Source organism: Ixodes scapularis, unplaced genomic scaffold (genome assembly GCF_016920785.2).
Source record: "Ixodes scapularis isolate PalLabHiFi unplaced genomic scaffold, ASM1692078v2 PGA_scaffold2__306_contigs__length_199485367, whole genome shotgun sequence".
Classification (NCBI taxonomy): domain Eukaryota; kingdom Metazoa; phylum Arthropoda; class Arachnida; order Ixodida; family Ixodidae; genus Ixodes; species Ixodes scapularis.
Genome location: NW_024609857.1, coordinates 59007548 through 59079636, shown reverse-complemented (window position 1 = coordinate 59079636; position 72089 = coordinate 59007548). Strand labels below are relative to the sequence as shown.

General features: G+C 45.3%; 1 protein-coding gene across 3 annotated transcripts; it reads left to right on the top strand.

Annotated features, from left to right (window-relative positions):
- Positions 1–14936: 14936 nt before the first annotated feature.
- On the top strand, positions 14937–56131 carry LOC8036819 (malonyl-CoA decarboxylase, mitochondrial). 3 transcript variants are annotated; one of them, XM_040208817.1, is made up of 11 exons: positions 14937–15177; positions 15631–15757; positions 15934–16074; positions 17208–17348; positions 22901–23056; positions 25370–25534; positions 32677–32791; positions 44473–44625; positions 52422–52646; positions 54330–54435; positions 55774–56131. In XM_040208817.1, the coding sequence occupies exons 2-11, from the start codon at positions 15665–15667 to the stop codon at positions 55883–55885; spliced, it is 1407 nt and encodes a 468-aa protein (XP_040064751.1). In that variant the 5' UTR covers positions 14937–15177; positions 15631–15664; the 3' UTR covers positions 55886–56131. The 3 variants fall into 3 exon arrangements, with proteins under 3 accessions (XP_040064751.1, XP_040064749.1, XP_040064750.1); XM_040208815.1 differs by having other exon boundaries at positions 15614–15757; XM_040208816.3 differs by lacking the exon at positions 14937–15177 and adding an exon at positions 15217–15370 and having other exon boundaries at positions 15614–15757.
- Positions 56132–72089: the final 15958 nt, after the last annotated feature.

The window sequence follows — 72089 nt, the reverse complement described above, 5'->3', positions numbered from 1 at the left end:
TGGGCCCCAGGATAGCCTCGAGTCCAACGTGACGCCAAGATATGTGGCCGTTTTCGCCAGTTTCACTGGAGTGTCCCCGATGCGTAGTGTGGGCATGAACTTGCTTGGCCTCTTTGGAGCGTAGCACAGCGCAATCGTTTTTTCGGCTGATATTGCCAAGCCCAGTTGGTGGAGATGATACACTACATTTGTCAGGGCTCGCTGGAGAGCGCGTACCATACGTTGCCTTCTGTAGCTGGGGGCAGTGGACCAGAGTGCCACGTCGTCTGCATAGACGGCCATGCTGATAGGGTACGCCGGCTCTTCTCCAACCCTTGCCGCCGCTAGGAGTGACGCGATGGCCAGAGCAAAGAGTAGCGGGCTGACAACGCTCCCTTGGGGAACTCCTTGGATGATTTTCCGGGGGTTGCTCACCGCGTTGCCTGCCTTTACACACATAGTGCGTTCACTAAGAAACGCACAAATGTATTTCAGTGGACGTCCGTTCACCCCGAAACGGCGTAGAGCTGAAATGACGGCCTTAAGAGGGGGGGGGGGGGGGGGGGGGGGGGGGGGGCATCAAAGGTTTTGCGGACGTCCAGAGAGACGGCCACCGCAGACCAACCCTGCGCTTTTGCCTCTTCCAGTGAGCTGACGATATCTCCCATTGCATCTACTGTGCTCCGATGGTGCCGGAATCCCGAAAAACAGTCCGGTAAAGCCCTTGCCCCTTCTAGGTGGTAAACAAGACGGCGTAGCACCATACGCTCCATCACTTTCCCTAGGCATGATGTCAAGGAGATAGGCCTGTATGAGCTTAGCTGGCCTTGGGGCTTGCCGGGCTTCAGCAGTGGTATCGTTGTTGCTACCCTCCAGGCGTCTGGCAGCTCAGCTGTCCTCTAGACTTTGTTGATGAGAGCTAACATCGCTGGGAGTGCCGACTCGTTGACGTTTCTCAGGGCCTGGTTGGTGACTCCATCCGGTCCTGGTGACGCGCGGTGTCTGGGAAGGGAATCAAGGACGTACTGCAGCTCGTGCAGAGTAAAATCGGTGTCCGGTTCTTGCATCAGAGGTGCCGTGGGATGACGGAACTTGTCCCAATTCTCGGGGGGCGGTCCCACTGTCGGTACCAGCGGAACTTTAGTGAAAGTATCCGCGAGGAGTTCTACCATGTCTGTTGGTCGGAGGTTCATGGCCACGGCCATTCCAAGGACTGGGTTTCGGGGAATCGGGCGGCCCGCCAGTGTTCTCGACATCCTCCAAGCCCGGCTTCCTCTGGATGGCCTGTCTAGAGAACTACACTTGAGACGCCATTGTCGGCGCGCCAGTTTCTTTCCGTGTTTCCTGAATCTGGCATCCAGTCGCCTATAGGCCAGGATATCCTCCGGTTTTCCGGTGACCCATGACTTTCGCTGGGCTCGCCGTCTTCTCGCTTGGAGTTTAAGCCATTCGAGGTCAGGGTTAGGACGTGTTAATGGCACGCTGACTTCCCGGGTGGCTTCTTTGAGGACGCGCGACAGTGTTTCTGAATTGAAGGGAAATCCCCCCTCTAGTGCTTCTCCAAGCAGTGTCCTGTAGTGGTCCCAGTCGACTATCTGGCAAGTCGAGGAGGACTTTCGGCGGTCTTCCGATGACAATTGGAAGGTGATCACTCCCCCAGCTGTCCGCCTGAGGGGTTGCACTGAGCCTCAGGGACCAAGTTGTGAAGGTGAGATCAATCACGCTTCCCGTCACTCCGGGGCGGATAAACGTCTGGCTCCCACTTGTGATGTTCCTCAGGTCAAGTGCTTCGACCGTTGCCTGTAGCTCCCGTCCCCGTGGAGAGTCTTGCTTGTCTCCCCAAGACTGCGAGTGCGCATTGAAGTCTCCGGCTACTATAAGGTCTCCCTTGGCTCGGACTCGAATGTCCGCAAGTACATGGGTGTCCCAGTGTGCGTTAGGGGTCACGTATGCCGAGACGATGGTGAGTGGACGTCTTCTCCACTCCACCGTCACCGCCACAAACTCCGCACTCTCAGTGCATAAATCATTGAGGTCCACCTCACTTTGTGGCAACTCTCGACGCACTAGTAGTGCTGCCCGCGGAAACCCTCTTGCCACATGTGGTTTCCCTACTGAAAAAAATTATATGAATTTTTTTCTGATATGTTTATTGGACCTCTTTTTCATATCAGAAATTATTATTTCATATCAGTTTTGTATGCCGCATATCAGTTACACTAGGCTAGGTGGCGCTAGGTACCGCCCAATTCATGTGCTACAAAAATATATTTATTTACTCACGCCACTATGTAGATACATTAAGCATACCACTAGCATCAGTTGAACAAATACATCGAGTGCATATATACACATACACGGCACAACAAACATGAATACAACAGCACACCCAATAACTACTTCGGAGCTCTGCGTTTCCGCCTTTTATACAGGTCGTTTTCTAAGTACGGAGTTTTTCGGTGACCACCTACGCAATAAATAATATTTTCAGCGTGTTGTATTTTTTTCAGTAATGTCATACCTCTGAGAGTATTTCGGACGGCTCAGGGGACGAATCTCTTAATAAAAAGTAAACGCTCATGCCGTAATTATTTTAAAGCCAGTAAATCAAGCCGCTCCACTGCGGTTCCTAGCCACGTGTTTGCTTTCCCGCGCGGCACGTCATATACTGAAAAAAAGTTATATGAATTTATTTCTGATATGTTTATTGGACACATTCATATCAGTTGGCACATGTTGCATATCAGTTCTTATATGTCGCATATCAGTTTTTGGGTATTTCATATCAGTTTTTATATCCCATATCAGTTTTTAAGTATTTCATATAAGTTTCATATATAGCGTATCAGTTTTTGGGTATTTCATATCAGTTCTTATATCGCATATCAGTTTTCGGGTATTTCATATCAGTTTCATATGTCGCATATCAGTTTTTGGATATTTCATATCAGTTCTTATATAGATTCATATACTTTTTTTCAGTAGGGTTGCTGGCGTACACTACATGATCCGCAATGCGCATGTCGCCGGCTGACATTCTTGGTTCTTTGAGAGCTACTGCATTGTAGGCGTTGTCCAATAGGTGTTTGCGGAGCTCAGGGAGTCGCGTTCTCAATCCGTTACAGTTCCATTGAAAAACTGAGCAGGAGAGGGGTTGAAGATGCTTGGTGGTCCTCCTATTAATGTCTCACATCGTGGATGAGTTGGTGTGGGCAGGCGAATGGTGGAAAATTGCTGTACTGCAGCATTGAGATCTGTGATTCATACTGGTGTATGAGGTGTTTGTGCCTTAAATTATCTGATGAGAGCGTTTTACGAAGCGTATACCATACAAATTTGTAGAGGGCTTGTGATGAACAAGGTTCGTCCTACTCCATTGCAACAGACTCAGTTTCATTATGATCTGGCTCATCTGTTCGATGCCATTTAGCTTTCGAGTTACAGTGAAGAAAATATCTGTACTGACAAGTAAGGCTTTCTTGCAAACGCTCTAGCATAGCATTGCAATAACTTACTTTGTGCACTCGCCTCATATGTGAGCCATGGCGAGTGCATGCGCATATTGACAGGTGTCGCCCATGAGTCAGAGCAACTAGAGTAACTGTACTATACACTTACTCTAAGAGCAACGAGAAAAATGAATTGTAAACACCTCGCAAACATTACTCCACAACACCATTTTGGGAAACTCAATTCCAGCAAAAAAATAGACTCCCTCGGCGATGGCAAACGTAGCAATGCTCTTAACAAAAAAAAGAAAAAGAAAACGGGCAGAGAAAGGCGAAAAAGGAGCTCGGGCACCTTAAAGGGGCGATGCAGCGATTCTTGTACTTTGCGCGAATACCGTTTATAACGGATTCCTGGCGTTAATGACCTGTGAAACACCCGTTCGTATTTCACCACACGCAATCCAAGGCGCAGAAAAAATTAAAGAAAAACGAGCTGCGTTCACCTTCTCAACTCGCAGCCAGAACAAGCGGCCACGTGATCTGGAGCCGATTATATGCCGCCAATGTTGATCATGGCCACGCGCTGGGGTTGGCAAGGCACTGGACACGCGCTGAGTTCCAGACATTGTTATGGTTCGGCTATGGTCGTCTCTGCAGCAATTGGACACTGGCCACTACCCGAATGCTTCTCGAGCTATCGATTATCACGAGCCCAAATCGAGTGTTCACGCAGTGCTCGGATCCAATCTATGAGCCGCATTCAAATATCGTCACTCGGCGGTACTTCGACCGCCGAGCTACGTCATCAAATTTTGTGAGGGAGAGATTGAATGAAAACGCTCGCCTTGGTCCTTGATATTACACCGCAACAAACGAGTTTATCGGCCAGTGGCGTTGCGTGCGAATATCCTTGAGTCTCAGTAATGCCAGTAAGCTCGTGTAAAATGAAAAACATTCCAATTGAATATCGTTGCACCGCCCCTTTAAATAAACCCTTTTCAAAAGTCAATCAAGCGACAATAGCATCGTGCGATTTGCCATACACCTCCTGCACCGGTGCAGAAAAGTGCAGGGCAGTGTATTTCCGGTATGTGTATTGAGATGCGACCGGAGCTACGACGCCCTACACGTTTCTGCACCGGTGAAGGAGGTGCAGGTGAATCGAACGAAGCTACCGATGATCGCCATTTCTTGGTCCCAAAGCGCGTTATTGGATCCGAGTGCTTGCTTAACGTTGACGCAGCACTCGTTTCAATAAAGGGCTGTTTATACTCCGTTGTAACGCCAACGAGCGCACGCGCTCGTTCACGCTTGCTGACGCTGTCTGCGAATGGGTCAAGTTGAACGCGACGCCGCGCTGTGCAGCTCGACGCGCGACAGCGCAGTTTGCGACGGACTTGGGCATGCTCTACGTTCAACATTGGACGACGACGAAGCAATAAAAGAGTAGAAGCAAGACGAAGGGATTGATGGAAAAAAACTTTCAGCTACTCTTGTGAAGAATGAAGTAGGGGTGTCGCGAACTTTTGTCGAACCAGATTTTTAGGTCGAACTTTCGGGGTTCGAACCGGTTCGACGAACCTTCGAACTTTTCACCAGATTCGACCGGTTCGACTTTGTGGACAGTGTGGCCAGACCTTAATACAAGCATGTTTAGGTTTGGAGAATTTTTTTTATGCATAAGGTTATTTTATTTTATTAACAGTTGCAATTAAAGGAAACCAGTTCTAATCACTGAAGAAGTTAATTACTTAATTTTGTTGTACACTATTAACTGAAATGACGAATTAGCGCTGCCCTTCATTCATCCCTTAGCCATCACCATCCAATCCGAAGCCAACTGGCCAACCTGTCGCGCATGCGCACATTAGTCGAACCTCAATAAAAGGTTCGTCGAAATTTCCACTAAAAGTTCGAAAAAGTCGAACCTGGTCGAACTCGAACCTCGGTCGGTTCGCGACACCCCTAGAATGAAGTAATGGCCAGCCGCAAGTCGGCTACCAGAGTGAAAAGGGTTGCCGCCGTCGTTCATAGATGGCGGTAGCTGTCCAGAGTTTCGTGTCATTATTTGTTCGCTGAAGAACACAATACTGAGGAAACTAGTCCTTAATAGCTCCGCTGCAAAAGAAAAGTTGTCCGTGCACTCGCACAAGCGACAGCAGCGTAATGCCTTTTTCGACGATAGTCGGGGCAAAGGCGCTTTGAGGCATGCCCAGAGGCGGACTTGGCATTTACCTCCCTAGGCAGGGGACGTAGCTAAGTTTGAAGCTAAAATTTTCAAAATTTGTTAGATTCGGAGCTAGAATTCCCGAAGTAGCTGAATTCTTAGATTTAGTTTAAAAATAAATCAGTCAATTTATTTGGGGCGGTTACAAATTGGTTGCCTCAAGATTCTGCCGCCTTAAGCAGGTGCCTACTCTGCCTATTGATAAGTCCGCCCCTAAGCATGCCCCCAACGAATCATAAAAAAAAAAAAAAAGTTCGTAAGAAAGAAAAAAAAAAAGTCGAGCATGAAAGACAAAAGAACATCTATGTGTTGTTAGCGCTGTGTTGTTGTTCTATGGCGGCAACAGGCGGCAAAATTCGAAGGCGCCACCAGACGCGACCGAGAAGGCGAAGAAGCTTCAGCGACCGACGTCCGCGAACTCAGAGGCACCTGGCCACCGGGTTCTCGAACGCCAGCCTTCCTCCGCGGCAGCTCTCTACTTGCGTGTTGTCCCAACATTACAAGGGTGTGATGAGGAGGGCAAGAAGGGAGGTCTTGATAATAATGCAATTAATGCAAGGGTGCAAGCAGCTGGACAATGTTTCCTTTTGAACCGGTAGCTTTATGGGCGACACTTTGCAGAGATGTCGACCTCGTACGTGGGACATCGCCGTCGCGCGTTCGAAGAATTGAAAAACCCTTTTCCCCCCTCTAGGCGCGAGGAGAGGGAAGTCGGGACTTCCAGTTGGCCGTGCCGCGCGAAGAGAGCGAAGAGGGCAGCCCTGGCGTCCCGCCAAGAATGGCGCGACGAGGAGAGCATCCTCGTGTCGTCTGCTTGAAAGACTTGTTTTCAAACATTACTCGCCTTATAAGAAATCTCACGTGGGCAGTATTCAATTACGACGCTTAAGAGGGCGCGGTAGCCCTATTAATTCGTCCGTTTCAGCCACCAGATGGCGCGCGGCTCGAAACGTGGTTGAACGCGCAACTTCTAGATGGCGCCAGCATCGAGGTGTGAAAAGGCCCGCGTTATCCGCTGCGTGAAATAGATCCTGAAATGTGCCGTGTCCTCCCGGCGGAGGAAGTTTCTCCCTCCCTCGCGCGCGCTTGGTATGTACGCGCGGTGGCCGAGTACGGCCTCTGCGCTGTGTGATGCAGTGGGTGGCGCTCGTTTCTGTTCGGAGGTAGGAATAAAAATGCCGGTCCCCTTTTTTACGACGCTCGTTTCTATAGCTTGTTTTTCTTTTCTTTTTTTTGTTTTATCTCAAGTGACCTACAGTACCGCCTGTTCGAAATCGTCCTTTGCGGTGAGCGATTGAGAGTCAGGTTAGCATTTTATTTGGGTCAGTACTACACGTTCAATGGAGACCTCGGGCGGCGATGTAAATATGCATTGCTCCCCAAAGTGTGTCTAAGGTGCGCAATGACAATTGGAAAGGGTATTGAAGGCGCGCGACCGTCGGTTGGTAAAATACGTGCGTTAGATTCACTTATTCAGTCTAATCATTTTTGCCAACGTCTTTTATCTGTTTCGACAAATGACATGGTCGAGTCTATTGATAACCCTAGCTAGATTGGACGTACGGAGTGTCCGGGCTTTAAATAAATTTGCTTCGTTTATGTGAATGAATAACTGTTTTCTCTTTTCCGTGCTCGGTGCTATGCAAAAATCGCTGAGATGTTATGGTAGCTCAGTGTGGCGGCGTTTTGCACGCTGACTCGCTATTGCATTCGCTGTGCACAATATGTGTTCAGATGGAATGTGCCAAATCGTATTTCCGATCGATATGATAGATTTACTTTGCTACAGTGTTAATTATATTTTCCTGATTTAAACTGGTTCGTCCCTGATCTGAGCCTAAGTTCAAATGCGAAGGTGCAGACAGACTTAGCGTCGTAACAGCCGTAATGCACAGAAAGAAATTAGTACCATGAAAGAAAAACAAAAGGATACGAGGTGGCTCAGTGTTATAGAAGTAATGAGTGTGCAAGAAATGCCATCGTACGTGTTTTTTTTTTTTTGCTTTTTTTTTTAACTCTCCGCATCGCTGGGAAACGCTCAAGGTACCAGCAAAGACAGCGAGCTGGCGTGAAATTTCCATCGAGCGGAAAACGAGTGTCATTTTTATTTCATCATGCGCTTTCATTTTGATATGGCTCAAAATGGGCGCGAAATAGTAACAGGTAAGGCAACAAAATTTAGATGTTAGGTCTGGAGCACCGCCATACTCAGCCGTGTTGGGGGCATCTCTCGCGAGTCAATACGGCAAAGGTATTGCGCGTCGAACTGTACGTGAGAGTTATCCATTTCAGCGAAACCTTGATTTCGCAAAACTATTGTGGCTCGAGTCGTGGCTTCCAGTACTTGGAAGCCACGAGCGAGAAATAAATGACAGTTGATATTGAAGGAAAATCGCGACGTGGAAACCCATAAAAGAGAGTTCCAATAAGACGAGAGCTTCCTCTTCTCTTCAAGTGCGTGGGTTACGCTCTCAATCCTGCACCTGTGGTAACACTGCAGGCTCCTAAAATCGCTTTGAAAACGTTCCTGATCGCAAAAACTTTTTTTTTTTTTTTGTCGAGGCGCTATTTCATTTTTTTTTCTTTTTGTCTACCTTGATACCCCATCAGCGCAAAAACTACCATAAACTAAAAAAAAAAAAAAAAATAGTGGGCGTACAACCACAACGCACCCACTGGGACCCGAGTCAAGGCAAGAACAACTAACTACTAAAAGGGGAAAAAAATCATGTTCGCATACACAGACAGAACGCCTCCATCGAAAGAAATGAATCATGCGCTTGTTCTGCCAGTCTCGTTGTGCGTTTGTCAAAAGCCACAAAGAAGGAAGACAATCAGCGCCTACACCACTCACCTCCCCTCCCCCCCCCCCCCCCCCCCCCCCCACCACCCCTAAAAAGAAGAAAAGAAAGGTTTCTTGGGCGCGCGCGCGGTCGCCCAAGCGATGACCTTGGAAGGGTATGCGATTGTAGCACGTTTGTCCCCCGGTTGTGTCCCTGTCTCAAATGCCACGGTCCGTTTCTCCCAAGTGCCCGTCTTATCTTCCCGAGTATCAACTCCGCAGTGATTCTGAATCATTCCGATGCTTTCCAACGTTGCAGACTGTTAGACGAATATTTGCACAGAAGTATACACTGTTCGCAGAACTATCTACGGCGCTAAAATTCAAAAGTTGTTGGATTCGGGAACTCGTGTAGGTTTAGCTCATTGTTGGAACATTCTTATTCGCTCGATGAACTCCACAAAACGTGTAAATATTAGAATGAACTTTCCAGAGAACGATAGTTGTTGTCGGGGTTCCAGGCGACCGGACAGGTCGCAATTATTGGCTGATTAAAAATTTTATTTCATAATCACAATCGTATCATCAAGGGCACGCCATTTCCTCATCACTTCTTCTACGAAAACAGTTGCTGTATTCGTAGCACACACAGACGGAAACGGTTGAGACTGTGCCCAAATAATATCTTCTTTTGGCAGGTACTGCGCAGCGATTACACACAATGCCTCTAACATAAACATGCTGCTCCACATGTCTATTCACAAGATGCAATACATCGTTCTCCCAACTTTGTTGAAATGGGCATGAAAGCGCGTAACCGTCACTTTTTTGAAGTTCTACTTAGAGGTGAAGTGTTTACAGTAAAAAGTCGTTAATTATTTATTTTTTTCCGTTCCACTACAAAGCTCGATTCACTTAAATTTTTGTTTTTATATCGTCTCCACAGCGCTTTTACGTCGGTACTTTCGTGTTAGAGGACATCACATAATGTGCGAAAAAAAACAACAAAAAAACGGTAGGATCGATGCTGCATAGCCTTTTTTTTTGTGGACATCAAGAAAAAAAAAAGATAGTAGTTGTCTTCACTTCGCACTGCATGTTTTAGCACGGAAGTTCCTATTTGGTTATGATGTCTTTACTTTCTTAAAAATTGTATACAGCAATTTAAATTACCGAATTACAAAAACGTTGAAATTGTATAATTGCTTTTCATTGGGACGCCATGACGACAGCGACACTCGTGTTCCCTCGTGGTTTTCGCCAGCATTTCTACGATGAAGTGCCAGGATCGCGAGATGCAACAGCGTGACACTCCGTCTTCTGTACCGTCATTTGTTGCACTTCGGGACCACTTTTGATGTATGGCCAGCATACGACGCTAAACACACCAGTCGGAGACGCGCTGCAGGCGCCATAGTACTGCTCCTAAAGGCTAAAAGCAGCTGTCACGTGCTTTGCTCCGCGACTGTGATTCCCTCACAGCAGCTCTGACTGAGGGTTGCCAAATTACGGTGAAACGGAGTATAGACAAAACAGACCGGAAACGAGCTGCCAGCATACGATAGTCAAACTCCAACAAAAAGGATTAGTTTCTTCTCAAGCTGGACGACATTTACCGGGCATCTTTAGAGCTGCGAAGCTCAAAATCACGCGTACTCATAAGATTTTTTTTTTCTCGCGTGTTTGTGATTTTTATGATGTCCTGCAAGCAAGAAAAAAATATATATGGTGAAGTCACTCCGAGGGGGTACCGAAAACTGCGAGCCACGAACATGAAGGATTCGCTAACATCCGTCAGGAGTGTGAACGGTAAATCGTCACGCAAACATATTCTCACAAGCTGCAAATATTTATTTGGCTTAGCAAGTAGAATACTAGTATACTAACGACATGTGATTATTGTACACAAAATACCGTTTCTCGGTTCTTCAAAACCATTTCCCTAGTCTGAACGGTCGCGCTACGGGCCGCGGCTAGCCGTGCCCTCGATAGACTACGGAGCTGCGTTGTGTCGTCTGCTACTGTACCGCCAACAGGAGAGCGATAGATCTGTGTGCTCCACAGATGCGTGTTGCGGTATAACTCTGTACGTCTGTCCTAGAGGAAGACAAAAAGATAGGCTCTGTGACCCCCTCCTAAGCTAACAAAAACAAACAAAAGTATACTCGTTTGGACTGAAAGGTTTACAAAATAGTGACCAGACATTGGAAAAGCATATGTCACAGAACTTGGTTTATGAAATGGCATCATTGTTTCGAGCAAGAAATCACCTGCTCACCACTGGGACGATGAAATCGTCACTATTTATTGCGTCAGGTATATTTGCGCTCATGAAGAAAAATCTGAACACATCCTTCTCCCAAAGTCCTATGTCGAATAATAAACACTTCTTTAAACATCTATGCACAAATAACTCATTTTTTTCTACACTTGTATATACACGTTAATTAAACGACGTCAAACCGCATTTTTGATTAGATCTTGATGTCTACACCAACTACATTCATATTTTATAGGGCTTTATTGAACGATAACTTCAACTATAGTTAATGGAACACGATGGCTCGATCTCAACAAAAACCTCAACGTACGAAGCTTCCACAGACGGTCGCTTGCGAGTATTCTCAATGTGAGACTTCAGAAGCTTTCGCTTGCCATAGGGAGCTTGCTTTCGACTGCAGCACTGCACGGGCCCGGAAAGTGCGGAGCGCGCTGCTATGGGGAGAGGTTGACTTACAAGATGACTTGTTACGTGGTCACGTAAGATGGCGTCATTTCGTGCAGCGTGATCACGTAAGATGACGTCATTTCGTGTAACGAGATCATGTAAGATGACGTGTTTGTGTCACGTGATCACGTAAGATGACGTCAGTTCGTATGAACTGACGTCATCTTACGACAACGCCAACAACATTAGTGCCGTCCGGAACCATTGACCTTAGAAACGCGCCTCTTCGCTTGAAGAGCTGATATGCGTTGATTGTTATTTGTTTCTTTTGCCTACCACAGACCATTCAAAAACTCGCCTTCTGGGTGCCACCAACTTCGTCTACTGGGCTGTGAAGCGCGTTCGAGCGTGCGCAATACCTCTCTAGGCCGAAAGATTGTACACTGAGTATGCGTTCACAGCTCAATGACTTAGGCATTTTTCGTCAGGATAGATGCTCCCACGAGAAGAGCGTAATGGATATGTGAATAGAATTGGAAATTTGAAATGTTCTTGTCCAATCGCATTTTTCTTTGGTTATCAATGCTTTTTAGCGTCATCACAAGACGTTCGACCCATAATACACTGGTGATTAAAAAATAAGCACCGAAAAACATGCACCGATTTTCGCTCAAAAATAAACACCGGAAAAAATATACCGTAATCATTACCCATGTCACCTTTTTGGGTGATATGTGAATTTCCAGAAGAACAGCGAGTTATCACCCTCCCCTAGGAATACCCTGACTACAGAGCAGGCGACCCGTTTTTCCCCGCGTTAGATTGCGGTGACCACGAACCGTACGGAGGTCACAGGACGTCCGTGAAAAATAAAAAGGAGGAAAACAACGATCTACTCTGTGCACGCTTCATCCCCGATTTCCACGACCCCAAGGCCGAAGGACGTTTGTGTGAAGGATAACGATAAAATAAAACTGCGTCAAAAAAAAAAAGCCCGTTTTTAAAAGAAAAAAAAAGTAGAAACAAGCACAACGCGTTGACGGACCGCGAGGTTGTGGAACACCTCGCGGTCCGCTTGCCACAGGACGGTCGTCTTCGACCCATAGCTCCAAGGTGAATTTGCCACTTGCGAAAACACGGAGACCTACCCAGCGAGAACCAGGAAAGCAAGACACGCACACTGACGCCTCGGCGTGCAGAATGAAACAGGATACGGGCGCGGAATACGGCCGCGGAAGAACACCTCGCACAGTGCCGATCCGGCCGATCTCCGAACGGACGATTTCGCATTTCGTGGACAGCGAGCGCCACCGCACGGGAGAGAGAGGTACCTTAAAAACGACGAAAACAAGCACCGACACCTTGGTTCTTTATATTTGCTGTAGTTACGGAACAAAACGACTTACATGAATAATTTGAATATTATTCGATTCCGTAATAAATTTAGAAGACAGTAAGCGCAATAGTTCTTATGTTTGAATTTAGATAATTTTGTAAATTCGCTCCGAACGCAAGAGTGCCGAATTAGCCGATTTTGACCATTTTCATGATTTTTTAAAGAATATAATTAAATTTATGATGAAACATTTGTTGCGCTTAGTGTCTCGATAATGACTCAATGTCTTTAAAGCCGAAATTTTCAAGAAGATCCGCGCAGCCGTTATTATGTGAGAATTTTTTTAATTCGGTGAAAAACCTCATGTATTCTCTACGGGGCTCTGAGGTGCGCCCCCTCTTAATGTTGGATGGTTTTAGAAACTTCCACCGCGCTTAACTACTTACTTCTCGGATCGCCGAGCGCTGGTGGCGGCCGTCAGTGGCATCCACGACGGCTATGAGAATTAACCAGGTCGCACCTCTGTCCTCGGGTACGTGTCGGCTCCATTCTACCCTCATTGCGCGACCGTGCTACCGCTATCTCTTTCGTTTATTCACACATTGTAGGCAGAAATTACAACGTTCCTTTTTTTTTTTTTTTTGTTAGGGGATAGTTAAATTAGCATCAAGCAAGCCTCGTGTTCTTTTTCTTTTTAAGCAATTTTTTTTTTTTTGCAATGCTTTCACTCTTCAACTTTGACATTCGAGACACGAAGGAGTAAGGTGGGACCTCACTTGTTAATACTGTTCCAGCTATATCACAAACAGAACGATAGCAATTACTAATTTAGTACTAGGATGAAGTAATAACTACCGAGTAATGTTTGCGATCAAAATCGACAAAATGACAAAACTAAATTAAGCTTGCCATTATATTTATTCGGCCTCTTCTGTATCTAGAGCTTGACTTCTCATTACCGTGTTGCACTGCAAAATGATTTATTTCGAATAATTATTTGCGACACGAAATCGCATTTGGGTGTTTTCAGATAAGTTTCGCCGACCATTTCCGGTGACCATTTTTAAATTTTACGAAAAAAAGTATTTTTTCTCGAATATATGCTCATCAAAACAAAACCAAAATCTGTTTTTCGAAAAAGATGTTTGTCTTTGCGGAAAAAATTAGAAGCACACTCTCAGTGCGAAGCAATTTTTTGCGAACTGCGCGAAGTTGGCGTTTCGGGAACCTCTCCCAAAAAGCTATCGGGCTACAGGTCTAGAAATATTTACTCACAAACTATATATAAAGAGGATTGACCCGTAATATTTATATTTAAGTATCGACGCTGTTAATTTTCAGAGAAAAATCGCAAACATGGCACATTCCGCAAAAACACTTACATTGTATTTGTTTTTTTCCCCAACATCTATAAATACCAGAACTTACAAACTTTGCCATCGAGTTGTCCTGTATCTTTTTAATATTGGTGCTAAATATTCTTGTCCTGGGGTAGCGTAACAAATTTATAACAAATGCTCAAATGGGGCCATTTTAATATTTAGGAGTTATTTTGAAACTCAATTAAAGCAAACACTCTCCAACATAAAGGCCAATGATAGGTACTAACAGAATCTGTAAACAACATGCTGCATTTCTTTTTGTGCACTTGAAGTTATAAAGCTAGAAATATGACCAAATAGAGGCTACCGCAGTACCGTGAATTGGACGTCAATGGGGTGTAAATAAAACGTAAATAAAGCGTAAAAAAAAAAAAAAAAACACGGATAGAAAATTAATTATTTTTACGATGTGCTCAAGGGTGGTCAGAAAGAAAGAAATTGACGGCACAGACGTGAACGGTGGTTTTAAAGTGAGCATTCTTGGTGCGCTGAAGAGTCGCAGAAAATGCGCGCGGTCCGATGCGAGGGCACTCTCAGATCGCATGCTTCGCAGGGCCTGTTTTCAATAGCCGGCGTATATAGTTTTTGTGTACTCCACGTATATTTCACGTATATCTTTGAAATATCGGTCCACGGGAGCATTTTTATTTTTCATCTGTACTTATTGACTGAGACAGGTTTCTTCGATATTTTCACAAACAAAATAATCCCTTAGCAGGCACTTACAATGCAGCTGTATTCTTTGTTATTGTTGTTGTTGTTGTTTTTTGAGCGGAAAATAAAAGAACTGATATTTTGACGATCGCTTTGACTCGCCCGGTATCCCCGCGGGATAACATTTAGTGGCAGTGAGGAAGAATGCGTGTGCATAACCATATGGCATAACTTTGATCGCCGATCAAGGTTACGCATACGCATTCTTCGATTCTTCTGCACTGTCAGATAAAAATATTGAGTAGGCTCTTTATTTTTGGTCTCGTGTAATTTCTGCATGCATCGCAGGTGCAAAAATGAAATCGGAACTTTAATTGTTGTGGCTACCTTCTTTACTAGATCCAATTCGTAGACAATCCAAGATGTTCGCTGCGATAGCATTGCAGCTGCCTAGCTTGTTATGGGCCCATTCTTCAGGTTGCGGCTCTAGAGTGCAACTGTGTAGTTGTTCCCGTAATTAGTTATTCCTCGCTTGATCGCACAGATTAGTTAAGAACGCAAGAACTGGGGCCGATATTGGTGGTGTGGTGTGCACGTCTATTTCTACCCACGAGTCCAGCAAGAAAACCCAGCAAATCTATGAACGTCATCGCAGAATGAGCTTTACGACAGTGCGTTCCCAATCAGCTGTGATATAATGGTTTGTATCGAACCATTTCGTCACAAGTTCTTTTATATTTGGTTTATGGAGCTAAATCTACAAAAGTTGCGCTGTTGCTCTCGAAAACAGTTGCGTTACGAAATTACCTGGCGGTCGAAAAGACAACTGTCAACTGTCTGTATTCGGATCAGTATGTGTCAGTTTAGCCAAGACCTCGACAGGCTAACCAATGGTAACGTTGCTGTTAACCTAGAGCTAAATGAGAAGAGCCACGATTGTTCGCATAATCCTGGAGATCAGTTCCACAGTGATGCGAGCTACCCTGTTTCGAATGCTTTTAGTAGATCGCTGTATTTTTTTTTCTACGAGGTTGCTGCAAAACTGCAAGCTTCCATGTCAATTGGTTGAATAGCGGTTCTTCAACTTTAACACTCTTAGATTAGGAGAAAGTGATGATGTCCTTTTGATTTTACAGTTTTCGTATTTCTTCAGAAGAAATGTTTTCAAGTATGTACCCGGGGCAAGGATGACGTCAAACATTAAGATTGACATGAAAACCGTGGACTTAAAAGCTCTAACAGGCTCCATCATTGAATACAAGGAGACGAGCCACGGAGAGGTCAGTGACAAGCTTCCACATCTGATATTCTTCACTTCTGCACTGCCAGATTCGCCATAGTTAAACGCTGTGCCAAGTAGAATATTGCTTGCCACGAAGCTAAAGACATTTTGATTACAGAAAAAAATATTCAATTGTGTGGTATTCCTCAAAGATTACTTTGCATTATGTTTCAGAGCAAACTGAAAACCTTCTGCTCCATCTACAAGCAGGGAACAAAAGGTGAAAGATATGCATTCCTGCAGCACCTGGCAAAGGAGTTCTACATAAACAGGGACCGGTTTGAGTCTGCAGTTAGGCACTACCTGGACACCCGTGTAAGTCTATAGAGTAAATGCACAAGTTGTTTGTCTCATCCTTACCAAGACGCTGTCTACGTACCATGTAACGAGCTTCTAGTAGTGGCATGTAAAAAAAATAACGCACATAGCGACAGGCACATGGCGACATACATACGCTGTAAAATGTACCCCCTAAAATAAACTACTGAAAATTGTCGGTGCAAAAAAAAAATGTGCGGAAAAGCCCCCCCCCCCCCCCCCCCCCCCCCTGCCCTCCCCGGAGAACTTCTCAGCCTGCCCCCCCCAGGAAAATGGAAACTCTACGCCGCTGGTGGGGCGTACTCTAATGCTCTGCATGGGCCGTGGGCCGGGCAGGTAAATTGAGCAGCACCAGCTTTTTTTAATGGATCAAGTGTACCGACACCTTTACGCGGCTGTTTTGGATTGAGGAGATAAGGCATACTTTGGCCCCTTGTCGGGTTGAGGTTTGCGTCATCTTTCACAGCCAAGGCACCTCTAACTGAGCTAGGCCCGCACGGCCCTTATCAGGTAGTCTTCACGGCGCACAGTCAACAGCAAGGCTGTAGTAGGTGATATGGCAAACCGAATGGCTGACTAGCGTGTATAATCCGTATTTGCGCTGTTGCAGGATGCCACGATTACAGTATTAAGATGGGTTTATCGCATGATTTTTGAGCCCTGCTAAGTGAGGCTGGCAGGTTTGGGTTATGGAGGTTCACGGTTAAAAGGTATCTTGTTGCTGGAGTCATATTTTAGGTTATGCTTGCAAGTGAGTTGCGTGGTCACATCTATAGATATTAATGATATTCGTTCTGTTTACGCTGGATTACCTATGGATTAGTATTGCTGTCTTCTACTTTTTTGGGTCTTGGGTTCGGTATTTCATGTTCTCAGCTTTAGTTGTTCGTGGGTGTGTACTGTTTCACGGTAGGCTGGTGAGGACGCTACCAGCCTTTGAAGCCAGTCCCATGTCATGTGAGTGTCGCATGACCTTTGGGAGGGGCTCAGCGATTCGCGGGGCATGTGGTCACACTGACGGTGCTGGATTGGCTGGGATGGCTCATAGTGTCGGCTGCGGTCCATCGTAAAGTGAAGCGGAGCATAGCAAAGGTATACTTAGCGACAGACGACATTGCCTTTCTGTCAAGGTGGAGGAATCTGCCTTCAGGCTCCGAGACGAAGAACGTCTGAGCACCCTCCTCACGCCAAAGTACCTCTCGTTCTTCCACATCCTTGGCCGAAGTGAAGGCGGAGTGAAGTTCCTTGTGGACATGAGAGAAGACCTTCTGGTGAGTGGCTCACCGGCATTTAATGGGGCGGCAACGTGAGCTGGCTCAGCTGAGTGCCAGCCGAAGTGAAGTGCCATGTGGGACACCTTCGACATGCTAAGCCATGAAACGGATTTCTACAGTTTGATAATAGGGAATAATGGCAGTGCAATCTAACCAGGCGGTGGAGACGGGAGCAGAATGCAGCATATCATAAGCGCTGTCATCAGTGGTCCCCCAAGAAAAAGAATGAGAAAGCGATAAAAAAGCAAAAAACAATAGCAGACGATAAGTTACTTGTGTCCATCTTGCCGCAATGAGTTGAAGTTGCTCGAGTGCTCATCGACATTATTTACTTTTATACGATGCATGATGCCATTGTTTTTGTTCAAAATAAAGCTAGAAAAACACCGGATATAGACCTAGCGAGTGATGTTTTCTTGCTTTGTGTATACCAAAGCATCGCTTACAATAGGGTCCTATCAGGACCACTGACGTTCACGTCCATGCCCCGTCATTCCGAAGCAGCCGAGATGTATGGGACCTTCCCTTCTAGATTATTTTATTAACTTTAATTTCTAACTTCCTTCCAAACCACTTACTGCACCCAGTGCTCCCCCCATGGCACTTTTTATCACTCCGGCATGTACTCTTAAGCCAGCTAATATGGCTTCACCATGTTATGCTTCCCTAATAACACTATTGCCCTTGGTGGGCTATGCTGTTTTGATATTATTTACTCGCAAGTGCTTGTTTTTCCTCCCAGGTTAGTTCATCATCATGCTTCCTTTTATGCATTATGTGTGGTGCAGCCAAAGCTCCGAACCATTTGGTATAGCCGGCACCATTCTGCCAAACTCTTTATAATATTCATTTATTTTCTTTCTCTCTTAAAGGTGTACGGAAACAAAAATTTAAATATTAAAATTTCATTCGGAAATGAGTCAAGCATGACGGATAATAACCGTAAATGATAATCACACGTTTGTATTTTGAACGATTGGCTATATTTTTCATGCCAAACGGTGCACTCGAGGAAGCGCTCGAAGAGAAGCGAACGGAGAGCGCAATGCATCATGAGATATCCGGCACAAACAAAAACAAAAAGAAAAGATTCCCCGCGTTCGTGACGTAGCAAGGCTGGCGTGATTATGAGCTTTGCCCTTGGTGGCGTTTCTCAGCGTTGTGGTGCTGTCAATAGCGTAAGCACGTTACAACCGAGCTGTTCGAAGTACCCTTGGGGTGACGAGCGTGTGGCTGGCCCAAGGAGCACGTAGCTTCCACAACACTGTCATCTTAGGACTGAACGAGGTGGGGAAAGGTACTTTTGTTCGAGTTTTGAGCGACGGGCTAATCTTCTAGGGGGAGAATGGCTGTTTCCGGTTGAACGAACGACGGTCCGAGAAAGAGGGAAGTCCTTCCTTTCCGTCTTCTTGGACCGTTTGGTAGGTTTGGTACAATGCGCGATTTGTGAGTTGAGGAGGAAAACGTTGAAATGCCAAAGAGCAGCGCTGCTCCGAAGGAATCTGCTACGTCACGACTACGTAGCAGATTCCACAACGTTGCTAGACTACCTCCCAAACAGGCTTTGCATGCATCCACCAGGTGCACATTGAAGATTGTTTATTTAGCTTTAAAATTAGTTTTCTCGTGCTTTTCAACGGAAGACTGGTGTTTTCGAGGTTAAGGTGCAACATGCAACACATTAAAGCTAGAAAATGAGCGCTGAAATTTCGTTTCCCTACCCCTTTAAAGGGGCCCTGCAAGGACTTTTTGCTGGTTTTTAATTTGCACCGAACCTGAGTGCACTGAATGTAGTAACTTAATGAAACTTTTCTTTTCTCGAATTTCGCTTTATTTTAAAAGTTATAGGCAAATTAAGATTACAAAAACAAGCAAAAAACCACCTCCTTCATGACGTCCTTGGTTGCTTGAGTGGCCGTGAAATAGAGGAGGGGTAGTGAGCGCAGCGAGCGCTCACGGCTGCCGCACTTTGTGTCGACGGGGGAGAGGGTGCCACTAAAGCATGTTCTTGCCACCGCTGGTATCTGGCTGAACAAAATCTGTAAAGTTGCCAGACACGCAAACAAAACACCTCCAATCGCAAAGATATCTTATGTTTGTGGGGTTCTTTACGGAAGTCCCTCTACTAATAATCGCCGCCCTATCGGTATGCGCTCCGCCCGTCACCTGCCAACCACTATTGTTGGCAGGTGACGGGCTGTGTTATGTTACTCCCTGGGTGTCGAGCGGAGCGCATACCGATCGGGCGGCGATGATTAGTAGAGCGTGCCTATGCGCCAAAGCTTGACGTTGTTACCACGTGATGCGCATCCTGAGGAGAAAAGGGAGAGATTTCTCTCTCGTGTGGATACCCCTTTATGAGGCTAGGTTTTCTTAACATAACATTAAAGGGATACTGAACCGAAATTTTGAGCTCACTAAACAAGGCCGGGCCGATAGGCGGGAAGCTGCAAAACCAAAAAATATCACTCATACGGCGATATATCTAACGGATCGCCGTATTTTTCGGGAAAGAAGTGCGCGATTGAACCCGGCCGACGAGACAAGGCACGTCACGATGCCCATTCTCTCTCCTCCTCGCTACGTCCCGTCAAGCTGGTGAACAGAAGCGAGGAGGAGAGAAGCGAGGCCGCTTCTCCTCATTCTCAAATTCTCCGGGAGGACAGTTACGTCAAAGAACTCGCTTGATCGCGCCCTTCTTCTCCAAAAGTACGGCCATCCGTTTGAGATATCGATGTACGAGTGATGTTTTGGAGTTCGTAGCGTCCGGTTCAACACTTCTGCAGCCGTACTTTGCGAAATCCAAATTTCGGTTCAGTATCCCTTTAAGAGAGGAAATCTTCCAATGCTAAAAATTTCTAAAATGCCTCAAATTTTCAGGGTATGTCGATGACAGAGTAGAACTTTTTTTGTAAAAGAAGATCTCTTATATGAACCAAGTTCTTTATGCCTTTATTTTTTTAACACACTTAAAGGAATGCTTCGGTGTTTTCTTCATAATCCCCGATTTGCCTCAAGATTTGCTAAACACACCAACAAACATTGCTAAAATAATAACTTAAATATTGGGCCTTTTTTTTTTTTTTTTTTTTGACGGAATTTAATTTACAAGTTTGGTCCTCATCGCATTTTTTGAGGTTAAAGTCTCTACTGGCAACAATAAAAAAGTGACGTCAGGGTTTCACTCCTTGAACTGTAGACTTTGTTCTCAGCTGATTGCAAGTAGTTTTATTAGTGACGAGATGTTTCGGTGGCGCCCTCGTTTGGTTACCTTTCGTGACGTCATTACCTTGTGAACAACAAGTTCAATGGTGTTTGTAATGAGCAGGTGGAAGCCTGAAATTATAGCGCTCTCAAAGCAACACTGCCAACACCGTCAAAATTGAAGTTTTTACATTCCTCTTATTTCCGTCGATGACACATCCTTTGCTGACGTCATAGTCAGCATTCGGCCAATTGTGGTGGGCCGACCACAGTGACACTTTCGATCGCTCACGTCGCCAGTAGTGTCAAATGAATGCTTTGGAAGCTTGCTCCAGCACCTGCGCAGCAGCTTGAGACAAATCCTCGACATAGTCCATTTCTAGACTGCCCCTTGACCTGCAAGCCTGCCTTCCCCTGATGTCACGACACTGAATAGCTCGGGTATATTAGAATGTTGGTTTTGACATCATTTTCACTTGCCGATTTCACAATAACTATTCCGAATTTCGCGGTGGTAAATAGCATACCGGAAAGGGTAAAGGATAGGGATTCCGAAAATATAGTTACTGCAAGACCAGTTATAACGAAGTCAACGGGAATCAAAAATCGCTTCGCTATATCCGTTTCTTCGTTATATATGAACTCATACAAATAATATGAAAAAAAAATAAAAAACTCGAGGTACACTTAAGCATTCCTTATGAGTTGTGAATGCGAAAGCATGAAAGCCGATCGTCCGCTTCCTTTGTCGTCTGCTGCGTACTAGCGCGCGCGTGCTTCGGGATCTCAGAGGCCATGGCGCAGCGGCCAATGGGAGCCCTGTCGACGCACGCCAGCCAATGGAACGGAAGGCGCGCGGAAACTATCTGCCGTTTTTGCGCTTCCAACTGATGATGTCAGCTCGCTCCATGAGACAGTTAATGCTTTCGCATTAAAAAGATAACATGGGTTGTCACGGGCACATGTTTATCGAGCCTGCAGAAAGCAGTCGAGGCTTCCCTGCACGCGTCCTCTGCTAGATCAGAGCCGCTTCTCGCCAACTGCGAGAAACTCTATCGAAAAAAGATTCTGCTACGTACGGACCATGTCAACAGCTGCGACAGCCCCGCGAAGGAAGCCGGCGGTGAACAACATTCTTTTACATGTATGCACATTCTGTCGAGGATGGCACACTTTTGAATCAAGGAGATTGCCTTCGTCTTCCCTGTCAAAATGCCGGCGGTGCCGGGACTCTCCATTGTTGAGTGGCGATGATTCACCGAATCAATGCTTGAGCGAAGTAGACTTTCGCGCAAGAGCAACTTTACCGACCAGACGCCGACACGGATCATGAAGCAAACAAAGAAGCGCGCACGGCACCGAGTTCACGCTCAAGCTTGTTTGTCGTCGATAAAGAGAGCCTAGATTTAAGAAATGGGGCAACTGCTCGATCTGGGTCACGTGGTTTGTGGGCCGCATTTGCAAAGGCAGCTGCAGCACGCAAGGAGTCCAAACTCAGAAGCGTTCACCTTCTGCAAACGTATCCGCCTCTCCGCCCAGTTTTCTCGCCACACAGGCCACGGGACAATCAAATGCAGGCATACTTACTGCTTCCTGTTTTAAATCTAGCATCTCTGCATCATCTTCGCCGGAACATTGTCGCTAGTGCTCCGATTGCCCCTATCAACATGCCACGACGGCTTCTCCGCGTGTGATGCAGTAAGGCCGCTTCCCAGGTAAGGAGCGGGGAGCAGACGACGTTGCAGAGGTTGCCACGGGCGGCCTTTCCAGCATCTTCTGCAGCCTGTTCTGGGTGGATTCTTGGCCGCGACAACGCAGTGCGACGATCCGAGACTTAGTAAACTTTCTAATTTTATTCTTTTTCTAAGTTATCACAAAATTTCTCTCTGCTATATCCACAAGAGCCACTCAATTCCCTTCGCTAAAATCAGACACAAATGCCTTGAAAAAGTGCAAATGGGAATTGGAAATCATGATCGCTTCGGTGTAGCCGTTATTTCGTTATAACCAGTTCGTCCAGTCTTGACAGTAGTTGGTGTAGCTCACAAGATCACTGGAGTACCCCTTGATAGTATGTGATCCTTGGGTTACTGACAACAAACTACTCATGTAACAAAGGAACTTGACAAAACATTGATGCTTATTATATGTGGTTTTTTCCTAGCTATGGCTTGCCAGTATGATGCCAGTAATATTATATTCTGACTAGAAGGATGTCTAGACAAATTGTAGAGGCAGCACATCTGGACCCCTGACATGCTCAAATTGACTCTCTTTTTATCACTTCGCGAATGTTCGATATGCTAATTCAAGATTTATTCCCCACATTCTCACACTTCCCACAGGATCTAATCTCGTCGTCGCAGCTGGAGAGTCCTTCCTCCTACGACGTTCGACACATGAATACCATTTTGAAGGAACTCTTATCGCTCTGGTTCACCGTTGGCTTCATGAAGTTGGAGCGCATCACTTGGCAGTCTTCCTGCGAGATGTTACAGAAGGTAAAGTTCCCTAGACCTGGAACAACCTTGGAAAGACACAGATTGCCTACTTTATTCTATAGCTTGTCACAAAACTGGTTACCTTATTGTTTCACACACACAATGTTTTGCTTACAGCCTTGGGGGGGTGGTAGTATCCAGTTAATTGTTTATTTTCAATTTCTTGAAGTAAAATTGGTGCATGCTCTCTGAGATGTAGGGTGTCTATGTTCAGTTAAATTTCTGGCAAGTCGCCTGTTGGTGACATCACCCATTTTCAGATAGGCATCCACTGCTTTGAGGAACTATGGAAGGGAAGCAGAAGAGACATCACAGAGGAAACATAAGAAACAGATGGCATTGCCGTCGTCTTAAGAAGGTTTGGTGGCTAAATGTGTCGCAGCATTGCTGCAATTGGAGCAAGTGCTTTACTGCATACTTGGAGGTCATATGCCAGACATAACTGCTGTCATTTCCCATATAAGTGGGCATTATATAAGCATGCATCATCTACCCTACTTATCCGTATCTAATGCTCATCTTTTTTTTTTTTTGGAAAATGTACCTAAAAGCTGCCTGCACATTAGAATTGAATATGAAACCCATGTTAGAATCATTACTCTCAACCATTAAAACTGGGTGCACATTATAATTGGGTAGAGAGAGAGAAGTGTTGAAAGGAAAGGAAGCCTGGAACTATAATTGGGTAAAGACAGTGATCACTGCTGTTTGATGCACATTAAATACCCAGAGTAATATTTAATTGTCCACCAATGGCCAAATCATCTTTCTACAGTTGAGATGATTTGTCAGGATGAAATTGGCCTGTACTTAGAGACAGAATGACTTCTTCTTCAGATGTCTAGACTGGCTATCTATACAGCATATTTAAATTTCATTCACTCTCGTCTAAGAGCTACACAAGAATAACAAATACCCAGATGAAAAAAAAAGAAAGGTGCATTTAGAAATATCAGACATGGAGACAACTCATACATTCTAGAATCTGGCAGCAGTGTCACAGGTCGAAAATGCAAGGAATGTATGGCAACAAAGGGCATCTCTATAGGTACCCTATAATTAGTGTTTTATGTTTTTTGATAAAACCAGAAAACACTCCCCATTCATTTTTAATTTTTTTTTGGAAAGGGGGGAGATTTATTTGTAAAGTTTTGTATATTCAAGACCACTGTGAAGAAACAGCCCAAGACACTTCAGTTTTGTCTGGGTAGAGTGCCAGGTCGGTGGTGTTCTTCACTAAGATGAGGCCAGTCGAGTACTATTTCTAGCCTCGCAGGATTGATAAAGAGAGGCTTAGCACCACTGCCTGTTCAGGGTAACTGATCAACATTGATATATCTTGGGGTTCACAACAGCAGCCACTTTAATACCCCTCTCACATAGGCATTTCAAATGTCACTTATGCCAAAGGCCTTTGTGTGAGTGGCGAATCCCTCGATTGCCTAGTTCTGCACATCACAAGCAGCATGTGCAGGCCCCCAGCACAAATGCGATTGAATGCCCGTCAGACAGGGTGTAAGCCCGTGGTCATGCTAGCCACTGTTGATACTTTGAGCTTAGACTAAACTTTTTGGGTTTCATGCAGGAAGGAGGAGGCAGTCTTTTTATATCTGTGACAGGCACGTAGCCAGGATTTTCGTTTCGGGGGGAGGGGGACAGGAGAGGAGGGGGCCGCCGCCCATGACGAAATGCTGTATGAGGGGGAGGGGAAAAGGAGGTCCCAACAAAATGGAAGATTTTGGGGGTGGGCGGGCGGGCCCCATGGCCCCCCCCCCTGGCTACATGCCTGTCTGTGGAGACTGTATCCCATAGATTTCTAGTAATTTTGCTGACAATTTATATAGCTTCCCATTTCTTTCAATATGTTTTGTTATCAATAACATTTGTTTTTATTTATAATCATGGATAATTAGGGACATAACAAAAATAAGGTCCAATAAATGCTGAGCTCTAAGTAATTTTAAACTTAGCATTTATTGGCATTTTGAAGTATGAAACTAAATGCTGATGCTTGGGTTCAAACAGCAACAGAGGCTTTCATTTCGAAAAGAGACTTCTTGCCTTCAGGCGTAAACTTTATTAATTGCTGAATTTATAATAAAGCATAAAGCTGCAGAAAGCAGTTTTGGCATTTTACCAGAACTAAATTTAAAAAATGTGGTGCCCTATAATGTGCAAACTGATACGGCTTTCTAAAATTCTGGCACATTTGGCAGAGGCATAAATCGTTCGGCAGATCTGTCTAGAGGTATTTGGTGAGGGCATGTTTGTTTCGTAAGATTTGTGCTCTGCGCTTTCCGCCCCTTTTCTCAGATCTCGGACTATGAGGCCGTGCACCCCGTCCGCAACTGGACGGATCTGAAGCGCCGGGTGGGTCCGTACCGGCGTTGCTATGTCATCACCCACAGCTGCATGCCAGGTGAACCCATCGTGGTGCTTCACACGGCGCTCACCAACTCCATCTCGGCCTCCATCCAGGTGACTTGCCGTCTCTCTCACTTCTCTGGACATGAATAGAAAAAGCAGGTGAATTTAAGACTGAAAATAAACATTTAATGAGACAGAGTGTGCACTATACCAAGAAAGACGCCATAGACACTGCAGCAGCAGTGTAAGAGCAAGCCGTTGAGAACGTTCTAGACAAGAACACATAAGGGATTCTGCTGGAATGTTTCACGAAGGCAGCAAAGTAGAACGGAAAGCAAAGTCACCATTTCCTCTGCATGGCAGTCGTGTGGGCTGACAACTCAGTCATGCACGTGGCGCTCTCACTTCTCTGAAACGTTTAGTGTGTGATTTGTGCACGCCCTCTTTTTTTATGTTTCCGTCTCGTTCGAGGTAATTCTTACCAACATCCTTGCTTACCTGCAAAATATAATTTTTCTTGTTTGATTTTCACGTTTTGCAAGACCTTCAAGAGAAACTGAAGAATTGTGGAGTCAGCACATTCAGACACATATCTGTTCTTGATAAGGCTGTGCCCATAGAAGAGTACAGTGATGTGATTGCTGCGCCAATTGCGCCAAACTGCACCAAGGGGCTAACCCTGCTACATCCTGCTACATTTTGCCAAAATATGGGTAATCTGCGCCAAGCCTGCGCCAAAGGACCGATTTCGGTCGTCTTTCAAAACCGAAGTAACCTGCATCAATGATCCATCCGGTCTTGCATAGTTTTCCCGCCGTCTTGCGTTTCGCACTCTCGTCGTCTCGTGGGTCTCGTCTCGCGTCTTTTTAAAAATGTTTCAACGATAGACGCGGGTGTGTGCGGGCGCTCCGGCGCTAGCGTGCCGGGTACCAGCCATGCCGTTATGCTGTGAAACGAAGCCACGTTTTTGCGTGGTAGGAGTTACTTTGTGAGCTGAAGCACTCGCTCCTGAACGCAACAGCCGTGGGAAAACCAGATTTGGTCCCTGCCTACCAGTCACCGTCGTCACGCGACGTCGGGTGTTGCTGTCCCCACGTCGCTGCCAATATAGCGCTTTCTAAACTGAAACGTAAGGACCGCCGCATGTTCAACATTATTGTTCTTGTTTAAATCATACGCTACTAGTACTACAGAAATCCCTCTTTAACTCAAAGACTTCTGTGTCGAAGTATTCACTACCTAGGTTTCTCTCGATGGGCTTTCTGAAACGTGAAACGTACGCGAAAAATCTGCCGCGAAAGAACGTTGAAGAGGAGTGAGTTAAGCAAAGAAGGCAATGTCTGCACGCTGAACCCGCACAGCGCGCTTGTTTGTCTCGCGTTCAGTCGTTTCACAAAGCGCTCCCAGAACGTTTCGAACTTGGCTCGCGATGTCCTCCATCGTTATGCTCAGGTTCTTTTTTCTGTGTGTTTAGGTTGTACCTCCCCTGCCGGCCTGGCAAGCACGTGCCGCTGGACTGTTTTAGTCGTATGCTGGACAGTTACCTTTTGTATACACTGTCGGGAACCGAAACCACACCACTCTGAGCGGAGTGGTGTGGTTTCGGTTTCGATTGAACAGCCGTTGTCTCCGCTCGCGCAACTAAGCACGTGCAACTGCAAGCCTGCCGAAGTTTCTCTCATGTGCATGTGAACATGATTGCACGACAGGGGCACGAGCCAATCGTTGGCAATCCATTTTTTTTTACGTTGGCATTTGCTTACTTTTGACGAAAATCTTGCACGTCGGGAAACAGTAAAAAGGTGGCAAGCGATTTTTCGGAATTGCTCGGCCACGCCTACATCACTGTACGCTTGTGGGACGTCTTAATATCTCTTTGAAGAAATTGAAAGTGGACATTCATTACTAGCCGAAGGCAAAGCGAGGCTTGCAGCAGCCTTGCAGAAAGTTTAGAGAAGCAAAAAGAAGAGTACCCGCTAGTCGTAATGCACCTTTGTCTTGTGTATACGATTTCGCATTGCACTGCAGTAGTTACGTGTTTCATGATTTGGAGGCTGCTTTCATTTATTATATCATATACCTAGTAAACCTAATGGTGCGATATTTACTACTGAGCTGGTCATTTTCAAATAAATTTTATATGTGCAGTTTGGTTTTTATTTATCTCTAGCGGGTACATATATATGTACCATTTAACTGAAGCATGGCAAAATGTGTCATGTCATTGGCATTTCAGTTACATGTGGAAAGACTCCCAGGTGGTCTAACTCGACCATAATTTGTTTATTGCGTCGAGCAAAGTGCCCTTCCTTTGTCCAGCACTTAAAACGAATATTTGTTCTTTATTTTTCGAAGAATATCTGCTCCAAAAAACACTTTTTCTGCTCTAAAACACTGTTTTGGCTGCTCCAAAAGCCACTTATACTGCTCCAAAACACTCTTTTGGTTGCTCCAAAAACCACTTATGCTGCTGCAAAACACTGTTCTGGCTGCTCCAAAAGCCACTTATGCTGCTCCAAAACACTGTTTGGGCTGCTCCAAAATGTGCTCCAAAACGGCTTAGGCCAATCACATCACTGAGAGTATAACTTAGCTTGTTTGGGAATTCAGTTAAATGAATTGTCAGGTTCACCAAAATTCTTCCTTCATCAGCCCAGTTTATTTCATTTTTCTAAGTGTTTTTTTTTACACCTAGTTTACGTCAACATAGATCAATCTTTAGATCATCGAATATTCCAGAGAAGAGGAAATGCCTACATTAACATCTTTATCTTTTATTTTTGATATCCGTTCTTTACACGCTTTTACAAATGAATTGATATTTGTATTGGACTTGGATTCCATATAATGAAAAAACGTGCCTTGAAAGTTTTCTTCTGAAGGTGCAATTGGCTTTATCTGTGGTAGCTCTGGGCCAGCGCTCCTTAAAGCCCGACGTGCAAAAATACATTCTTCCTGACAGAAGATTTCTCTCCCTTCCTTCGTTTCCCCCTCCAATTTTCTTCTCCTTTCTTTACATCCTTCTTGCATGCTAAGCGTCTAAGCGGCTTATACAGTCTAAGCTCATTATAGCAGACCTGGTTACAACAGACATTTGGATATAACATACCGATTTGTGAAGTTCAGTTAGTTTTCCTCTACATACCATTGACTCAACTTCATATCTGCATATAACATACTCTTCTTACAGCAGACCGAAATCTTGGTAAAAATCAAGGTCTGTTATAACGAGCTTCGACTGTAATCCCCCAATTCTAAACAGCAGGGATTAGTCACACTGGCAGGAAATAAGCACCGAAAGGAGCTATTGCTATCGTTTGACTCAGATTCAGGTGGTTCTGTGATGGGCTCACAAGTGTCTTTTCGGGAAGGACTGTGCTCATTTCATTCTTAAGCTGACAGTACGGCAGAAGCTACCTGCTCGTCAGACCAGTCCTATTTCTACCTTTAGCCACGTGATTATGCTTCCATCCATACACGCATGCTGGGAGCGGGGTCAGGAGATTAAAGCAGGGATGTCGCAAACCTTCCGAAGTTTGAGTTCAAAAGGTTAGAAAACTTTTAACCTTGCTAAGGTTCGAATATGAAAATTTTGCAACTCTAGAACCTTGCTGAGGTTCGAATTAGAATAATTAAAAAATGTCAAGGTTTCTGAAAGTCTGAATTCAAAGATTTTGATTTTTTTTTAGGTGCAAGTTCAAAAAGTTTGGAACTTTCGATTAAAAGTTTGAAGTCTGATTTTTGCGAACTGAGATCAGATTCCGCAGTTCGTTTTCACGAACTGCGAAATTTGAACATGAATTTCACGAACTGAGATCAAATTCCACACTAAGTTTTTATAAAGTCATCTAAAAAAATTGTGAAAATATTCTTACTGAAAACGTTACCTGTATTACTCATTTTTTGTTGTAATGTATGAAACAAGCGTTGAACTGGTTGAACGGTTCATCAAAAAGCCCTGATGCGGTCAGGTGAACATACTTCTTTGCAAACTAGTAGCACTCCGATCAAACGTTGCCTGCATGCAATGCTGGCATAAGGCAACTAAATATACAGGTCAATGCATTCACTTAAAGCCATCCAGGCTTCCTGAAAACTTGTATTTGCTGTGGGCATTGTTTTGTTTTTTTTCTTTGGTGGGGTGATTTGGGGGTGAGAAAAACATTGCCCCCAAAAATCTGATCAGGTCACGACCAGTTGTCATCGGGCTAACTATATTCACGTTGTCTGAAACATTTCTTCTTCGATTAATGAAGATATTAATTGCCCTAAAATGCAGCCGGCTACTAATGCCAATGAAATAAGCGCGAATCCAGCGTCCACTTTAGCGCATCTGCCCGCCTTTTCCCAACCAACCGTTTACTCAAGGAAACTGGGGCTAGTAAGGACTCCCCAGCGAAGCGCCTTGGTTGAACTTTGAGCCTGCAAATTAGGGATCTAGGGATCTGTTGGGCCACGGGTTACCTTAGGGCAACCTATGAGAAAAGCTTTGTGCAGAAGGCGAAAAAGAAGATTGAGCAGTCCTGTGTTAACCCACAGTGCAGTCAAAGCGATAGCTGTGACACGTCACGGCGAGGTTGTTGGGCATCGGCGTTGCTTTCACACACTGTTGGATACAGAATCAAAAGCGGTTTGAACAAAACTAGACGTTTGACCAATCGTTTGGTGGTTTAAAAGCGAGTTGTTTGGGGCACCATCAGCTAAGTCCAATTTTCACCACTTCATGCCTTGGTGATATCTTGCATTATTTATATTTGTAACCCTGAATTGATGGGTGTGAACTTGGTTCGAAGTTTGTCTAATGTCTTTTCAGGAGTTAAAAGTTTGTCCAACTTTTCAACTTAACAGTTTCGCAAGTTCGAAAATCGTCAAACTTCTTAGCGTGATAAATTTGAAAGGTTGAAAATGTCGAATTTCATAGCGCAAAAAGAGTGGAAGTTTGAAAAAATCATATTTTTCAGCACCAAGAATTCGGAAGTGCAAAAATTGTCAAACTTCTTGTGTAAAGTTCGACATTTGGAAACTTTGCGAATCTTTCGCACCCCCTGGTCTGATCTTTGAATCTCGGGTTCGCAAAACGTTTGCGGCATCAATGAAAGGGGGGTGGTTGATTGGTTCAGCGAGTTCGTAACTCCCAGAGCACTGTCAGCTCAAGGGTCAATGAAGATATTTCTTCATCTTTTCTTTTTATGTGCCAAGCTATGTTTTGGTGGCATGGTGTATGTTCAAGAGTGCAGATATGTCACTAACAATTGAGAACAACTCAAATGTATTGTGAACCATTTTTCTTTTTTTGCTTATTGAGGAGTTGTGTGAGGATACCGAGGGTGTCTCGGAGACGCACAGCAGAGCTTTCATGGTCATGGCCCTTACTGAACCATCTTCATTATCAGCATTTGTTTCCTTTAAAAGAGGGTCGTATATTGTTGTGCCAACCTTAGCCGGAAACGCTAAGCCGATGCTTTGCCGCTGTCTCCTTCTCCAACGTGTTTTAGGCCGTCACACCGCATTCTTTTCTTTGAGAAAAACATAGAAAGAAGGCTCAAAGAACTCAACATTTGTTGTACTGCAAACAACTTTATTTTTGCGCTCCCATAATTTTGTGGATTTCGCTAAGTGTAAATTTCGGAAATATTTATTATTTCCGAAATCATAATGGGATACAGTAATGATTTTATGTGCACTCAGGTACTATGTGGTCTCCGATGTTTGTACATTAAATGATGATATCAGATGCTACAGATACCCAAGACTAAAGTTCTTTAGGCCATGGCTACCTGATGCATGATGCATATGTCCATTGTCTCGATAACTAGCAGAGGCTTGCCTCCCAGCCCTAAAAGGAAATGTTATTTGTGGGTTGATTAGTTTGTTAAAATAGGTTGTGAGTCTTTAAAGCTCCATGGAATTTTTTCCTCCTGCTTAGGAGATGGTTCTGGTCATAGAGCAGGCTCTTCTGATGGTCCTCTTACCTCCTCTTGAACTACATACCCCTAGCCATTTACTTTTTGTCCAGACATTGACCTGCCTTATACGATCCTTCTGGCAATACATAGTAGTATTGTCTTTATGCTTTGCACTGCTGCTTTTGTACAGTATCATGAAATGTAAAAGCACACCAAGCATGACGTTGGGAGGACTTAGTTTGCACGTACACAGATGCACCGAATGCTCTGTTAAGTCCAAATCGTCAAAAACATATTACGAATCAGGGTTGGGATGCAGATGCAACTGGAATTAATGCTTGTGGATGCAGTTTTGAGGCAAATGTAAAGTGTGCAGATGCAGATAGTATTGAAATGACTACCATACTTGCCCAATTCTAATACGCACCTTTTTTTTTTGATAAAACTATACCTAAACTCCAGGGATTATTTTCATCATTATTGTCCAGCTCGCTTGCCCCTTTGCATTTAATTGCATTATAATTATAACATTAAATTGCAAGCTTCACCCTTGTTGGTGTTAGACTGGTGGCAGCTGATAAAACCCGTTTGCTCTACTGACGTCTAACCCCTGGTTAGCTCAGTTGGTAGAGCGCTCCACTTGTAATGGAGAGGTCCCGGGTTCGATACCCGGACCAGGCGAATTTTTTCGGTCGCTCACCAGTCACCTAGCTGTGTTTGGAGATTTATGTTTGTCCCTTGTCCCTCTTGATCCCCTTCTCCAGGGATTATTTTCATCATTATTGTCCAGCTCGCTTGCCCCTTTGCATTTAATTGCATTATAATTATAACATTAAATTGCAAGCTTCACCTTTGTTGGTGTTAGACTGGTGGCAGCTGATAAAACCCGTTTGCTCTACTGACGTCTAACCCCTGGTTAGCTCAGTTGGTAGAGCGCTCCACTTGTAATGGAGAGGTCCCGGGTTCGATACCCGGACCAGGCGGATTTTTTCGGTCGCTCACCAGTCACCTAGCTGTGTTTGGAGATTTATGTTTGTCCCTTGTCCCTCTTGTTCCCCTTCTCCAGGGATTATTTTCATCATTATTGTCCAGCTCGCTTGCCCCTTTGCATTTAATTGCATTATAATTATAACCTAAAATTGCCTGCTCGTCAGAATCGGATATATAATCAAAGGTAGGGTAAGGTTTTGTTAGAATTGAGTAAACATGGGTTAAGCTAAGAACAAACATGTTTTATATATTACATCAGGAATTACCTCCAGGCAGCACTGTGTGAAGTATTGAAAAATGTTTATGGGCCCTTGAAGTGTCTATATTTCACTCAATGTTTTTCTTTTTTGGATGCAGAGGATAATTGTGGGCTATAAGCCGGATCGGGCTGAGTCTCAGGCATCCGACGAATGGGAAGACGACAAGGTCATCAAGGCGGCCATTTTCTACTCAATCTCTTCCACTCAGAAAGGTGAGCCCCCCAGGAACTGCCCATGTTGCACAGGGTGTAACCTGAGAAGAGAAAACTCTATATTCACACTACAAAAATAAAGTACTCCTATCCATCATTGTAAGCTTGAACTTCAGCCAAATGTAGCACCACCGTAAAATACCAAGCAAGTGCCCACTCAAAACTGGGAGATAATCGTGGAAAGCTGGGGGATGGGTGCTCGCTAGGTCCATGATTGAAAATGCAGGAGCACACTGTCAGGTGGTCCCAATCGTGGAAAGCTGGGGGATGGGTGCTCGCTAGGTCCATGATTGAAAATGCAGGAGCACACTGTCAGGTGGTCCCTTGCTTGGTTTGACCACAAAACTCAGAATGACTGTTGTTTGCTGTGCTAGCGTAGCACGCCAGTGCGTGAAAACAGAACTTCGGCATTCTTTTCGCCGACAAGAAATTGCCCTAAGATGCTCGACGAAGTTTTAGCATCAGCAGCGCTCGACAAAAAGAGTGATGCTACCATCGCTAAGCCCAACCACTTTCACAATCTCACCGTTCAAAAACGGACCGCAGGGCAGAGCATGTTCGTTGACATCAGCATATCTGATGGACGAAACATGTTCAAGGGCTAGACAATTCCTCAACCCCAATTTTGTTGGCCGTGCGCACTGCACGATTACGTTTTTGATTGCTTCTGCAACTTTACACTTGCAGCCATAGCTTGAGCGCGCATTCTGCCATGCTTGGTTTGGCTTCCTGGTCACTTGACCAGGAAGCCAAATTGAGAAAAATTAAAAAGGGATTGATTATGCATTGTCTAGTCATCATCACTAGAGCCGCTTCACCCACACCATGCCCGTGCTGTTCATTGGTCGCGGAGATAACGGCCACCCAAGGTGATTGCCCGCGTGATGTGTCTCGCATATTTTCGAACTGGCTTAAGTAGGAGATTGGATGCCAAATATGTCCTTTGACGATTTTTGAAATGTGACAAAAGTAGGGGGTGGGCACTTATTGTGACATGGATGCATGCTTGGTATTTCAGGGATAAGAAGCGGAAGTTCCATAACTCAATGTTGTCTGATTCAAAACATAGACGCAATTTTCTTTAATTTTTCACGAATACATGGAGAGTTAGCATTGGTTATTCTAAACAGACACCAATTTTTAATTGGAAATTTTTGGAAATAGCTTCTTACTTTTCAATTAGATCATGTTGAGTTCTTGGCCTTTTGAAATTTTTACTCTACTGGTAGCACTACACTTGGGTGGAGTTGAAGCTTTGTGGGATGCATAGTTTACTTATGTGGTGTGAAGAACACGGCTTGTTTTTAGAGCGCAGCTCTTAGGCTCCCGTTTCCAACATGAGCGGCGTCGCCATCGGCGTAACCAAGGTCACCCCAAGGTCACGTGATCCCCAGGACACGTGACCCCTCTCAAGGTCACCCCGAGGTCACGTGACGTGACCCCCCAGGTCACGTGACCCCCAAGGTCTCGTGACCCCCAAGGTCACGTGATCCCTCCCAAGGTCACGTGACCCCCAAGGTCTCGTGACCCCCCGAGATCACGTGGCCCCCCTCCCCGAGGTCACGTGACCCCCCTCCCCCCCTCCCGAGGTCACGTGACCCCCCTCCCCCCGAGGTCAGGTGACCCCCCCCGGAGCATATTAAAGAATGAGGGGAGGAGGAGGAGGGGGTCTACCCTCCCCTCAGTACCCTTCCCTCCTCCTCCTCAAGAGCTGCGCTCCAATTCGGCGTTACAGGGAGTTGTAAACGGCTTTCACTTTTTAGGGCGCAGCTCTTAGGGGCCCGTTCCCGGCTTGAGCGGCGTCGGCGTCGCCGTCAACGTCGGCGTAATTAAGGTCACCCCAAGGTTACGTGACCCCCCCCCCCCCGAGGTCACGTGACACCCCCAGGGTCACGTGACCCCACCCGCCGAGGTCACGTGACCTCCCCTATGACGTCATTGTCACTGATGACGTCACCAGCATCCGCATCGTCATCATCATCATCATCATCACTGATGACGTCACCAGTGACGTCTTTGATGACATCACCGGCATCCGCATCGTCATCGTCATCATCACTGATGATGTGATCAGTGACGTCACTGATGACGTCCCCGGCATCCGCATCGTCATCGCCATCATCGCTGATGACGTCATCAGTGACGTCACTGATGACGTCATCGGAATCCGCATCGTCATCGTCACTGATGACGTCATCAGTGACGTCACTGATGGCATCATCGGCATCGTCACGTGACCCCCCCAAGGTCACGTGACCCCCCCCCCCCCAGTACCCTTCCCTCCTCCTCCTCAAGAGCTGCGCTCTAATTCAGTGTTACAGGGAGTTGTATACGGCTTCCACTTTTTTTTTAAAAAAACCAACACCTACCAGCTGGTAGCTTATTGATTCACCAACGTTTAGTTGTCGTGCTCCGAACGAACCAGGATCCCTCCAGTTGTGATTCCGATGCAGAACCAACTGCACCAACAGCACACGCTTGATTTTAAAACGTCACAAGACAGCAAACATATAGTAAGAGAATGTGCATGAGGTAGGCGGAAGGAGAACAAACGCATGCTTTAAAGGAAATGGGGAGATGTAAAATAGCAGGATCAAAGCTGGGCCGTGCAACCGCGAGAGTTGCAAACTTTACGTCCCACTTCCACTGGAGCGCTAGCTTTGGCAGGACTTTCTTTGAGGGACTATATGCGGAGATGTTAGTGCTGTCAAAGCATTAAATTCATACCAAGTACATTCGGGCACCATTACTGCAAAGCGATGCACAGTACATTCTGCATTACCACTGTATTTGCCATGATAGTGAGTGTTAAGTTTGAGATTTATTTTGTGTAGTTCTGTTGTTCATTTTCCTGTCTGGAAAAGAGAAGCGTCCGCTGAGGGGGCATTTTCTTAGAGGCCCCTTGTATTGGCTTACCTTTGCAGAGATTGTGTTTTTTATAGCTAGTGCACTCTGTTGTTCTCACGGTACTATGCATCCTATGAAACATTTGAACTCAGCACGCTATGCAGCATCTGTGCTCGAGCGTAGAAGCTCTCTGGATGCGTGCACCTTTACACATACACCCGTCATCTAAGTGTGCAGTGATGGGTCGGAGCAAACACGGAAGCTCAACGAAGCTGCTGTTAGTTCATCATCACCTTTCAATCTTGAGGCGTGGGCATGTGTTATCTACCTAGACAGGAAAGGGAGATCACTCACGTGTCTACAAATTGAACAGCGGGAGAGAGCTCGGGAGATTTGACTTTGAAACGGGGACCAAAAAGGGTGAGGGCTATGTCTTTCGGACGAAGGTTTCTTTTGATGTAACTTGTCGTCCGACACTGTAATAAATGTGGCCACACTGGTCACTAAAATCTACCTCATTGCAATGTGCTCAGTGGGACCAAACAACTTTTATGTATTTTTTTGACAACTTCTGAGAATTAACCATCATCGGTCGTCTCCATCTCCAAAAGTTGACTCTAAAAAAATTTTTAAAAAAGCTTTTTTTTTTTGTTTGTTTGTTTTTTTGGCAAAACATATATATTTTGTTGGCAAAAGGTACATGCTTCAGCATCATTTTTTGACGTGACAATGTCCCACCTGGGCCGGTTTTCTCGAAGCGATGGTAAATCCATTTTGGTAGACCACGGTGTCTAGGAAGGAAAAAGTACCTAGGTACTGTAATAAATGGCTGGATATATAACAGCAATAATTATTTTTGATTGGGCAATAAGATGCGCCATCTATTGGTGAAACAAGCCAGTCATTTTATTTATCCTCTTTTCCCGCTGGTTGTTATCGATCTAGTATGGTATTTTTGGTCAAAATATAGTTATGTTGTACTTGAAGATCAATTTATTTGCTTCCGATGGTACTAAGAAATTTTAGCTTCTGTGCTAGAGTTTGTCGACGAATATTCGAAAATGTAAGAAACATTTCCTTCAATATATTTCGCCATAAACAACGCATAACTTTCCCGTGTTCCTTCCAATCAGGCAACGCCTGTGCTGTAGTCTTGTTTTTGTTCCTTGCGACGCACGTTTCTGCAATTCCTGCTGATCTCAACTGCTTGCCCTCTCTTCCGTTTGCCCAACTGACCCACCGGTGACGAGAAGCTAAGCTTCTCGTCACCATTGAATTGCTGGCCACCGGGGATATGTAGAAACCTCGATGTTGTCGGCATACTGTCGGCGCACTGCGAACAAAAAAACAGTACAATGTCCCAGCTGTTCACCCGGAACGAAGACTTTATTGAGGATAACCCCCTTTCTCCGCAAAGTAATCGCTGCTCCCGAGTTGGCGTGCATAGTGTAACAAATTAAACGTGTTAGTATAAATATATACCAACACTCGTTCGCAAAACATTTTTTTACTCACCATAAAAACATTGCAAGGCTTATGTACCGTCATATGTCTTGGATCCCGGAATGCTGCCGTCAATTAGTTTAGTAGTCCCTCTGAACTACCGCTTTGCTTGACATGCTAATAGGTTGACGGTGCGTCATTAATATAACAGCCGGATTGAAATGGATGTTCAGCAGAACCAAGCAGAACTATTAGCCCTCATTAAGCGATGCCACGGCCATTTTGCTTGTAGGTACTGCTCCTCCCTCGGCGACCCTGCTCTCCCAGTCACGTGACCTAGAATTCCCCCTTCTAGGGACAATAGTTAACTTTAATCCACGATTTACGTTCGAGAAAACGGGCCCTGAAGGGGTGTCTGTAGGGAATCATAGTGCAACAAAAATAGACCTCACTATAACCGCCTACTGCTCTGTGACCATAAACCAGAAAGCAATTGTTTTCATATCGTTATGTAGCTACTGTCCTTGACCCTATGCCTCACTCATTTGAAACACACCCATTCACTCCTTTCCCACGCAGGGTGGGTGCACGCTCAGTACAGTTTGACTCGCCGTTGCTAGCAGACGTGTCATCAGTTGATTTGTTTCTGATATCATTTTAAAGTTCAATAGATATTTGCTCCTTAACAGGGGCTAATATAAGACTTGTGACAATACAGTGAAACCCGTTTAGAACGAACCCACATACAGCGAATTATTGTCGATATCGAACTCACGAAAAATTTAAATCAAAATGTATGTAAAAAGTACTTTTTATAACGAACAACATATTGGCTATATCAAACTTTTTTCCCCTGTGAAGGCTTCCAAAAATGTGCAAACAATCGTCTTTCAGCCAATGCCTTCACCCGAAAAAGTGTAGGAAAGAAAAAAATTCCAAAAGCTCTAGCTGCAAACAAAAATAAGCGAAGAAAAGCGATTCCGAAGGGGCACAGAAAAAAAAAAATCTTTTAAGTGCAAAGTGGTTGCTTACGAAGAAAAGCAATTAAAAAACGGAGATAAGCTAAAAAAAATAAATCTTTCTAGCGCGTTGTTACAAGGCGGAAGCGAAGAGATGAGATAGAAAGAGAAGTTCTCGCCTCCTCTCCCTTCGCGCCCTGTTTCACCTAAAGTCACTTTAGTTTGACCTAGGGGGCCTTCATGTCCCGCCGAAGAGAACTTGAAGTCACTCTGACCCTCTTCACCTTGCGCATTCACCCTCTTCACCTTGCGCCCTCTTCACCTTGCGCATTCACTTGGGGCTTGACACGCCACACCCCAGGAGGCAATAAACCTATCGCATTTCAGATTCCATAGCATTGTCACATGCCGTTGAAAGCGTCAACCACCCCCAGGCAAAGCTCTCTCTCTCCCCCTCCCTCTTTTCTTCTCGTTAATTTAGTCGTCGTTTGTTGTCGTCTTTCTTGTCCCCATTGCACTTTCTGTTCACTGTGCGGGCCAGCTAGTTCGCGCCCGAAATGACGACGAAGCCGCGGCAGGCTCTGCCACTTTCCGACAAGGTCGACATCATCAGTCGTGTGGAGCACGGCAAAAAGAAATCAGATGTTGCCGCCGCCTACAAGATCCCCAGAAGTAAGCGGAGTACAATTCTTAAAAACAAGTCTTCCATTTGAGACAAGGCCCGTGAACGGCCAAACGCAGGCAGCAGGCACATCCGCAAGCCGGCGTACGACAAGGTGGAAGAAGCTCTGTACCAATGGTTTTTGGACATTCGTGCGTGGAACCTGCCGGTCTCCGGACTGATGTTGCAAAACAAGGCTACAGATTTTGCATCCCTCCTGAACGCTGAGGGCTTCACCGCTGGATCTGGGTGGCTGCAGCGATTTAAAGGTTGATATTTAATCGTCAAAAAGTCGTAGCTGGGTTTTGTAAATGTTTTTTGCTATATCGAACTACTTGCTGTATCGAACTGATCGTAGCGTTTCCTGCTGTTCGTTATAAACGGGTTTCACTGTACTGGGTTACTAATTCCGCATAAAAGTTGAAACTTGAGCTGTATTCATCATTGAAATGTCATCTTCGTTCCTATTGTATACTCATCGTTGAAAGGTCAAACATAGATAGACCTCACCAATCCAAACATGATGGTGAAAGAATCGTAGAGATATCTTCATCCAATCAAGAGATATGCACCCAACAACATAGCACTTCCAACGCTGACATGACGTAACCTGCTCCGCCATCTTGTGACACGCCTCTCATGTATTTGGTACAGTAAACCCTCCTTATAACGAAATCACTTGCGCACATTTTCAATTGATCATTTTAAGTGTGTCTGCACCAACCACGCTTATTACGAAGGTCAAGGTGCCAAAAGCACGCAAGCCTACACGGAGGCGCACGGAGACTCTTGCATTCCCTACCTTTTCTCCACCGAGGCAAAGGGCAAACTGGGAAGACGGAGTAAACGGGTGACAGAGGACAGAGCGCGCAGAGCTGGCAGAGTACCGCTTCTAATGCCGATGCACCGACGTGGGCAGAGAACAGCGGGAGCAGCATCAATGTTCCAATGCTACTCACGGTACCTACAGCCGACGCTGCCCGACTCCTGTCAGTATCATGTCAAGGAAGCAATAGAGCCCGGAGGATATCACCCCTTTGGGAGCCCCTGACGCGTGCACCTTCGCAGGTGTGCTTGCGGCGTACTGCACAAATGTGCGTCGATTGGGAGTGTTTACCGAAAGTCGCTTAAATCTCAGAGGTTGAGAAAAGTGGCCAGCCCGACTCCGAAATCGTTAAAACGTTCGACATTTCGGCATCGGCTGTTCGACACTGTCCACCGTTTTGCAGAACAAGCAAGGTATATTGGACACAGGGCCGTAACCAGGGGGGGGGGTTAGGGGGTTCTGACCCCCCTCGAAAATTTTTTTCTGGGTACGGCCCTGGTCGGTGCACTTGCAGCCAGCCGATTGTAATCTCCGCCTCTGCGCACGCGCAGTGGCGCCGGTCGGCTACCAGGTACCAAACCGGGACCGGTTCTCCGGTTTGCTGTAACTCTACATTATATGCCACCGATGCACATGATTCATAGGCGAAAATAAGACAATAGACACTTTCAAAATGGCCGCCGTTGACCCCGAAAACCCCCCCCCCCCCGAAATTTTTTTCTGGGTACGGCCCTGATTGGACAAGTTCGAGAAGTTTCTCATGCAGGAGCAAACGTGCCCGCGACCCGAAGATGAAAGATTGCCAGCTACTTTCCGCACATCGGATTTTCTCTCGCGAGCATGCTTGCCAAGCCGGCACACGATTTTCATAGCTGCAACAATCTCAACAAGAGTGTGTGAGAACATGTTGACAAAGCCACCGTTTTGGATCAGATAACTTTGATTCGTTCGCGCTTGTTGATCCGGACGTGCCTGTTGTTGCTCTTGCCAAGGATGCTGCGATTGTAGACCTTGCGTGCGACCAGGGTTAACAACAAAACAAAACAAACGACGACTGTGGAGACTCGAAACATCCTACGGCTCCTTCAAAACAAAGTGGAATGCAGCAGCGGTGACTGTGTTCTTGCAATGCCGGGAGTAGTTCTAGGACTTAATTATGTTTTTACTTGGTAAAGCTGCCACGAGATGTTCATAACCAAAGCTTGTTTATTTAAATATACGGTCGGAGTGTTCCGCAGTGTTAACGTCCACCTTCAAGGCTGCTGGCGCTGTTTTTTTTTTGGCTCTATCGCTTTTGTCAAATTACCGCTTATACCGAATATTTTTGCCGTCCCGTTGACTTTGTTATAATGAGGGATTACTGTACTTGTGTTTCATTCCATTAATTTTGTGATTTACAAACAAATCTGTTACATTCAGTATATCTGTTTTATTTCCCTGGACTCGGCACGTAGACGTGGTTATGCCAAAAACTTGCGGCTGTGTCGTACACACAACCCACCCGTTTTTAGAGTGCAGCTCTTATGGCGCGTTCACACTGGAAGCGGATCCGCGTTCGCGAAGCGGGTCCGCGCGTTCTCAACCGCAAAGCGGCTAGGATCGAGCGGTTGGAGCGCGTTTTTGCCAACCGCTTCGGGACCGATCTCTCCCAACCGCTTTCACGAACCGCAAAGCGGCAACCAATCACAACGCGACGCTGACGTGACGTCAGTGACTTTCGAAACAAGATGGCACCTGTCGCTGGTGAGGCGTCCAAGGCGCTGTAGTCCTAACGCTGTAGTCTTAGCTTTCGACAAATCAACGGAGAAACTTGATGTTCACGTCCGTCACTTGAATCTGCCGCGAAAAGAATTGACACGGTAATTTTAACGGGCTTCGCACCAGTGATTTGGTTCGGGTAAGAGTTTGTTGATTATTCCGGGTGCCACAGCCCAAGCTCGCTGCCTTGTTAATCTCTGCCTGTAGAACGTCGGAACCTGCCCCTGATCGACCGAAATGTCAGCTTTTCTACCCATAGGATAGTCGCGTGAACTATTGAAAGCTTTCGACACCGTGCATGAACACCACGAAGGCCGATAGAGACGTCGTGAGCTTGATTGCGTAGCCAACGCACTACCGCGGAGGGGGCAGGGTACCTGCGCTAGCTCGACCTGTAATGTTTACTACTAATAACATAAATAAAGGAAAGCTACTCAAGGAATAAAGTGTACGTACCAGACAATGCAGAGGTAATCCATACGGCGTTTATTTGAGCTTAATGTCAAACAAACAGTAGACTCGATCGACGAGCGAGTGACGAGAGGAGAGTCTGCCACCAACGAAGCCACGACCGGCTAGCACCGAACACATTTCCCCGCACCACGGTCCACCCCACCGCTCACAACTTCGAAAATGATAAGAGCGAACAACAACGAGGGGGAAAACTGGCCCTCTATCCCGAAAACAAGGTCAGCTATTCATGAGGGAAGGGTCCACTTCGGAGAAAAGGTCGGGGGCATCCTGTTCTGAGTCAGCAAGGCGCGCCTAGCTGGGCTTTGCTTGTGGGCGAAGTGGAGGGAATCACAGGCGGGTTTGGCGGGTCCGTGCTTCCTTTTTCGCTGCCTGAACTCGTGATGTGCGCGAACATCCCGGAGAGAAATATTCTGAGTGCCAAAATAGCCAAACTTTGGCTTAGATCTTGAATTAAAGTGGATTCTGGATTGTAAAACAGGGTTGCCAAATGCAAGTCTCGAAAGATCACGCGTGATCGCCGAGAAACCGCCAACCGGCTCTCGGTGAGTCTGAACGGGGTCGCTCGCGAACCGCATCCGCGACCGCTTCACGAACGCGGATCCGCTTCCAGTGTGAATGCGCCATTAGGCGCCCGTTTCCGGCTTGAGTGGCGTCGCCGTCAGCTTGACCTGGGGGGGTCACGTGACCCCCCCAGGTCACGTGACACCCAACAGGTCACGTGACCCCCCCCCCCCCCCCAGAGGGTCACGTGACCTGGGGGTGATTCTATATTTCAGAGCACAGCTCCTAGGCGGCCATTTCCGGCTTGAGCGGCAAGGAGGACAGCAGTAGGAGGGAGATGGGGGAGGAGGGGAGGAGGAGTAGCAGGCAGGATCATGAGGGAGGAGGGGTATACCCTCCCCTCAGTACCTTTCCCTCCTCCTCCTCAAGAGCTGCACTCCAATTCGGCGTTACAGGGAGTTGTAAACGGCTTTCATTTTTTTCTCTAACAGTCAGTCTTTGTAGGAACGATGAGGGGCATCCCAAAAGTTCTCGGCCTGGCACAGAAGGAATGTGAGCAGAGACACAAAACTTTATTATAGCAGATGGGCACTTCTTAAGATTTGCGACACCAAAAATGCCGCATGCGCACAATTCGGTTTTCTCGTGGCAGCCACCAACAGGTAGCAATCTGCTCATGCGAGCTTAAGCGAAGAAAGGAAAGACATGTTCGGTGATTTAATATTTGTCTCAGAAAGGCCTAAATCCGGCGGGCATTTACAAATGCATGGTGGCAACTTAGGCACAAGATGCATCCTACAGCACGGTGAAGAAGTGGGCCACAAAATTCAATCGAGGATGGGAGAGCCTCGAAGACAAACCCTGTCTTGGCGGACCTGCAAGAGTGACCACGCAAGAAAACATCGACCTTGTGCACAATGAGGTAATAGCATTGCCGAGTAAAAATTCAAACCATTGCACAGGTCACAAGCATTTCCAAAACCACAGTTCTGTGGGCTCTACCCAACATCTTGACACGCACAAGGTCTTCGCCAGATGGGTTCCAAGGTTGCTCTCGTGTGACCAAAAACGCACCTGCTACATCTACTAATCCAGGGACAATCTCGAGCTGTTCAGGTCAGATCCCACAGGCTTCTGTGCCCGATTTGTGACTGTGAGCGAAACTTGGGTCCACCACTTTCAACCCGACAGCAAAACCCAGTCTAAACAATGGAAAGACCCCTCCTCTCCACTGCTGAAAAAGCTTGGTCTGTTCTATGAGTGGGCAAGTTGATGGTCACTGTTTTCTGGGACTCCGAAAGCGTACTGCTCAGCGATTACCTTCACAAAGGGCAAAGCATCCCCGGGAATTACTACACAACCCTGATTCATCGCCTGCGGGATGTGATCAAAGCCAAATGTTGCTGTGTTCTCTGGAAGAAGTTTTTGTTCCATCAGGACAATGTGTCCCCACACCGCACTGCTGTGGCAATGGCTGCCATCCACTCCTGCGGCTTTTTTGTGGTCAACCATCCACCGTACTCGCCAGATCTCATTTCATCAGACCTCCATCTTCTTCACTCAGCTGAAAAAAAGACTTTCTGATGTTTGCTTTTTACAGCGGAGCTGTTAAGCGCTAGGTTCCCCAGGATTGTCTCCGTCCGCACAGAGATGTAAACACAACACTCTGGTTGCCGCCGTCGCTCATAGATGGCAGTAGCTGTCCAGAGTGTTGTGTTTGCCTGTTGTCTGCTTGCCGCCGTCGTTTATGGATCGCGGCAACCTTTCCAGCCTTTCCACTCTGGCTTGCCGACTTGCGGACTGCCATTATACTTCATTCCCACCATAGTAGAGCTTTGCTGGTCTTCCTTCTTCACCAGTGTGGAAAAGCTGAAAGTTTTTCAGTAATGATGACGTCCTTGATGCTTGACCTGCTTTTTGGAGGACCAAAATTTTTTATTTTTGTTCAAAGGAATTTAGGCGTTGGGTCATCGTTGGGTGAAGGGTGTGGACCTCAAAGATGACTATCTCAAAAAGTAACATAAGTTCATTGACCTCTGTCACCTGCTTTTGGGTCAGGCTTAGAACTTTTGGGACACCCCTAGTATTTTGTGCAGCATATGTAATCTGTGAAAAACTTTTCACAGAGTTTTCTTGAAGTGACATTGAGCATAAGGCCATTGTTGTTTGCAGCCATACATAATTCTTTGTGGCACTGCATCACTGTGTGCAGGTCTGCAGGGCATAGAGCTGGGCAAGTACCTTATCAAGGGGGTCGTGAAAGAAGTCAAGGCAGAGTTTCCCCACATCCAGGATTTCTCTTCCCTCTCACCCATCCCCGGCTTCAAGAACTGGCTTGTTTCGGAAGTCCACAAGGTCATCAAAGGTTGGGGTTTTCTCCTCTTTTGAGGCTCACACTGCTGTGCAAGCCACATATGATGGGTCCTGTTTAAAACAAAAATTATTCGGTTGAACCTTGTTAATTCAAAGTCGATCGGACGACAAAAATTATTGGATATGTTATGGACATTTAGCCACGAAAATGGGATAAGCAATCTCTCGGGGGAAGGCGCTTTTACAGGATTTTACGGTAAGTAGATTTTTAAATTACCCGAAAAAAAAAACTACAAAAATGGTGCACTGAGCATGCAAATATTGTATGCAAACCCAAATGGCACAAGTTTAAATGAAACACTTCATTAAAGATGAGACACATTGAGTAATCATCAACGTGGGTCTAGTTAGCAGCCATCCTAAGTCACATCTTAGAAATAGGTCAACCAATCAAGCTGATTGGTTAGCCCTTTTTCTTCAGCTCCCATCAGACTTACATGGTGAATAAAGCAATGTATTAAGTGCAGTGCAATCTTTCAAAATCATCACCATTGCACTCCTTGAAGCTTCAGACAACATTGAGCGATCGAATAATTTCTCATAAAGTGGGAGCCCGACGCAAGTCATCATCGTTACCACATTCTGCTATCGCACTTTCAGCTAATGTCGAGGTCGGTTGTAACAAAGTCAATGGGAATTAGAAATCACTTTGCCATATCCGCTTTTTCATTATATCTGGACTCTATAAAAGTATCACACACAAAAAAAAAAAACATAAGACGGGCCGTCACTTGCACATGTTTATTGTGCCTGCAGAAAGTCAATGGGAATTAGAAATCACTTTGCCATATCCGCTTTTTCATTATATCTGGACTCTATAAAAGTATCACACACAAAAAAAAACATAAGACGGGCCGTCACTTGCACATGTTTATCGTGCCTGCAGAAAGTGGTCGAAGCTTCCGTGCAAGCGCTCTCTGCTAAATCGGAGCCGCTTCTCGCCAACTGCAAGAAGCTCCGATGAGAAAAAGATCCTGCGAGCTGCGTACGGACGGTGTCGACAGCTGTGACGGCCGCTGCAAAGGACGCCACTCTTTACGCTTATGCGCACTTTGTCAAGAATGGCGGCACGATTGCGACAATGTTTCAACTTTAGTGCCCGTGTAGCAAGTTTGATTATTTTCTCATGTTCAAGTCGTCGGAGAAGCTCGTTCCGACAGACTTACCATCACCGTCATTGTTCTGTGGTTTGCTACTAAAGGTGTGCATTTTCCCCGGTGAACTTGTGCGCGGGATTGTCCTTTTTACGAGAAAAACTTTGCAGTTCCATACATCGCTGCGGCACAGCAAGGAAAAAACCAATCGAAAACTTCAAGAAACACAAAACTCTCAAAAAGAATTTTTTTGTTTAGTTCCTGGATGGGACATGTTTGGTTACAAAATGAACTTTCCTCAAAATAATAATTTTTTGGGTTGCAATATTTGTGTTATGAGAAACTTTTTGAGTTTGGAGTGGTTCTGATATTCGGCACATAGACCCGTAATAAAAGTGTCTTTTGGAACCATACCTAAAAACACTGAACTCCCCCCAAAAAAAATTTTTACATGCTCAAATTATTAGCATATGTCAGAAAGTGTACCTAGCACTAGAGAACAAAATTTTATTGCAGTATTTATGTAGTAAGACTTATTTAGAGTGTGAAGCGATTCTGAATCATACTCCTATTTCGATAAAGCGTTCCAAAATAAAGCACCAAATAGAAGCACATCACAATACTCAAAATGAGCCGTGACCAAAACATATTACTAAAATCTTTTTCTTCTGCAACTCTTTCTGTACCGCAGTCAAAAGTAGTGATAGTTAAGGGATCGACTAAACATTTTTTATTAAAAACTACTCGGCATTTGGCTAATTATGATGCATCAAAAAGTAGCCAATAAGTTGTTCTTCAGAAGAAAAAATGGCTTGCACTAATGTCTGAAAAAGTTGTCAAATTTGTATGCCGAACTTGGAATTGGTGCAAAAATAAGACCAAAAAGTCAAGACATTTGCAGCTATAATAAATCATACTATGATTTCTAGAAATCCTAAATATACCGTATTTACTCGCAGAATGAACGCACTTTTTTTCCGAAAGATCGATGCGAAGTTTGGGGGGGGGGGCGTTCATTACGCGAAGTAAAATTTTTGCGCCCGTATTTACTCGCCTATGAACGGACCTTTTATCCTGAAAAATCAAAGTAACTTCTTGTCTCTTTGCGCGCGGCGCCGAACTCGCCCAACTCCGTAACCGAACTAAGCTGTGCAAAAAAAAAAAAGAAAGAAAACCTTTGTTTTGTTTTTTCTCTTAGTTCCTTGGGGTTTTTTTTTATTTTTTATTTTTTTTTTTTTGCTGCCTTTCGCCAGTTGTTTTGTTTGCTTAGGCGGGCCCCTAACCAAACTGCGCTGTGCAAAAAAAAAAAATACTCCTCTTTTTTTTTCAGTTTTGTGGGTTTTTTTTGTATTATTATTTTTTTTTTTTTGCTTTTTGCCGCCTTTTGCAAGCTGTTTCGTTTGCTAGAGGGCTTCTCCGCTCCCCTTTCTTATTTCCTTGCGCGCAGCCCCCGGTAACCAAACTGCGCTGTGCAAAAAAAAAAAAAAAAAATTTTTTTGTTATTTTTTAGTTTTGTCTTTTCCAAGCTGTTTAAAAAAGTTTGTTTGCTCTTTATATTTATACAGCCTGGAAATGCGCCTCAACGGGTAATCGGTCTCTTACTGAAGATGAGAAATTTAGCCAGTGTAGTACAACTGCTAACCTGGGATTTTTAACGTGCATCACGCAGTAGTGATCACACGAACGCGTGCCGGTACGAAACTCATTCAGATCACGGGCGGGGGCGGCGGGGATAGAACCCAGGAGGTTCCCAGCGCAAGCTTTCGCTCCACGCTCCGAGCTGAGACGCGTTAGCCCACTTGGCCACTTCCTCCCTTGCAAGCTGTTTCGTTCGCTTAGAGCGCTTCTCTTTCTTACCCCCTTGCGCGCGGCGGCGCGCGAACCCAAAGTCCAGACTGCGCTGTGCAAAAAAAAAAAAAGCTCCTCCATATTTTTGTTTTTTTTTGTTTTTTTTTCCGTTGGATCTTTTTGAATTTTTTTAACGCCTTTTGCAAGGCGTTTTGTTCGCCGACTCTGCCCATGCATTCGCGACCTCGCTGCACCAGGATAGAAAAGTGTGTTCATTTCGCGCGCGTGGGGGAGGGGGTCAAAATTTTTACATCCAAGTTGGGGGTACGTTTATTATGCGAGTGAAAAAAAAAGTCGAAATTTTGAGAGCCGACTTGGGGGGTGCGTTCATTACGCGAGTGCGTTCATTGTGCGAGTAAATACGGTATCGGGTGTTTGCGCCATTCTCGGCCACAATGACGGGGAGAGAGATACTTCCGGTCTTCTATGTTTACTTTGTGTTTGGGTGGATGCACAATGACTCTCGATTCACTAGCAAGCATCTGTGCAAGAGCTAGGCTCTAGAAATGCCCCAGTGTCATGCTTTTAAGTTGTCGATCTGCGCCGGCACAAACAAAATGTCACAAGTGAAGTTCTTTCGGTTATCTCAAGAGGAAGGATACCACTGACGTCGCTGAGCTTCGGTGATTGCAGCTAAGCAGATTGTGCAGTGTAACAAACACGAGGATGTGGCGTCAGTGGCACCTCGATCTACCATCTCTGTACTGTGCAGTGTAACGAACACGAGGATGGGGCGTCAGCGGCACCTCGATCTAGCATCTCCGTACAACTATAGGTGCCAACCGGGCCATTACGGCACGTGTAAATTGCGGGGTTCTTAGCTACTAACAAAGGTACCGATAGAGGAACCGAAGGGTTATCTCAACAGCAGCGGCAATGTTAAAGGAGACATCCCATACAAAATGCCCCCCACACTGGCACGGTAAGAAAAAGTCCCTACCTGGCAGGCACAGGGTTCCGGAGAGCCAAGATCGGGGAAGCATCGGCAAAGTCGCCAAGTCACGGGTGGTAGTAACCGAAGGGTTCAGCAGCGGTCTTTGATTGGGAGACGCCAAGCCTATTCCCACACCATGCAGCTTTTTCTCGAGAACACCGTTATGGACAAGTCCGAATGTCAGTCGCACAACTGATCGCTTTTCTAAAAAAGAGGAGCACGAACCACAATTGAACTGAGTCCAACAGTGTTTATTACAACGCCAAAGACACACTGTCCCAAAACCCCTGTGCCGACAAGGTCAGATAAAAGGCTCACCTTGTCCACACAGTCCCAAAAGCGCAGTTCAGAACGAGCAAAGGAAGACCTTTGCGACACGTCCAATCTCTGTTGCATACACGGGATGAGTCCCCCCATTCCCGAAGTCGGAAACACGTGTCTAATTCCTCCCCCCCCCAAGCGTAGTCATCACCCGGAGGCCAAGCGTCCCGACTTGCAGCCGTTATCCCAACCATCGGTGAAGGGAGATCAGAGGAATTTCCACAGAATGCAAGCTGACACAGTGCTCTGGGAAAAAGCCTTGAATACCGAGGCAAGCAGTCAGCACATTAGAAAATTGGGCATTAGAAAGAGTTGCGTCATGCTGAATGCAAAAACTTTCGTAAAATTGTCTGCAAAATATAAGACCCAGCTCGGCAACTCCTGTGGGGAAGCTCAGCACATATCTTCAGCGCCTGGGGGAGGTAGGTGTCGATCGGTGATGCCTCGCAGTTCACAAAGTAGTTGAACGCTTTTAAGGACTGGTAGGTTTTAAGTCGTTCTCTCTATATGGACCAGGTGGCTCGAATAAGTAGTCATGAAGATGCGCTGACGATACCTTCGGCAGATTTGTCATTTCCTTTAGGGACAAGTGCTCTTTCTTTTTACTTAGGGGATCAGGAAGGCACGTCGATCCTATATAAGTAATTTTCAGGAGGTACTGCAGTTACCTAGTCCTTGGCAGTTAAACTTTTCAAGTAAACTTCATGTGGAGGTGCATGTCCTCCAGAAAAATGTTTGTTTTTGCACACAACCTTGGTGTGTCATTGCACTGCCCCCTCTCTGCTGGCGTTTTTAGGGTTTGCAGCACACATAAAATGCGTGCCTCAGCTCAGGACAATTTAGAAAGCTAGAATGACGCTCTCCAACGAACACCTGTAGATATTCTGTGCATCGGAGGTACAACGTCGCTGTAGGAGCTCATATCACATGAAATAACGTCATCCACATCCCTCACTGCCACTGTCATCCAAAGAACAAGCAGCAAAAACAGTTAAATTGTGCGATTGAGGCTACTTCTGTAGCTGTCCCCAATGTCAGGGGGACGGCATGTGCAGGGATTTCCCTAGACCCCCCCTAGTTTTCCTGGACGCCCCTTAGATCTAAAAAAAGGAAAAAATAAAATAAATTTTTTTTTTTCAGATTAAGTAGAAAACATTACCTCTCAGGTGTATATATAGAGAAAGGGAAACATACATTACGGGTATGAGCATTTGGTTAATAGACGTCTGTAATTTAGCTAGTGGACTAAAAAAGAAACAGTTTTATATTTTATCTAGCCTCGCCTCGCATCGCCTCCCCCCCCCCCCCCCCCCCCCCCCCCCCCCCGAGCCATTGGGACACCCCCCCCCCCCCCCCTTGATTAGAATCCTGGGGAAACCCCTGGGCATGTGTGACATGTACCACCGTGACGCAGATTTATTTTCAATAGCTCACCAGCTGGGGAGAAAGTGCAAGACGAGATTGAAACCGAAGCTGTAGTTCTTCGGCTATCCATGAGATGGCGCAACATATTCCTGCTTGCCAAATTCGAATTTCGGCAGTGCGTGAAAGCCTTAGAACACAGGCGATTGATGACCAATGGGCGTGGTACAAAAGGGGTTAAGGCTGAACTGCATGTAAGCGATTTAGCGAGCGATGATACGAGCGACGATGACAAGCGACGAGATTCAGCGACGAGCAATGGAGGTTTCTTACTGTCAGTCATCGCGTTGCTTGGTTTTTAGATTTCTAAAAAACGACGCTCATTGCCTTGGTTGCTTACTCCCATCGCTTTCATGCGGTTTGCCTCGTCACGCAACTGACCGAGCGACAATAAAGCAGCTTGCCGTCGCTTGTCTCGTCTCTCACCAAATCGCTTGCATGCAATTTATGCTTTAATGTGGCCCTAAAAAAATTTTTAAGGGGAAAACATACAGTGTTGGGAAGTAGTACTACAAGGGACATTTTTCCTCCACTTTTATACATAATGTAGTTCCAATTTTATAGCAGATTGGAAATCATACCAGCCCATTCAAAGTTTTCTGTTTTATTTACTTTACTTCGAAATGTCGGGGATATCATTTACTCGTTGCACTACAACTCCTTCATTTATTGTCTGTTGTACAGTTGTGAATGTATATAATCAAAAATGCAGAAACATACTCTCTGTATTTAGCAGCTGAGAGCTGCTCAACAGCCACAAGTAAAGCGTGTTTTCGTGAAAGACTGTTGTGAGGCCATAAAAAAAAAATCACACATGTAGAGGTTACTTTTAACTATTTTCTATTTGCAGCCTGGAATCGTGCAATATTGCTTTACATTTGGTGTCTTATTGTAGGTTTGAACTGTGCACTAATGTAAGCATAAGCTTATGCAATTTATGAATAAATAACTCATCAAGAGGCCTCGTGTTGCAGGGGGAAACAGGACGATTAGGGAGGATGGCGACAGGATGGTGACAGTCGCTGAACGGACACCACCACCACCAGGCCTTGGCCTGGTGGTAGTAGCATCTATTCCGCAACTACCTGCTCTACCAGGGCACCGTCCCTTATATAGGTACAGGCCCCGTGGCGGCGACCCCCCTCGCTCTCGCGGTTCATGCGAGGTGGAGGCAAGAGGGGCCGTCGGCAGGGTTCTTGTCCGTTGGAAGCCATTTCACCCAGCTGCCTTTATTTGTTTGGAGGTTACAAGAGAGTGCCTCTTGGGCTGTAAAGGTGCGACAGTGGCCGTGCGTTCCAGTGTGTACTACTGCACTGTTGTCGCAGTAGACAAGTGTCCTGGGGGGAGCCAGGAGGAGGGCGATGAGAATAGTCCACAACTCCCTCTGGTAAATGGGTTGGGGCGACGAGGTGATGATAGCGATATTGCCTGTTGCAAGTTGAAAGCCTGTGTTGTCTGTTTGTCTTCCATGTCCCTCTTTCGTTACCGTAAATCCTGGACGTAGTCGCTGAGAAGTTTGTATTCATCCCATCCTATTCCATCAACCTACCCACGGCTGCGCGAGGTGGAGTGATACAGGATGTCATAGAGAAGTTTTAACTGCCCTTCTTCCCCCATTTTATGCAATCTTCATGGCCCATAGCTTTTATTGTTACAAAAACATAATCTATCCTTTCTCTAAAGCACAAATGGTATGGCCCAAACTGGAAACCAATACAGTGGCTTTTGTCATGGCCCGAAAGTAAAATGACCTGTTGTCCTGATTGAGCCTTGACGAGATAAGTGGTAAGACTCCTTTTGACTGTGGTCCGAGATTTGAAAGAAAACTGTGGTGGCATTTTCCCAGGACCATTCGCCCTGTGCTCTGATCAAGTTTGTTTTCTTGGGGCAGGGGGGTAAGGGCACATAAAAATTATGAGTTTATCGATTAAATCCGAATTGAACCAAAATTTTACCGGTGAATGTTTCTCCAAGTTTTGTGGATTTATCCGAGAACACGGAACCCTAGTGATAGGGCACTGCATGCCTCGTGGGATCTGGCACCGTGAGCACAGACATAACAGGACACACTTTCATAGATCACTGCAAAGTAGAGACCATACAAAACGTTTGCAATACCAAAAGTGTCAGTGTGTGTGTCTGATCAAAAGCTGTCTCTCGATCACGCAGGCCAGCCGGAAAGCAGGAAGCTCCTAAATCAGCGTGAGCTCGAGGAGATTGTGGCACCATACCGGGAAGACAGGGAACCGCTTGAGGCTTTCCTGAGGCTGCTCAGGAACAATGGCTGGTACCAGGTACCAGAGCTGGTGCAGCGGTTGGAGGCACCCCTCATGCGCCTGTGTGCCTTCTACCTCTACCACGAGAAGAGGCGCGGCTATGCGCTCAACGGCGTTGGTGAGTCCGGCTTTCTTTACTCCCCCAGATGTCACATCTATTGAGCTTATTTGGTAGTAGTAAATTCGGAGTTTCGTGTCTGTCCGTTTTTTATTTGTCCCCTCGCTCCGGGGTTAGTGTGTCTTGGTAGTAAAGCAGCATGCTTTTGCTGCAAGATGGTCTGCTGTCCTGAAGGTTTACAACATTATGTACAAAAGCATGGTGCGGTATCTTGCAAGGTACAGTAACAGTTGCTGGCAAATTCTCTTCCATTGGCCTATGGTAGGAAACCAGAGCTTTATAACATTATGTACAAAAGCACTGTGTAGTATCTTGCAAGAAGTGCAGTAACAGTTGTTGGTGAGCTGTGTACCAAACTGTGGTGTGTCTTTAAAAAGATGCAATTCCAGTTGTTGGCAAATTCTCCCTTGGCCTACTGGGAAACATACTTGATAAGGTAATTTGATTGGGAACCAACATGATTTTCCTACAAGATATGCTGCTGTCCCAAAAGTTTACATCATTATGTACACAAGCATACTGCAGTATCAGGGTGCCTAGCGACCGGGAAAACCGGGAATTGTCAAGGAAATTTTAATTCCCGGGAAAAATCGGGTAATAGTCAGGGATTTTGTCAAAAAGCGAGCCCAGTCAGTGACAATGAGCCGGAAACGCTATCGAGTACCCTAAGCAAAGACTTGAGGACTTGGGGGCAGAAAAATAGGCAATACATTCTCCTTAGAGCGGTGCATGTGCTGTGCTCACGCGATGTACAGTGTGCTACCCTATGCAAAGAGAACAGCCAACAAATCCAGTCCAAGCATTGGATTGGGTTGGATTGAGAGCGCGACACTAGGCTAGATCCAGTTAGAGCTACTTGATTTAGTAACAAATGGGAAAGCTGCAGACCCCAATCCAATGCAAGCCTTAAGCCGAAAGTACCCGAAAGTGTGCATCTGGCGGCCGTGTTGCCATTCAGACGTGTGTGGTTGAGCGTCGTGTTTACATTGTGTTTTCGGAAGTGACCTCTTCACTGACGATGTCGGCGGCACGAAAATGCTTGTTTAATCCGTACTAGAGGAACCCAAATATTTCGGAATAGGCAAGTTGGATTAAGCACAAACAAAATGATCCTCACAGTGCTCAATGCTCAACGTCTTGTGTCATAATGGTCTTATATAATAAACCGCCTGTACAGTGGTCAGGGAATTTCGCCTGAAATTGTCAGGGAAAACCTGGAAAAGTCAGGGAATTTCAAAATAATAATTTGCTAGACACCTTGCTGTATCTTGCAAAAGGTGCAGTAGCAGTTGTTGGTGGGTTGTGTTCAAAAGCATGATGTATCTTGCAAAAGAGGCAACACCAGTTGTTGGCAAGTTTTCCTCTCTTGGCCTATCGAAAAACATACTTATTAAGAAAAATTGCTGGGAAACCAGCATACTTTTGCTGCAAGACGTACTGCTGTCCCAAAGGCCTACAGCATTGTGCACAAAAGCATGATATGCCTTGCAAAGAGTTGCAAGAACAGTTGTTGGTGAGCTCTCCGGACATGCTGAATGTCACACTTGTTGAGCTGATTCGTTAGGAAAGCAGCATGCTTTTGCTGCAAGGTGTGCTGCTGTCTATGGTATTTTCGTGATTGCATACGAGAGCATGGTGTATTCTAGAAGAGGTGTAATATCAGTTTGTTTATGCTTGTGGCAGCAAATTTCCATCTAAAGAATGGTGCTGTAATTTGGAGACTCAACTGGCTTGGAGACATCTCTCCAAGGGGACTTTCAGCATCATGTTCCATCATGGTCAACTACAGGTAGGACTGTTATGAATCCTGTGCTGGAAACAAATTGCAAGCTGTTCTTAGACACAACACTAATCCTACCACCAGAAATTAAAAAAAAAAAATATTATAGTTTTTTTTAGCAGATTTTTCACCAAGGAATCACTAAAATGCAATAAGTGCAATTTTCCTGATACGCATTTTTGCTCAGATGCTGTGGTCTGCTAGATATTACCGGCAAAGCACTAATCTGAAGTACCGTATTTTCCAGTGCTTTTCAAAAAGTGTAACACACACTTTTTTTCAAACTTTTTAACGGTGCGTCTTTTTTTTTTTTTTTTTTCGGGCCGACTCCGAAGGATCTCCTGTTGATGTTGATTAGTCTTTTTTTTAACTATTATGACAGCTCAATGCAAATGATGCATCAGAAATGCAAGTCAACCTCCCAAAACTAGAGTTACATAACAAAAAACAAAACAAAAAAGAAAGTCAAGAAAACGAAAAGAAAAAAAGAAAGCATGTTGCTTTGCTAGTATTCAAGTCTCGGAGGCTGCGTGAGTCTCAGAAGTCGCGAGGTATTTGCGCAACCACACTTTATGAAGTTTTTTCGCGGCAAGTGCGTGAATATAGGTGCGTCTTATACACAGGTGTGTCTTGTATACTAATTTTTACTTAAAGCTTTGCGAAAAGTGGGGGGTGCATCTTTTACAGCGATGCATCTTATACACCGGAAAATATGGTGTGCGACAATGTGGGAAGTCTGCCACATGAAGAAATTTAAATGATGGCATTTTTTACATGAAGAGAGATTGATTGTTTTCTCATAAATTGTTTTTCCTAAAGGATGGCATTTGCGCTCAACATTTATTTCCTTTGGAGCTGCTCTGTGTTTATTTTGCACTGATATGCTGCATGTCCACTCCTCTTGTTTTTGAAGAAAAAAAGATACTGAATGACAGCTCACCCCTGAAAATTGTGTTGTCCGATTTCAGCCGATTTGCGTGACAGGATAGGCACTCAGTGTTTTGCCCATGACGACTCCTCTTTTGGCACTTTGAAGAGGAGTCGATAAACACCCGTCTCCTATAACATAAAAAACTTTGTTTTTCATTTAACATGAAGATTCTGATGTGGTGTAAGGAAACTGGTTGTAGGCATAAATGGGTAAGAAACGAGGGATGGAATTTTTCTGAGCTTTAAAGGGTCATGCATTCAATGCTAGGCCACCCCTCTTTTTTCGCTTAGTTTGACTTTTGGGGTAGTTCAGCTGTGTTTCTTAATCTTGTAGTAGCTTTTGTTGTACCATTTTGCCTGCACATGTTGCATGCTTGTTGCTGGTAAATAAGCAAGTATCGAAATGGATTGTCCTAGGTACTACCTGGATGAAATGGAGACGAACAGACAGAAATATCTCGAGCATTTCACTGTCCCTGCCTCGGACATCTTCCTTGAGCACCTGAAGCCTTTACAGTCCTCGCTATAAGAGAGGCTGTGGAGTTGCTTTAAAAATGTTGGACTGCACTTCGTAATCTCCCGCTTTATGGACAATCAGCAAGAGGCATGACATGCCAGCTGAAGAACATATGAGCCTAAAGGAGAGCACTTCTTGTTGTGCCTGTTGATGAACTATAATATTTTGAAACCTCTCTGTTGGCTCGAAAAACTAAAGCTTTGTTTTTCTATACCATGGATGAACTTTTATAGAATTGTACATAAAATGTTTTCTTTTTCCTGTGTCCAGCCTTCTTTCTTTACCAAAACAACAGTTTGGCCTACTCCTGAAATGTGTGTGTGAAGTTGTTTTTTTTACAAACACTAAGGGCCATTATAAAGAATATAAATTTTTAAATGTTGATTTTTCTGACATTCTTTAGTATAGACCCTTTCACAAATGTTGTGCTATCCAGCAGAAGTTTTTTCAAAACTACGCTAGGGCTCTTAGGCCGGCCATCATAGGCCGCCATTAATACGTTAACAGTTTTTCATAGTCTTGTGTTCCTCTGTGGCTTCGACGCTGTGCAGGGGATGTCTTTTATTTGCTGCATTTGGCTGTGGGACCAGTGAGCTGTGACAGGTAGCAAAGGAGACAGTGTGTTACCTTTTATTTTGCTAATCAGCTGAAACTGCTTAATGGTAAGGTATCTTAATATATAGATATAGAGATATATATATATACATACAGTTTTTTTAGTGGTACTCTTTTCTTCAGTTAGGCCATGCAGTAGATTCTCATTGAAATGGACTTTGACATCGGAGTGCTGTGTAAAGAAAAACATCTATAGTTTCTTTTACTCGGCTCAGACACTATGCCTGCAAGCGCTTATACAGAGTGTGTTTTGGTTTTGTGTGTGTGTGTGTGTGTGTGTGGGGGGGGGGGGGGGGGGGGGGGCTTTACAGGTTTGTTTTTAAAAATCTGAAAGCTTTACTATTGTGGTTTGTGCAGGGGAGCTACATGGCCAGGGAGAAAAATATAGAGGGCTAATTCTCATGATAAGTCAAATAATTAACTAAATCTTTTTAATTACCTCAGTAAAAATAAACATGTTTTTAATTAGAAATTTGCTGAGCTTCGTCAGAAACCACTCCATCTGAATTTTACGAAGTCTTTGAGCTTGTGGGAAGCGTAGTAGTGCTCTAAAGTCAACCCTTGTGCAACAGGCGCAAGGCTGGCGGGGAAAAGACGCCAATGATGAGAGATGGAAAAACTGTGTGGGCACATTATCGCATCGGTAGCCTTGCTCCTGCTGCAGAAGTGGTAACTACAGCGCTTCACCGTGCTTCCCACATGGTCCAAATGTTTTCTGAAAACTGATTGGTTTCCGATTACACTGAGCTAGTTTTTAATTGAAACGGTATGTTTATTTTCACTAATTAAAAAGGTAACATATTTAGCTAGTTAGCCAAGTTATCGTTACTATTTGCCCCCTATATTATGTCCCCCTGGCCGTATAACTCGCCTGAACAGCCGCATTAGTGTAGCTTTCACGGCTTCTTTTTTTTATTTGTAAAGCTTAAAAAACTTGTCATGTATATCTAGCAGGATGGTCTCATTAGAATGTCAAACGTGAGGCTGCTGCAGGTTTTTTTTTTTTTTGCCTGGGAATGTGCGAGATGTTCTGATGGTAGCATTTTAGTTGACGAAGTTTCAACTATTTGCTGTTACGCTTTTTATGTGATCCTACCCTGTAAATGTTACATAACTAGATAGTTATATGGTCCCTTTTTTATACTATGTTTACTTCAGAAGTTGACATGAATTTTCAGCTGGTGTGATAAATAAAATTGCGTTGTGTGCTTATTGGGACAGCGGGAAGTTCCCAGTCGGTGTCTGGTGTCCTCGCTATAGATGAGAAATTTAGCCAGTACAGTACCACTACTAGGCTGGGGTCTTGAACTTGTACTCATACAGTGAGATTTTACCGCTTGCCGGTACAATGTCCATCAAAATCGAAAAGGGCAGGGATGGGGGTTGGAATCCCGGAGAAAAGCTCACCGCTAAACTGGCGGATGCGGAGAAGAGTTCACCAGCTTTTGAGCAAATGCAAACAAAAACTCGCCGACCTTTTTTTTTTTTTTTTTTTTTTTTTTTTTTTGCGAGATTGTTGGATCATGCGTAGCATACGTCAATTTATTCCCATTAAAATTTGTCTGTTGTGTAAGCAAAAAAAAGTTTTTTTTTTTTTTTACTATTTGTGAGGCTTATTGGATACATTGCAGGGTTTTCCGTGGTTTACTCTGTAGGCAACGAAAGCCTAACTGAAATTTCTATGAAGTTATAAAACAGGAAAATGATTGAAAACTTAATAATGTCTGCCTAAAACCTAAAAAGCAAAACTGTAAATGCCAAAAATCCGAAAGTGCACGCGCAACAACGCAGTGCCTGAAATTCTCTTCTAAGCTTTTGTTAACCTTTCATAGAACAGCCAGTAATTGATATTGAGATTTCTTTCTTCCACGGACATGCATGTTTTCTAGCCGTTCGTGCTGGTTTTTTCACACGTTGCCTTTGATTGATAGTACCCTTCTACGGCGAACCACCCATGACTTTCGAGCTGCACACTGTCACCGTTGTTTCTAGTCCTCTGTACTAAGGTAGCGAATCGGGCGAATTGGTAATCGTTATAGACGATGAAAACAGCTCAAACGGCAAAGACGGAGTGAAGACAATTAACACAACATGACAAAGCTGTTCTCGCAACAAAAATTTTATTAGCAAAAAAAAAAAAAAAGAAACAGCATAGCCGAAGTTACACCTACTCATTTATCAGGCACCACACAATCTTCGCGACTGAAACGGTTCGCACAACGCTATTCATAGCTTGCAAAAAGCCAGGGATGGGCAAAATACATGCAAATATGTATCGAGATACAAATACAAAATACTTCGTCAAAAATGTATTTAATTACAAATCTAATTACATTTCCAAAAAAGCATTTAAGTACAAGATACAAATACAACCAAATATATTTGGTATCCTCCAAATACTTTTCCAAATACATTCCTCAAAATATGCGTCAGCGACTTCAGGGCACCTGCAACGGGTTTCTGGGTATCTCATTTTAATTTTGCATCGCACACTCGGGAGTTAGTGTGCGAGGCTCTAGTAACGAAATAGAAATATAATTTAAAAAACATGTGATCAGCTTGGACGTAATAGGTAATCAGCTTGGACGATTACATTTCGGTATAGACCAACAAAAAATCGAGACGACCAAGACGCGCAGCACTAGCTAGAGAAGTTTTTTTTGTTGCAACTCGCACCAGTTACGACAATCTGGACGACCCGCGCCTTTAAAATGTTCCAGGCAAAAATATGGACAGAAATCAGGCTGGAAAGCATCACAAGTTTTCACAGGCACTTATTTAGCCAGTCTGCCTGTGAACGCCGATTTCGTCACTATTCTTGCCCTGGTCTAGCACCGTAATCACAAAGTCAGTAAACGCTTGTGCTTGATTGAGAGACACTGCATTCGGTGCAGAACGTAATTTTCTTCCTGCTCTGGACAGTGACAATAAATTTGAGGGATGTATTTTCGCCCACAAAATTGTATTTAATTACAATTGTATTTGAAATACCCACGTTTTAGTATTTAAACACACACGTGAAATACATTACCCAATTCGTAATTAAATACAAATGCAAAATACACAAAGTATTTGAAATACGTATTTCAAATACTTGTATTTGAAATACTGCCCATCCTTGTAAAAAACAAACCTTCATCTGACAGCTACCGACGGCGCACCGTCAAGCCTTTTTATACTCTCTGCTCTTATTTTATACTTGCGGCGTGATTAATAGACAAAATGGGTGATTACTAATTTCTGAGGAATTAGTAAATATAAGTCATTAAATTAACAAAAAAAAAAACAATTTTTTTTTTTTTTTTTTTTTTTTTTTTTTTTTTTGTTTTATGAAGTGATGAATTTTAACTGTGCCACGCGTGACGCACAATCCGCTAAGCTAAGAAAAAAAAATCTGTGAGCTTTTCTCCGCATCTGCCAGTTTTGCGGTAAACCCAGGATCCCTACATGTTTTCTGCAGTGAGTGATTGCGTGATAAATGGAGAATGATGTTGAATGTTCAGAACTTGTTTTCCCCTTCAGCGTACGTGCTTTTATCCTTGTGAATTTTCACCCACCTCAAAGTAAAACACATGTGCATAAATAAAATTGTCAATGTTTCAAAGAATAATGGTGATACTTTTGTGAGTCTATGGCACTGGTAAAGGAATCATTGCGTTCTCTTCTTAGTCCCTCTTATTCCAAATAAGTCTAATTGCTTATTTACTAAAGGAGTTTTTGTAGACATATTTTTGTCGTGTTGATGAAATTGTTGCTAATGCTGATTATTGTTTGCTGCCGTGCCTACTCGCATCTACGGGGCATCTGGCGGAGGGGGGCAAGCTTTAGTGGCGAAGCTCCTTACGGTCTAGCCTTGTCCATCCGGCGTCCCTGTTCACATCGATTGCCATCCCATCTGTCTTAAAAAAAGAAAAAAAAAAATGTTTGCGCAGTCGACAGAATTCGAACCTGTGCGGGGAGAACCCACTGGATTTCTAGACCATCGCCTTAACCACTCGGCCACGCCTGCGGGACGAGTAGGGGGCTCTGAGATGTGGTATTAACTCAAGAGCTGGGGTTAATAAATAAGTAATAGTGATAAGTAAGTAATAAGCAGTAATAATGAAGTCGAAACGCAACCCAGAACTCAGCACTACCTATGAGCAATAAAAAAAAAATGAGCACCATCAGTACTACCCATGAACAATAAAACCAGTATCATCAGCGCCACCAGAGCTTCGCCCCAAGCAACATCATTCACCACGTGGAGATGTGATTTTTTTTTTTTTTTTTTCTTTTTCATTTTGAAAATAAGTAACGCATCGCAAAACATTCAGCCTCAACCCAAATTTAGTGCCAATGGTCCAGACCGAAAGCCAGAGTTCCAGAGGTTGACGTGATCTGATTAAAATGTTGTAAACGAATTTCGGATATTTTCCATGAGAAAATGGCAGTCGATGAAGTCCATAAACACGTGGAGATAAATGGCGTCGTGCCCACTGGGCGCCGCCATGCCACGCTTGAGGAAATGTCTATTTTCTTATTCTAATGTATATTTGCTGTAGGGTTTCCCGGAAAGGCTAGCTATTCTTGGAAATATGTAACCATAGTTTCCAACGGTAACTCTTTAATTAAGGTGCTCGATCTAAAAATAGGATCCGGACAATTCAATGTAGGACTTTTTGGTACACGGACGTTTCGTCGCACGGACGCTTCGGTACACTGACATGACGGTGTCAACACGATATGTTTCGAAATTAATAGTTGAACCTTCGGCAGACATTGCAGACCTCGTATATTTTAATGCGATAGTGTCAGGGAGCTCGTGACGCAGAAAATCCGGCGTCGGCGGGGCCGGAAAATCCTAATTGGTAGATGGGGTCATGACGTCACAGTGACGTCACGTCACGCGTGGCTGTGACGTCACGCCATATGACCTCACGCGGGAATTTTAAACCCACAACGCTCACGTGGGACACGTTGCGTCACGTGTCTGTGACAGGTGAGGTCACACAGACACGTGATGCCACCGACTAGGCCACGCACACACGCACGACTTGGGAACGAACGCAGGTCTATATGAGAAGGCTTTGCGAGTGTTGCCCGATAGCGGTATCGCATTCCACTATTAAAGGCGAAGATTAAGCATCCCCCAAGTTTCTTTTTTTTTTTTTTTTTTGATGCACGAAAGAGACAAGATGTACTGATAGGAATTGCATATTTGACTTAATTAATCTCTCTGATTTTCCCCATCATGGAAAGTATAGAAACTATAGACCAACAAATAATATTGATTGTGTTTGTGAGCCAGCAATTTTATATTCGAATTCATTTTGGTGCGAGGATAGATATCTGAATACAGTTGTCAAGGTAGCCATTATGAAAGGCAAAATAATTTATACAATTTGCAAAAATGCAACTTGTCTTTCTAGCGACAGGCATTGATGCAATTTGATGGCGATCGGAGACAAGTGAGCCGAAGCTAATCTTTTTGTCATTCAATTAATAAATATAGCCTTGATCCTGTTTGCGTGTTTCTTCTGCTCCGTCCGTGTTTTTGCGCTATTGCTACTTTATGATTGTGCTATTGCTACATTATGATAAAATAATTGTTCTTTGTAGAGGCAATTATGAAAGTCATTCATACGAGAGGCCACATGAAGAATGTATGAAGATGTAAGTTTAATCAAATGTAAATAATAAAACATGTGCCGTAGGTTCAGAGATAATCAAAGAATAACCAGAATTTCAAAGGATATACACCGAAAAGTCCGTACAGCGGAAAGTCTATGCCTCGAAAAATCTGTATATGAAAAAATGCATACACCGAAAGGTCTGTACACCAAAATGTCCGTGCACCAAAAAGCCCGCACCGAAACGTCCTACACTGAAAAGTTCTACACTGGAATGTCATAGACCCTCTAAAAATATGTAGGTTGTACTGACGTCACTTGCATACTTTGGACCACCATATGTAAGAGAAGGAGAGGGAAGCTCCTTTTGTAAAAATTTTGAGTGACGGGTTAATCTTCTTTAATCTTCTGGGAGGAGAATAGCGACGCCCGGTGCAAATCCGGGAGGCACAAAAGAGGATCCTTATAAGAGGGGAGCTCTTTCTTGCCCTCCTCTCTGGTGGTCATCGAAGTGCTCTTTGAATGACGTCACTTGCAACCCATCTATTGCGCACTTGTCCCCAGGGTAAGAACAAAAAAAAATATTTGGAATAATAGTATTTCAGTTTAATTCATTCAGTGTATTCTTATCTTTCATATTTTAGTTTGAGTGGCATATTCATTATTAGTTTTATCACTTGACCAGAAACTCTAACATGATTGTCCACGAAAAGTAAATCATTCTAAATTATATTTTTATTGAGCACCACTCACTAAACCACACTTGATGGTAGCTATAAAACACCGATTTTCAGGGTACGGCGACCTTATTAGTGTTAAACGTGAGTGGATATGTTTTAATTGCCATAATTCCTCAACGTGTCGACATATGAGCTATTCGAGGTAAATATTGGAATCTTGTGAAAACAGGTTTAATCTTGCCTAAGTGAAAAAAGATAACCATTCCCACATAGCAGCGTGCTTTCATCTCAAAAGGCTTCCTGCCATTGGAGTCAAAAGAGATACCGGTGCCTGCGGCTGGTCATTGTCAGTCAGAATTATCCTTGCGTTCTTGCAAACAGCGCGAGAATGGAACAAGCTACCGGCTCATGTCGTGACCGCTGAAACTCGAGAAGAGTTTAGTTCCCTTATTTCAGAGATTTCTGACAGCAGTACCTACAGTTGTCATTTCATCGTTGTGTGGAATACAGGTTATTAATCTGTGCATTTTGAGCGCGTGTATATATATATATATATATCCAGAATATATGGTCCAAGTCCTCTTCCTGATCTCCGCACACAGCGCAGTTGGGACTGTTATGTACCTGCTGGAAACTGGCACCCATCAGCTTGTTACCATCAGCTGCGCGTACACGGGATGCTCGACAGCCTTGAGGCACGAGGTCAATGAACGCCAGGCTCCATCGCGAATGCTAGGCTAGAACGAAAGCCCATTGGAAATAAACCGATTTGGCAACCGTATCAGATGTCGGCAGTTCGTATCTAACATTGGCAACGAAGACGGACGCGAACCTCAACCGGGAAATTCCGCAGCACTTGAAGGATGAGTGCAACACAAGGCAACATCGAAGAATTCCAAGGAACAGGATGGTCGGCCTGGGCGGAGCGTTTGGGTTTCTTTTAGGCAAACGACATAACAGACCTCGTTGAAAAGAGCCAATCCAACCGTACAAGTACTGACGGCCCCGAGGAAGCCAGAAGAGGTGCCCTTTGCAAGCATCACGTCTATGTTCCAACAACGTACGTTATGATCCCCGGCTTTCGGAACTATTCAGACGAACCAAGTTTCAACGCCGTGACCAACACCCAGGCGAGTCAATCGTTACCAATGTTGCGGAATTGAAGAAATTATAGCCGCCAACTGAAATTTCGGCGCGTTGGTGCCCATCTCGGCTAACACGACTGGCGCATGAGCATCAACGCGTCTTCAACTAGCACTGGCCAAGCCGGACACTCATCCATTGACATCGAATCCAACCATACTATCTCTGGATGTGATGCTGGGAGACCGCTTGGTATGCAGTTTGCAAGGCGAGCGTCTACAACAAAGGTTTTTCGCTGAGCAAGCTCACCATCAATCAGACCTACTACATGGCAACAAGGTTTGAAAGTCGTGGTGAAGCAGCAGCAGCATCTTAAAGACCCCAAGACTGGCCTGCATGAAGTCATGCGACCACAGGCTACAAAGCACACCTCAAATGCGGAACATACACAAGATGATTCACGATGCTACCGCTGCCATGGAAGGCACAGGCACGACACTTGCCAAATGTATAAACGTTTGTGCCGTTTCTGTAGAAAAATAGGCCCCATTGAAGAAACGTGCCCAAACAAAATGAGGACCGGTGCACGTGGCAACTCATCAGATGAACTATGACGCAGAAGACGCACAAAGGGGAGTTTATGGTGAAAGCTACAGCTGGACGTTCAAGAATTAACGTGCAACACGCTGACAATCTCGTTCCCAGGTACTTGGTAAACCTCAAGGTCAAGGGCAAGATGTTAGAATTTGAAGTCAACTCGGGAGTGGAATTTACAGTGTTAATGTGAGGCCACATGCCGAAAGATGTGGCCGACTAAGCCTTCTTAACTGCAAAAAGAGAACATCACCCTTCTGACATGGACCAGAGAAGGCTTGCGCGTCCTGGGTTCAGCGGAAGTACAGGCGAGACATGAATCCAAAGACTATACATTCTTCCGCTGATTTTGACAAGTGGTACAAGATGGAACTTGATGGGGTGCGAAACTGGTTTTCAACTCTAAAGATCCAGCTCAGCAAGATATGCCTGCTGTCGCCAGACAAAGAAGTACGAAAGGTGCTTCACGCTCACAAGGTGGTGTTCAAGACTGACCTTTCAGGATACAACGGGCCACATGTTCAGTTAGAAATCAAAGAACCCGCAACATCAAGATTTCTCAAGGCACGCCAGGTACCTTTTCCACTACGCGCTGTCGTGGAATGTGAACTGGTTGCACTGCAGAAACGGCATCCTGAAGCCGATCCAGCATTCAACATGGGCCACGAACGTGGTGGTGGTTAGAAAGACATGGCTCGGTGAGACTTTGCGGGGACTACCGCAGCACGGTGAACAGGGCTGCGAAACTAGCGTCTTATCCGCTGCTAACACCTACTGAAGCTTTGTCTAACCTCCGCCGTGGCACAGTCTTCTCGACGCTGGATCTAGCTCAGGCTTGCCAACAGCTACGCAGGAGCTGCCGCCACTCTTTTGGAGTGGCGGCAGCTCCTGCAGTATTCCAGAAATCTTCGCATTCATTGCCAGGAATTCAAGGAGTCGGCGCGTATCTCGATGACATTATCATAAGCGGGGCGACTGCAGAAGGACATGCCTATCGACTAGACCAGGTGCTGACAAGACTGGAAAATGCAGGACTAAGACTAAAGGAAGCCAGGTGCTGCTTTGGAGGGAGTGAAGTAAAATTTCTTGGTCACCTCATCAATGCGGATGGTATACGTCCCACGCACAGGGCAAAATTCAGGCCGTGGTACAAGCTCCTGAGCCACAGAACAAGACAGAGCTGCAGTCCTTTTGGTCTTGTTAGCGTTTTATGACAAGTTTTTGAAAGATAGAGCAACGATTTTAAGGGACCTCTATCATCTGCTATAACAGAATATAGAGTAACGGTGGGAGGAAACACGCCGTAGGGCTTTTCAGCAGTTGAGGGATCTGGTGGTGCAGTATTCAGTACTGGCGCACTATGACGAAAAAAAGCCATTGCTGTTGTCATGTGATGTCACCATACGGTGTGGGGGCCGTATTGGCATGCACAGTTGGTCTCCGATGGCCGAGAGGCTCCGATTACGTGTGCGTCTAGAACGCTGGGAACAGCCGAGCGCAACTGCTCGCAAGTCGCAACTGGACCGAGAGGGCTTGTCCATCGTGTATGGAGTCAGCTCTTTTCATCAAAACTTTGCGGGACGGAGCGTGATCGTTAGATCGTCAATCACTTCTTGGCATCATCGGAGCTGACAAGTCCGTGCCACAAGTTCTGTCACCGAGGGTGACGAAATGATGCGTAAAATTAGCTGCCTACAATTACGAATTAAGGTACAGGCCAGGTAGCCTCCATCAGAATGCGGACGCTTTAAGCCGACTTCCATTGCCCACAAAAGAAAAAAAGAGCCAGAATTACCGGGAGACATCTTGATGTTTGAGACGTTGACCCGCCCGCCGTTGATCGACCAGTTGGCGAGGAAACAGAAGACGACGACGTCCTGGGAAGCGTATATCGGGCTGTCCAGGAAGGCCCCCTTCATCGGTATCTGTCGCCAGACTACTCGCCATGCAGCAGTAGAGCGGCGGAGTTGGCGACGCACAGAGGATGCGTAACCTGGGGAGCATGAATCGTGATTCCTAATAAATTGAGAACAGAGAGGGTGGCTCTGATTTACTCGGAACATAAAGCTTGTGCTTGGAGCTACGTTTGGTGGCCCGCAATCGACGCTGATATCGAATCACGGGGTACTGCATGTGGCACCTGTCAGACACACCTCAAGTCACCGCCGAAGGAACCTATCTCTGTGTGGTATACAGAGATAGGTTCCTTCGCCATGTGACATTGTTCACCTCGACATTGCAGGTCCTGTCGATGGTCATGTTTTTTCTTGTTGTGGTGGACGCGTTTACTAAGTGGCTGAAAGTCTGCGTGGAGCGCAACATGACGTCTGCCACCATCATTAGGGAATTACGGGTCTTTTTTGCGATGTTTGTCCTACCAGGAAAAATTGTGTCGGACTATGGCGCAGCGTTGGTTTCCGAAAAAGTCGAAACATTTTACCGAAACAATGGTATATTTGCTGTAACAAGTGCACCGTATCATTCTGTGACTAATGCTCAGGTAGAGCGAATACTGAATTGAATTGTTTCTCGATTTTAGAAAAGCGTTTGATACAGTATCGCATTCCCTCTTAATCCAAAAATTGGCACTTTTGAATCTAGATACTTCGGTACATAATTGGATACAGGCATATTTGTGTTCGCGTCGGCAATGTACGGTTCTAGATGGTGAAACATCAGATTTTGTTGAAGTTACCTCTGGCGTGCCGCAGGGGTCGGTACTTGGACCTTTGCTGTTCTTAATATTTATAAATGATATTCACGTTGGCGTGACCTCTCAGCTAAGATTGTTTGCTGACGATTGTGTTGTATATAGATGTATAAAAAACGATGAGGATTCCACACAACTGCAGGCTGATTTGGATCAAATTGAACTCTGGTGCAGTCTATCAAAATTGCAGTTAAACGTCAGCAAATGTGTACATGTCACCTTCACCCGCAAAAAAAATAAACTTCACACTCAGTATTATTTAAATAATGAACCACTAAAAAGTGACGGTAAAGTAAAGTATCTGGGGGTGACCTTATTAGCAGACTGCAAGTGGAATGCGCAAATTGACGATGTCGTCATGAGGGCGGGACGGGCACTCGGTTTTTTCCAGCGTAATCTAAAAAGGTCTACACAAAAAATAAAAGAACTTGCATACCTTACCTACGTTCGACCTCTTACTGATTATGCTTACACTGTGTGGGATCCTGCTCAGCAAAATCACATAGACGCTTTAGAGAGGATCCAAAATCGTGCGGCACGCTTCGTCCTGGGGCTGTACGACCGCTTTTCGAGCGTCACGGACATGAAGAGTACATTAGGCTGGGATTTGCTGACATTCAGGCGGAAAAATTTGCGCTTAAAATTTCTATATAGCATTTATAATAAACACACTGGTATTAACGGTTTTCATTACCTTCTACCCCCTTACTATATTTCCCAACGTAAAGATCATATCCACAAAATACGCGAATATTCCACCAGGACGGAACTGTGCAAAAATTCTTTCTTTGTTAGCACTATTAGGGATTGGAACAATTTAAGTGTTGAAACTGTTTGTGCCGCAAATGCAGAAATGTTTTTTTCTATGTTGTTCGCCCCCTGCAATAATGCCTCAACGGCGCTGCAGGAGCTACCTGAATAAAGAATAAGACCGATCTCGCGAGGAGTTGCGCGACGCCACCGCTGCCGCGGTGCATTCTGGTACCTGTAGTTCTCCCCAGTTTTCCGGCCGTGTCGGCGCGCATTGTACGCCCGGCGTTTGGAAATTTTCGGGTTAGCACGAGACTTTTAGCCAGGTGTTGACTCGGTTTTCAATCGGTGGCTTCACATGTTGTATGCCACGGAGCTATAGGGCCGTAGCTCTCAAGTTTTGAGCAGCGCTCCAGGCGAGCAAAATAGAATATTTGGCTCGCGTTTCGAACGTGCGTCATTGCGCTTCCCCCACTAGAGTTGTTTATTATCCGTTCCATTCTAACCGCCAGCGTAGCAGAGGCTACAAGAGCGAGCTCCGATCTTGCAGTGTCCCTTCCAAGCACGCGCGCTCGTGCAGTGCGAGCATCGTTCAGGGGAACATGTTTTTGCAAGTAGCTTCAGCTTCGCTATCACGTAAAGTGAAACATACGAGCTCACGGAAACGATGAAAGAACGCAATAAAATAATAAAGCTGAATGGGACGCGAGTCCGCGAGCTGCATAATTCTTTTTTTTTTTTTTTGACGTTTTGTTATCGCGCGTCTACAGATGCTGACAGATGCTTGCATTCGAACGTTGCACGTGGAAAATCGAACGTTACAGCGCCGCCTGGATTGTGCTGCCAGCATAACATGGTCGCATCTTGCGGACGCGCTCGCGCCCCCTGCCCGAGAGCAACGGGTCGCCTCGGATATTATGTCTTCCCGCAAGAAAGAAGCATGGCAAAGAAAGGTCGACAGAGCCGGACAGAGCGGCAGGAAAAATAGCGTTTTACGATTTGTTTCGTGATTTGCTTCATAATTTATATCCAATTATTGCACGTCAGCTAAAATATGTAAGATTGCAGGGCACGAGACATGTAGCGTGCCGAAGTGTTCCGTAAGCTGGAATCTCTCTAACCATTTGCTCCGTAGCGGCCTATTCGTTGGTTTATCTCAGATAGGACCTCCGCACTGCTTTGCGGAGGCCGTTTTTAATACACTTCTTACTCGGTGTATTTTGGTGGTTATAACTGTTATTGCGACGACATGTTTCAAGGACAACTGTGCTTCAAAAGATCAGGATAATCACTACAAAAGAGCAGCGATTCCCGATATGCACCACGTGATATAAAACAACTTTTTTCGGAAGCAGCCTTTATTTTTTTTTCCATACCAACGCGAAAAAATTACATAATACAATGTAGAAGTGCAACGCGTACTTACCGCCCAAAATGTAACAAACGAACCTCATCCATTTTGTGGCGGTCTATTAGGCTGGTGTTACTGGTCCATTCTGCATTAGCACCAGTCGAGACCGCAGAAAAAAGCTTCCCTCGTCGGGCGACTGTTAGCGTTCGGATCTTGCGCAAACAAAATAAAACTGAGTAGAAACTGTGCAGGAAAAATCATCTCCACTTCAAGCTTTCAAGTATCTGGCATGTTTTTTTTTTTTTGTTTTTTTTTTTATGCCAATTATTACGGCGCGTCAGGCATGGCCTTTCTGTAGATCAGTTCTTTGTGTGCAGGCTTCTCCCGCGGTTCATCTGTACTCTGTCGCACAGGCTGTCAACCAGAATGAAACAACTTTTAGAAAACTATCGCTGACCGAGAAAGTCTATTTAGCTCCTCTTACTTGATGGCTGATTAAACGTTATGCACAAGACTGAGCACCGCCAAGCTCAGTTTTTCATCCCATCTGATGCTGTTCCGTGGTGCTACACCGAGCCGATGGTCCCTCGAATTTTCTTGTTCTTTGCTATTGCACTAGATGTTCACTTGTTTGCTAGGTAATTGAGACGTCCGAGAAGTCGGAATGCTCGAGTAGTGGCGCCGTTGTTTTTTTGTTTTGTTTTTTCCGCGGCCGCAGTGGGATTACCCCGTGAACGGCAGTGGGCTCACGCGTTCACGAAGACGAAGAAGCCAACGACGACGAAGCAGACGACAAAGCGATTCTAAAGCGAGAAGACAACCGAAACTGCTTTTCTGCACTTGCTGAGGAAAGTAAGGCATCACAAAGAACACAATCCTATGAAGTCAAAACATGCCAGAGAATCAAGGTGATACCGGGGCGTGCCAAATGATAATCTATGGTGATGTACGTACGCGCAGCCGTATCTAGCCGGGAAGCCGGGAAGGGATGACTACAAGTAGCATGGCGGCGGCACCACTTCCGGAATGCGCGCGCCTGCGCAGTTCGCTTGGTGACATCGGTCTATTGTACAAGAGATAAAAAACGCACTCGCCAGGAAGTGGGAGGATCGGACCTTAATTGTGTGCTGGCCGGGTTTTTATTCAAACAGCACGTGGCAGCGGGGAAAACTATTCACGTGGCAGCGGGGAAAACACCAGCATGGTTGCTAGGGAAATGCCGTCAGCTCTGGAACGACCAAAAACGGTTCTGTCTGAAGAAGCAGCCGCGACAGCCATCCCACAGGAATTTAGCATGGGACAGATGGTGTGGACCAAAAAGTTTCCAAACAGCAAAGAAATTGAAAGTCAGATGGGACTCCGTTCATGGACGGTTAAAATAGATGAAGGTTCAGCACGCCGGCACACCAACCACACACGCCTACGATTGGCAACAGCCAATATCAGACAAGAAGCGAAAAGTCTGGGTCCTGTGCGGGACCTCGAGATTGACCACAGCCCGATTCCACCAATGGCACCATCTCCTGGTGCCGACAGTTCATGTTTACAAGACGCATCCTTCCATCGAGCCGGCAACAGTCAGGTAGTGCTTCCTCGGGAACCAGTGTCAGCTCCCTCAACGGCAGACGTTGATCCTTTCCCTGGTAACCACAGGGGCACTCGAACGCGACGACAACCGCAACGCTACGGAAGCCACAACAAGTTGGAGGTGATGTTATGTACCCACTGGAAACTGGCGCCCATCAGCTCGTGACCATCGGGTGCGCGTGCACGGGATGCTCGCCAGCCTCGAGGCACGAGGTCGACGAACGCCAGGCTCCATCGCGAATGCTAGGCTGCAACGGAAGCTCCATCGGAAATAAACCGATTTGCAAACGTACCAAGGAGGGCGCTGCGGTCGCCGAGAGGAGCGGACGCGTTTCCACATCGGCTCCTGAATTAAAGCCAATTTACGCGGTGCCAATTAATCAATTTTACCCGGATTTTGGTTCTCACGTGTGCGCGAAGGTGTGGACTATCGAAGGACACCGGACTTTCCCAAGTGGTACGTGAAGTTTCCCGAATTCGTGGACCTTTCACCCGGGGCGGCGGGGGGCACCCCACTAAGCCTAAAGTAGGCCTAGGTCGAGCACGGCCATCGGTGCCGGCCACTAGGCCTAACCCGAAGGCAGCCATGTTCGAGATGCTGGTCGAACAACCGGCCACCGCAACGCCAGAGGAGACGCAGCAGACGGCGCCTAGAATCGGCAACGTGGACGGGCGTATGTTCGTCGAGGTACCCGGGGAACGAATCTCTCCGGGTGACACCGAGGGATGGAAAGTTTCGGGCAAGAGAATCAAGGAGATCGTGAACGACACGTCCGGCGGTGAGTCCGATGCAACTCAACGCCAATCTAGACCCAGAACTAGGGTTAACTACGTCAAGAAAATTACGTCGGCAGTCACTAAGGGGGCAAGGATGCCAGTTAGTATGCCGAAGGAGGACATCAAGATCGTAGTCAGACCGCGTGGCGGACTTAACGTTGCAAAGATGGGGGGCCCGGCCGCCATGGCGGCGATTACAAGGGCGGCGAAGGTCACCAGAGAGGAGGCAAGCGAGGACACGGTCGGCATAAATGCCCAGCAGAACATCATCGTGGTCAGTACTCCAGACGAGCAGCGAGCTACGCGGTACGCTAGAATGACGACAATCGAAGAGGGAGGCAAGACGTACGAGGTCAGCGCTTATAGAACGGCGCCTGACGGGACAGTTAAGGGAGTTGTGAGAGGCATAAACATCGAAGAAACGGCAGAGGACATTACCCTAAATGTCGTCAATAAG

Coding starts and splice junctions, on each gene's coding strand:
- LOC8036819 (XM_040208815.1), top strand. Junction 15,758..15,933: donor AGGAGACGAGCCACGGAGAG/GTCAGTGACAAG, acceptor ATTATGTTTCAG/AGCAAACTGAAAACCTTCTG. Junction 44,626..52,421: donor AGTCCACAAGGTCATCAAAG/GTTGGGGTTTTC, acceptor TCGATCACGCAG/GCCAGCCGGAAAGCAGGAAG.